General features: G+C 44.3%; 3 protein-coding genes across 4 annotated transcripts; 1 reads left to right on the top strand and 2 right to left on the bottom strand.

Moving 5' to 3' along the window:
- Positions 1–21,685: 21,685 nt before the first annotated feature.
- On the bottom strand, positions 21,686–26,158 carry LOC123051895 (protein N-terminal and lysine N-methyltransferase efm7). Of its 2 annotated transcripts, XM_044474888.1 has the most exons (8): positions 25,949–26,156; positions 25,725–25,792; positions 24,509–24,628; positions 24,355–24,428; positions 23,896–23,947; positions 23,689–23,790; positions 23,466–23,574; positions 21,686–22,350 (listed from the first exon to the last, which is right to left on the bottom strand). In XM_044474888.1, the coding sequence occupies exons 1-8, from the start codon at positions 26,026–26,028 to the stop codon at positions 22,230–22,232; spliced, it is 726 nt and encodes a 241-aa protein (XP_044330823.1). In that variant the 5' UTR covers positions 26,029–26,156; the 3' UTR covers positions 21,686–22,229. The 2 variants fall into 2 exon arrangements, 1 of the variants encoding a protein (XP_044330823.1); XR_006424344.1 differs by lacking the exon at positions 21,686–22,350 and having other exon boundaries at positions 23,885–23,947; positions 25,949–26,158.
- An 89-nt stretch (positions 26,159–26,247) lies between these two features.
- Positions 26,248–28,749, top strand: LOC123051896 (10 kDa chaperonin, mitochondrial). Its single transcript, XM_044474889.1, has 3 exons — positions 26,248–26,512; positions 27,562–27,704; positions 28,423–28,749. The coding sequence occupies exons 1-3, from the start codon at positions 26,402–26,404 to the stop codon at positions 28,469–28,471; spliced, it is 303 nt and encodes a 100-aa protein (XP_044330824.1). The 5' UTR covers positions 26,248–26,401; the 3' UTR covers positions 28,472–28,749.
- Positions 28,750–31,837: 3,088 nt separating this feature from the next.
- LOC606320 (plastid-lipid-associated protein 6, chloroplastic) lies at positions 31,838–33,363 on the bottom strand. The gene is made up of 4 exons (XM_044474887.1): positions 32,919–33,363; positions 32,579–32,818; positions 32,343–32,469; positions 31,838–32,260 (listed from the first exon to the last, which is right to left on the bottom strand). Exons 1-4 carry the CDS (start codon positions 33,165–33,167, stop codon positions 32,043–32,045), a joined length of 834 nt encoding a protein of 277 aa, XP_044330822.1. The 5' UTR covers positions 33,168–33,363; the 3' UTR covers positions 31,838–32,042.
- Between the last annotated feature and the right edge of the window lie 38,726 nt (positions 33,364–72,089).

The following is a 72,089-nucleotide window of genomic DNA, read 5'->3' as shown; positions in this document are numbered from 1 at the left end:
GTCTAGAAATGTTGATTTCCATGGATTAGAGGAACTTTCTGATTAGAAATTTGAGAGATTACGATGGGTAAGAAATGTGTGAGCATCTGATGAGACACTCCGCGGGAAGCAACCCATTACCCATGCAGTTGGTTTTCTGTAAAGGGAGTAAGATCCAGTGGACAGATGTCTTTAATCAATCATTTTCTCCTAATGGGAAATGGCGGAAAAGCGTCCATTAAGGATCTGAAAAATGCGGTGAGCAGAATTCTTCCCACACGTGAAGCTCTAGATTAAAATAAGTCCTGGGCTTTGGTAGATTCTTTCTAGAAAAGATTACATGGTCTTTTTCTTCTTTTGTGAGGAAAAGTTTACAAACCCTAAAGCGATGTATACTGTTTTGGAAAAATCCCAGAATATTTTGATCTAGAACAAAGCAAGGAAGCCAACATTATGTGATACTCCCTCCGTTCACAAATATAAGATGTTCTAACTTCTTTGTGAATCGGATGTATATAGACACGTTTCAGTATGTATGTTCACTAGTTTCAGTCTCTATGTACTTAGTCCATATTGAAATATCCAAAATATCTTATATTGGTCAACAGAAGGCGTACTAGATAGTCTATATCAAGTATTCGAGAAAAAGATAGTCTATATCAAACCTGAAAAATACTACTGTTGCACTAAAACTGATTTTCAAACATCTGTATATATACCCTGATCTCTAGTTGAACTTATCATTTATGTTGGCATAGATTTTCCCTCACCTAATACTAGTAGTACTAACTACTTTCCTTGGAAATTCCTGAACCTTTTTAGAGGAATCCATGAAATAATTCCTTTGTTTGTACAGACCACATATTATTTGCAGATACAAGCCCTGCTCTTCATTCTTGATTGGAGCAGTGCCTCCACATTGGGATGATTGATGCTGCCTCACCTCACCTCCAAACAAAAAGAAGGAACAGGCAGCTTCAATGAAACTGTCTAATTCTGTTGTCCTCTCCCCTGCACCCCTCACATAAAAGAAAGAGGTTGGAACCAGTATTCTAAGCATGTTGGGACTAGGGCTGTCACCTGCCTAATTTTCAGGGTTGGCCCACCGTCCAGCATCATTAGTCCTGATCCTGATTAATTATTGGAACACTCATGCTAGATGCATGGCATTCTCCTGAAGTTTCCTCCTCTGCTGCTTAACAGGCAGGAGCAGTGTACTACTTATGATTTACAGTACATAGTAGTACTGCTGCTGCTGCACTCTGATCAACAAGCACAAGGAATCAAGGAGGTTTTCATGGGTAACTGGAATGGTGAAAAGTTTGTGGGTATTGCCTAGTGGTGGTGGTACATGTATGTATGTGCATTGTGGCCATGGCATGGGGCACTGTGACCTTCACCCTCACCAAATCCCAGATGAGCCAAGCAAACAGGACCAGCCCCATCCTTTTTTTTTAAATCAGTGGGGGAATAATTAAGAGGGATAGATAGATAATGACATTGCTTTCACCACCCCACTATCTGCCTAAGCAAATTGCTTCCCCATTTTGTCTACCCTTTCTGGAGGTCCACTAGGGGGAAAAGGGGCAGCTAATGGGGACAATTCAGCTGAGGAATAATAAAGACAGCAAAGTGCTAATCACACGCGTGCTTGCATCATATATACTTGCTCTCTTTGATGTATGGCGTTTGGAGTCATATTTGTGGAGTATATTCCTCCACAGATACATGCAACTAACCATGTTTTGTTAGACTAGCAAATTTAAACAGATTTTACAAATTTACATATTGAATCAGGCAAATTGTGAGATTCTTTTTGTTGCAAAATGTGGTTCGGTATGGCGGTACTTTTAAATCTGTCGAAAAAAATTCTTACAAATAAATGTTTCGCGGCCGAAAATGCTGGTTCTTCTACTACAGTGCACTACACAATGAGTCTTGGTCTAAGTAATTAAACCCTAATCGACTAGTTAATTCTACACAGTCCAAGATCACAGCCAACAGCTCAGATACCCTAGACCTAAAATAACCCCAGCCTTGGGTTCACCAGGTGTGAGCCCTGATTCCAAGTCCTATGCATGCTAAGCAAGCAGGCCCGGAGCTCATCATTCCTGAGCCCTAATGCGTCGATCAATCATCCCGCCCCCAAAAGATGAACACCTGCACCCACACTCCCATGTTTTTGTGTCCCAGGAAATAATCAAGCAAGCGCATTGCTCCTGAGGCCTTTTGGAGGCCTTGTAATGTAATCATCTCTCCATATCCCCGGCGTATCCCAGTGACTGCAACGCCGCCCTGATGCTTGTCGCAAATTTGGTTGCTCTGCGTATCAATGGAAGAGCTTGCAGGAGAAGCAAGCGCCCAGGGAGGGAAAACACAAGCAGGGTGGTTGGGGAAGGATATGATAAAGATGGAGGAACATGGGGGTAACATGGACGCAATAGGGTGCTTTCATGCCATTGCAAGAAACCGCCCCCCTTCTTTGCGGTTGAGCCATGCAGTGCATCCATGCAATCCTTGTGGATTACAACCGTCTCAATCTGTGTCATCACCTGTGTGGAAGCCTCCATTTTATTTTCTTTTACTTTTCTGGGGGAGTTGTTGGGTAGTCCAGAGCCAGGAAGCAAGCTGCATGCTGCACTTGCTGCAAATCTGATATCACTCTGTTTACTAGTAGTGCTTGAACCTGGTAAACTGCAACATCTTTGTCACCACACACCAGGTAAAATGGACTTGTTCTTCTTGCACGGAGCATGCATGTGACATCATGGGAGGAGGAAACTAATTAACCGCGTCGTTGTCAGTAAAACCGTTTTTCTATGACCATGGATTGGAAGGGGAGGACTAGGCCACCATTTTGCTTGTCTGGCTCCTTGTTCTCTGGTGATTTGGCTGTGTCGATCTTGAGGCGGTTTCTGTCCTGTCTCTGGGAATTTCTTCCTTTTGGTTTTCAAGGGAACCGCGCCGCCGACCTCGGCAAATTGTATTCCAAATGATACGCGGACGACAAATACAACACAACCACCTTTTGTTAGGTTTTGGGGGTGTGAGGCATGACTTCTTCCACTAGCTAGGGTTCGTTGCTCATGTTTAAACGTGTGGGGCTGGGCATCCGCGGGAGCTTTGTGGATTTGTGGGTTTGTTCCATGTCTCCTCTATTTGTTGTGGGCGTGTGTTAAGAAGTCACAATCGTGTTGGTGTGTATGTGTGGTTGGATGTACACACGTGTGCCTCTTCTTGGTTAACAACAACGGCAAAAATCTATGTTTCAAAAAGAAATCAAAACAAAGTTCGCAAAAATTCTACATGGTGTTTTTTAGGGGAAATTATGTATGTTGTTGAAAGGAGAAATTGATGGCTTAAAATAGAAATTTGGATATGTGCCACTTTTATAAGAAAAGAATAAATACGCATACATTTCTCATTTTTTCGACAAAGGGTGAATTTTATTGGTTTAAGTGGAGCATCAAGATGATACATCACACTGAACACACACCCCGCCTCTGCATAACTAAGATGCACACACACAAAAACACACCGGCAACTAGCAAAGTCATAAGACCAAAAGCTATATGTAGGTGTGGAAAAAAGAAAAAGAAACAAGAAATAAGCCCCAAAGTGATCATATGAACGATCAACAAACTACAACTAAGACCATATCCGCACCAACCATTGACACCACATAGATGACAAGGATCTTCAACAGCAACGCCTTCAGGAAGGAATCGACACTCAAGCGACGCCGTCACCTGATCCAACCACAAAGGTCAGTATCAAAGTTTTCACCCTGAAGAATTAGTTCAAACATATCCGAGCAATGCCTCCAACAAGGTAACGACGTAAAAAAACATCGCCATTGCCAGGAATAACCGCTTGGGTCTGTCCTAGGCTTTCGCCCCGGAGCTCGAGACCGGGTGCACATAGCACCACCATCCAAATCTCACATGTGTTGTCTCCCACTAGTAGAAAAAGGGCTATTGTCCCGGTTGGTAAGGGCCTTTTGTCCCGGTTTTTGAACCGGGACTAAAGGGTCGTTACTAATGCCCTAACCTTTTAGTCCCGGTTCTTATACGAACCGGGACAGATGGGCCTCCATGTGGCCGGTGCGGTGAGCCCAAGCAGGAGGGCCTTTGGTCCCGGTTGGTGGCACTAACCGGGACCAATAGGCATCCACGCGTCAGCATTTCAGGGGCTGGGGTTTTTGTTTTTTTTAAAGGGGGGGGGGGGTTGGGGGTTTTGGGGGGTTAATTTAGGTGTTTCATATACTGTGTTAGCTAGCTAATTAATAGAGAGAAGTGTCCTCTCTTATCTCCGTGTTTGGTCGACGCTACGTACTATATACGTATGAAGAGGACTAGACACGCTAGCTAGTAATCAAACGAAGGAAACAGAAGATCGTCATGAACATATGCATACAGAGAGAAGTGATATCGACCACCTCTCCTTCTCCAAGAGATTGGTCGAACAACAAGTTCTCGTATATCTATCCGACACTACCGGCTACATATATACAATAATTATCTCTTACAATATAATCTCCTAATTAAATTGTAAGAACACAGGGTCCACATAGTATTCTCCGTTTTCAGCGATCACGTGGTCAAGGAAGAATGCCGCCAATTCCTCTTGAATTGCTCGCATACGATCTGCTGCTAGGAGTTCATCCCGCTTCCGAAACATCTAATTTGAAGAAGGGGGTCAATATATATATATATATATATATATATATATATATATATATATATATATATATATATATGAATAAATGAAACTCAACACAAATGATGGTAATAAAATAAAATTGTGAATATTATTGCTTATGCACTTCATATTGTTCGTCAGAGTAGCCCCGCTCACAGGTCGTGTAGCGGATGGACTCGCAAATGTAGTATCCACAGTAATTTTTCCCGGGTTCCTGCCACAACCACTTTACAAGAAATAGAGGTCAATCAAACTGATAAGCAAGCATGCTAAATGGTATTGATGAAACTAGCGCTTGAATCACTAGGAGATGCGCGGAACATGCTACTATAGTACTTACTTTCGGGTGTTTAAATTGCAGCTTCTTCGGCAGTCCCGGAGCTTTTTTGGCGAATTTTCTCCAAACCCTGCCAGCCAAAGAAAACAATTACTTGATATCAGGAAATGAACAAAGTTGCTGATATGGTGGATAATGATCTATTTAACTTACTTCTCGAGCATTTGAGTCATGTCCGCATAGTCCTGGGGATCTTTTCGTCTCGAGTCTAAGACGGTTACTACTCCCTGCTCAAGCTTAATCTCTAGGAGAATATAGTGGAAGCTGCGCACGCATGCATAAGTCATCAATTACATTACTATAACCTGGACTAATAAGGGAAACCGAATATGCACAAGACAGTAACACTCACTTGAAGTTGTAAGGAAAGAGTATTATATCTTTATTTTCATTTATTACCAACGATCGTAGCAAGTTGGCCTCGGTATTTTCGGCATGATATTTAACCTCAGTTGCATCTATGAGATTTGTGTTAATGAACCCAATATCACCGATTTGTCTTTTCTTCAATTCGGCGATCTTCAATCTGCATAATATAGTGAGGATAATTATAAATACATGCAATGAAAGAGCTGACCTATATAGAGAGACTTAATGACAGAAGTAGTACTACTTACAGACAGTAGCAAGTGATCGTTGATTTATCGAGGGCCTTTTGATTGAAAAACTGGAAGAACTCCTCAAATGGAACATTCAACAGTTCAATTCCAACGAGGTCATGCTCCGGTTTAACTCTCAGCGTCAAAGTATTCCTCCCCCCAGACTCTCTGCAGGTTTTCATGTACCAATCATGTAATCTTCGCATCATCGTTGTTAGAGATCTTTATCTTTGACGAGAGGCTTCCCGTAATGGTATTTGTGTTCGTCCACCTCCAAGATATCATAATGTACATCGTCGGGCAGGTAATCTCCAAGATTGCTATAACCGGGCACCATCCTCGGATCATTAGCGACGATGTCGCTAGACACCTTGAGCGGGGGGCACGATTGGTTCGCTTGTTCGCCGAGCTGGGCAATTTTTTTCCCAGCTCGTCGTTCTTTTAGCCTTTGATCACTGATAGTACTTCCCGACCGCTCCGCTTCGACAAATGTCTTTGCAATAATGCGCTCATAGTTGCCTTTCGGCGGAGACTTTGGTGGTTTTGTCAGGGCAGCCAGAGTGCGCTTCGCTTTCACCGGATCTACCTTCTCCTCCGGAGGTGGATGTTTATTTGCTTTCACCCCTTCAAAGAAGTTCGTCACTTCGGCTCGCACGATCTTCCTGGTTTCCTCCTCGGTCCTCTCGTATGGTAACTTCTTTGGAGTCTTCAGAGAAGGACCGAATCTGTATTGCCTCCCGCCTCTGGCTGTACTGCTAGACGCCGACAGAGCAGACGGAGCGGCTGCGGCTGTCTTCTTTCCTTGCTTACGAGGCGGAGGAGAAGGACTACGATGCGCCGGAGCAGCCGGAGCGGCGGCAGGTCTCTTCCGCCCTTGCTGACGAGGCGGAAAAGGAGGAGGCTGGCTGCTCTGGCGCGCCGGCGCAGGCGGAGAAGGAGGCGGAGTGCCGCCACGCGCCGGAGAAGGAGGCTGAGTGCCCTGATCACTCGCCGGAGGAGGAGGCGGAGTGCCGCCACGCGCCGGAGAAGGAGGTTGAGTGCCCTGATCACTAGCCGGAGGAGGAGGCGGAGTGCCCTTACTCGCCGGAGGCGTCCAGTTTGGAAGGTTGATGAGCTCCTTCCGCCATAGGCATGGAGTCTTCAGAGTAGAACCTAGCCGAGTCTCCCCTTCACCGGTAGGGTGGTCAAGCCGGAGGTCCTCAAATCCCTCCGTTATTTCATCCACCATCACCCTAGCATATCCTTCTGGAATCGGCCGGTAGTGGTAGGTTGCGCCGGGTTCAGGAGGTAAAACAGAGCCAACAGCCGCCTTGACTTTGAAGTTCTGCCATTGCGTCATAAGGTGGCAATGTTGAGACTCCGTGATAGCATCCACGGGGTAGCTAGCAGGAGCCGTCAAGACATGCTCCGGCTGAAGCAGCTCGGTGGAAGCCACGCTGCTTCTCCGCTGAGATGGCGGGGTAGCTTCGGGGGTAGTTTCAGCATGTCGATTGGCGTCTCGTTCCTCTAGCGCTTGAACCCTTTCGTGCAGCTTCTGAATTTGGGTCTGCTCCACTTTTTTCCTCCTCTCCTGGCTTTTGTAACCGCCTGCGTCCGGAAAACCAGCCTTCCACGGAACGGAGCCTGGCGTGCCTCGTGTCCGTCCAGGGTGCTCAGGATTCCCGAGAGCCATTGTGAGCTCGTCGTTCTCTCTGTCTGGAACGAACGTCCCTTGCTGCGCTGCATCGATATAGTGCTGAAGCCTCTTGACTGGTATTCTCAAAAGCTCGTCCGTCCAAACGCACCTCCCTGATACAGGGTCCAATTTTCCGCCAGCCCCGAAGAACCAAGTCCGGCAACGGTCTGGCCAGTTCATTGTCTCTGGTTCGATCCCTTTATCAAGCAGATCATTCTCAGCCTTGGCCCACTTAGGCCGGGCTTTGAGGTAGCCACCTGACCCCGTGCGATGGTGAAGCTTCTTCTTCGCAGCATTCTTCTTGTTTGTCGCTGACATCTTCTTACTCTTTTCCGATGTCTTGTGGGCCACAAATGCGGGCCAGTGATCTCTGATCTTCTCATACCGGCCGATGAATTCTGGTGTCTCTTCTTTGTCGACAAACGTTTTCAGCTCATTCTTCCACCTCCTGAATAGGTCTGCCATCTTCTTAAGAGCATGAGACTTGATTAATTGCTCTTTAACTGGCTTCTCCGGATCCTCCTCTGGCGGTAGGGTGAAATTTGCCTTCAGCTCAGTCCAAAGATCATCTTTCTGCATATCATTGACATAAGACACCTCAGGGTCTTCCTTCTTAGGCTTATACCATTGGTGGATGCTGATCGGGATCTTGTCCCTAACAAGAACCCCGCACTGAGCAGCAAATGCTTCCTTTGTCCGGATGGGTTCAATCGGTTGGCCGTCGCGCGCGATTGCTGTGATCTCAAACCTTTCATCCGAGCGCAACTTTCTCTTTGGGCCTCGTCTCTTTACCGAAGTTGTGCTCGATCCGGAGGGCTAGAAAAAAGAAGAAAGACGAGAGTTAATTAATATGTGTACATACCAAAACAATGAATGCATCAATTAGCTAGTCAGCACAGGCTTAACTAATATATTTACCTGGCCGGACTCTGTTCGGTCACCGGAGCCGTCACCACGGGCTCCTTCTTGCACCAGCATTGGGTCACCGGAGCCATCATAATCATGTCTTTCCTCCTCCACTCTTCGATCACCGTAGCCTGCTTCTTCACCCTGTTCTTCCAGACCATCATTGTCGTTAAGATACGACAAGATATCACCTCCGGCTAAGATTATGTCCCCCAACACCTCTTCTGCTTCCTCGATTCGTCCGTGCTCCATTGTTTCTGCAAATATTACAACATGACAATTATTACACAAACATGACAGCAGGTGGATATATTAGTGCAAACGTAGACCTAGCTTATTCCGGGTTTGGGGTGGCCTCGGCAACGCTTCAAGGGTAGGGGCGCGGCGGGAGGGGGTAGGAGACCGACATCGTTTTTTTCTAGGGTTTGGGTGTCCTCGAGAGTTTTGGTCGAGCGAGAGGGCCGGGGGGGGTGCTCCCGTGGTATAAGTTATCACGGTCGAAGTTATCCGAGAGGGGGTTATATCGACAACGACGACATACATACATGGGAAAATAATGTTATCGGGGAGGGGGTAGGTCGAACCCCCCCCCCTCGTGTTGAAGTTATCGGGACACGGGGTATATCGACAACGACATATCCGATAAAAAATAAGAAGACGAAGAAGAAATAAAAAGAGGAGAAGAAGATATTAATAGAGGAGAAGATTGAAGAAAAAAAAGAAGAAATAAAAAGAGGAGAAGAAGAAAGGAATAGAGGAGAAGATCGAAGAAAAAAAGAAGAAGAAAAAGAGGAGAAGAATATCTATTTTTTCTTCTTCTCCTCTTCTTTTTCTTCTTTTTTCCTCTTCTTTTTTATTTCTCCTCCTCTTCCTCTCCTCTTCTTCTCCTTTCTTCCTCTTCTTATTTTCGTTTTTCCTCTCCTTCTTTTTCTTCTTCTTCCTTTCCTAGCTAGATATATAAAACTTTTCTAAAAACGTAACTTTTGCATATATAAAACTTTTCCATGGATCATCATTTCTCATATATATCCATCTATAGCCACATACATATATAAATGGAAAAAAAAATGCTATGAACAAAAATACATATATACTTGGTAAATATTCTATGAACATCGTATATATCAATGCATACATCCATGGATCATCATTACTCATATATCCATAGTCATATATAAAAACTTTCTGTATATGAACAAAAAACTTTCTATGAACAAAAAAACATTTTTGACATATTTAGCACATTCTAAATTTTCCTAACTCTTTTACAACCACAAAAATTTTCCTAACTTTTCTAAAAATCTAACTTTTGCATATATGTATTTTTAAAACATCATTACAATTGAAAAAATACATACATATATACAAAAAAACATGTAAAAAATACATACATACATATATGAACATACATAAAAAAATACATATATCTAAAAAATACATCGGGGCAGGAGCGGCGCGCGGCGACGGCGAGGGCGCGGGCGACGGTGACGACGGGCGCGGGCGACGGCGACGGCGACGGGCGAGGGCGCGGCGATGGTGAGGGTGCGGGGCAGGGGCGACGCGTGTCGGGGCAGGGACGGCGCGCGACGACGACGTCGGGCGAGGGCGCGGGCGACGACGGGCGGCGGGCGGCGTCGGGGCAGCCTGGCGGCGTCGATGTCGTCGAGGGGTCGTCAGGGGCAACTGTGAGATGAAGATGAAAATTTTCACAAGTGTTGGTTATATAGCCAGAGCTTTGGTCCCGGTTCGTGGCACCAACCGGGACCAATGCCCCCCTTTAGTCCCGGTTGGTGCCACCCGGGACTAAAGGGGGGCATTGGTTCCGGTTCGTGGCACCAACCGGGACCAAAGGTGTGCATTGGTCCCGGTTCGTGGCACCAACCGGGACCAATGTCCTGCGCCTGCCAAAGCCACGGTGCGGTGGGATGTTTAGTCCCACCTCGCTAGCCGAGGAGCGGCAGGACCTGTTTATAAGCCCTGCCCCGCCATCTCCATTGAACTCCTCTGAACTGCAGGCCCCTAGGCCTAATCTTGCACTGCTATGCCTGTGGGCCTGCTGGGCCTTCTGCGGGCCTGAATCCTAGCCCATGGATGGGTTTCTAGTCGTATTCAGGCCGTGGTGGCCCAGTAGGTGGCATTTTTATTTTTTCCCCAGTTTTTTTGTTTTCTTTTTTGCTTTATTTATTTTATTTTGTTTCTACTTACAACAAAATACTTATTTATTTTATTTTATTTTGTTTCTAATTACTTATTTATTTTACTTTATGATAATTCTTTTTGCTATTAAAGTTTCTATCAAAAAAAGTTCTTTATGAAAATTCTTTTTGCTTTTAATGATTTTGAACAGAAAATACTTCGATAATTTTAGTTGCATCAATTTTATATGATTTTAGTTTCAATAATACTAGAGGTTTCTTATAATGTTTTGAACAGAAAATACTTTGTTAATTTTAGTTTCATAAATTTTATTAAAGTTTATTTTATTTTGTTTCTACTTATATATTTTAATAAAGTTTATATTATTTTGTTTCTAATTACTTATTTATTTTATTTGTTATTTTTCATGCACCATTTTTCATGCATTTACTAATTATTTTGAGCTATAAGACCCTAAAATTGAAAAGCATTTCAAATGAACTCTGAAAAGGTTGAAAGTTGGCATGGTATCATCATTTCATCCACATAGCATGTGCAAGAAAGTTGAGAGGGTTACGACAAAAACTAGATGCACTTCGTGTACAAAACGGACAATGGTATCATACTCGTCTGTTACAAAGTTGGCATGGTATCATCATAATAGTTGCGGGAGAAAGTCTTCACTTTTTCTTCGCTTGTGTCATTTGCTTATTGCGCCGTAACCATGGATAATCTTCATCGTTTATCAGGATGCTTGGGTCAGCCTTGACTTTGAAGGGAGGAATTTCATGAAACTTTTCATAATCTTCAGACATGTCTGTCTTGCCCTCCACTCCCACAATGTCCCTTTTTCCTGAAAGAACTATGTGGCGCTTTGGCTCATCGTATGATGTATTCGCTTCCTTATCTTTTCTTTTTCTCGGTCTGGTAGACATGTCCTTCACATAGATAACCTGTGCCACATCATTGGCTAGGACGAACGGTTCGTCAGTGTACCCAAGATTGTTCAGATCCACTGTTGTCATTCCGTACTGTGGGTCTACCTGTACCCCGCCTCCTGACAGATTGACCCATTTGCACTTAAACAAAGGGACCTTAAAATCATGTCCGTAGTCAAGTTCCCATATGTCCATTATGTAACCATAATATGTGTCCTTTCCCCTCTCGGTTGCTGCATCAAAGCGGACACCGCTGTTTTGGTTGGTGCTCTTTTGATCTTGGGCGATCGTGTAAAATGTATTCCCATTTATCTCGTATCCTTTGTAAGTCAATACAGTCGAAGATGGTCCCCTGGACAACGAGTACAACTCATCACAAACAGTGGTGTCACCTCTGAGACGTGTTTCCAACCAACTGCTGAAAGTCCTGATGTGTTCACATGTAATCCAGTCGTCACACTGCTCCGGGTGTTTGGAGCGCAGACTGTTCTTGTGTTCATCGACATACGGGGTCACCAAGGTAGAGTTCTGTAGAACTGTGTAGTGTGCTTGAGACCAAGAATGCCCGTCCCTGCATATTATTGAGTCCGCTCCTAGCGTGCCTTTTCCAGTCAGTCTCCCCTCATACCGCGATTTAGGGAGACCTATCTTCTTAAGGCCAGGAATGAAGTCAACACAAAACCCAATGACATCCTCTGTTTGATGGCCCATGGAGATGCTTCCTTCTGGCCTAGCGCGGTTACGGACATATTTCTTTAGGACTCCCATGAACCTCTCAAAGGGGAACATATTGTGTAGAAATACGGGCCCCAGAATGACAATCTCGTCGACTAGATGAACTAGGACGTGCGTCATGATATTGAAGAAGGATGGTGGGAACACCAGCTCGAAACTGACAAGACATTGCGCCACATCACTCCTTAGCCTTGGTATGATTTCTGGATCGATCACCTTCTGAGAGATTGCATTGAGGAATGCACATAGCTTCACAATGGCTAATCGGACGTTTTCCGGTAGAAGCCCCCTCAATGCAACCGGAAGCAGTTGCGTCATAATCACGTGGCAGTCATGAGACTTTAGGTTCTGGAACTTTTTCTCTGGCATATTTATTATTCCCTTTATATTCGACGAGAAGCCAGTCGGGACCTTCATACTGAGCAGGCATTCAAAGAAGATTTCTTTCTCTTCTTTCGTAAGAGCGTAGCTGGCAGGACCTTCATACTGCTTCGGAGGCATGCCGTCTTTTTCGTGCAAACGTTGCAGGTCCTCCCGTGCCTCAGGTGTATCTTTTGTCTTCCCATACACGCCCAAGAAGCCTAGCAGGTTCACGCAAAGGTTCTTCGTCACGTGCATCACGTCGATTGAAGAGCGGACCTCTAGGTCTTTCCAGTAGGGTAGGTCCCAAAATATAGATTTCTTCTTCCACATGGGTGCGTGTCCCTCAGCGTCATTCGGAACAGCTAGTCCGCCGGGACCCTTTCCAAAGATTACGTGTAAATCATTGACCATAGCAAGTACGTGATCACCGGTACGCATGGCGGGCTTCTTCCGGTGATCTGCCTCGCCTTTGAAATGCTTGCCTTTCTTTCGACATTGATGGTTGGTCGGAAGAAATCGACGATGGCCCAGGTACACATTCTTCCTGCATTTGTCCAGGTATATACTTTCAGTGTCATCTAAACAGTGCGTGCATGCGTGTATCCCTTGTTTGTCTGTCCTGAAAGGTTACTGAGAGCGGGCCAATCGTTGATGGTTACAAACAGCAACGCGTGCAGGTTAAATTCCTCCTGTTTGTGCTCATCCCACGTACGTACACCGTTTCCATTCCACAGCTGTAAAAGTTCTTCAACTAATGGCCTTAGGTACACATCAATGTCGTTGCCGGGTTGCTTAGGGCCTTGGATGAGAACTGGCATCATAATGAACTTCCGCTTCATGCACATCCAAGGAGGAAGGTTATACATACATAGAGTCACGGGCCAGGTGCTGTGATTGCTGCTCTGCTCCCCGAAAGGATTAATGCCATCCGCGCTTAAACCAAACCATACGTTCCTTGGGTCAGCTGCAAACTCAGCCCAGTACTTTCTCTCGATTTTTCTCCACTGCGACCCGTCAGCGGGTGCTCTCAACTTCCCGTCTTTCTTACGGTCCTCACTGTGCCATCGCATCAACTTGGCATGCTCTTCGTTTCTGAACAGACGTTTCAACCGTGGTATTATAGGAGCATACCACATCACCTTCGCAGGAACCCTCTTCCTGGGGGGCTCGCCGTCAACATCACCAGGGTCATCTCGTCTGATCTTATACCGCAATGCACCGCATACCGGGCATGCGTTCAGATCCTTGTACGCACCGCGGTAGAGGATGCAGTCATTAGGGCATGCATGTATCTTCTGCACCTCCAATCCTAGAGGGCATACGACCTTCTTTGCTGCGTATGTACTGTCGGGCAATTCGTTATCCTTTGGAAGCTTCTTCTTCAATATTTTCAATAGCTTCTCAAATCCTTTGTCAGGCACAGCATTCTCTGCCTTCCACTGCAGCAATTCCAGTACGGTACCGAGCTTTGTGTTGCCATCTTCGCAATTGGGGTACAACCCTTTTTTGTGATCCTCTAACATGCGATCGAACTTCAGCTTCTCCTTTTGACTTTCGCATTGCGTCCTTGCATCGACAATGACCCGGCGGAGATCATCATCATCGGGCACTGGTTCCTCTTGATCTTCAGCAGCTTCCCCCGTTGCAGCATCATTGGGCACATCGTCTGGTTCCTCTTGATCTTCAGCAGCTTCCCCCGTTGCAGCATCACCGTATTCAGGGGGCACATAGTTGTCATCGTCCTCTTCTTCTTCGCCGTCTTCCATCATAACCCCTATTTCTCCGTGCCTCGTCCAAACATTATAGTGTGGCATGAAACCCTTGTAAAGCAGGTGGGTGTGAAGGATTTTCCGGTCAGAGTAAGACTTCGTATTCCCACATGTAGGGCATGGACAACACATAAAACCATTCTGCTTGTTTGCCTCAGCCACTTCGAGAAAATCATGCACGCCCTTAATGTACTCGGAGGTGTGTCTGTCACCGTACATCCATTGCCGGTTCATCTGCGTGCATTATATATAATTAAGTGTGTCAAAAACCATTACAGAACATCATGAATAGATAATTAAGTGACCAAATTAATAGAAGTTCATCATCACATTAAAACCAAAGTACATACATAGTTCTCATCTAACAACATATAGCTCTCCAGAGCATCTAATTAATTAAACCATACATTGAAACTATGTAAAACATTTCAATGCGAAAACAAATGCGATCATAATCGCAACCAAGGTAACAATTGATCCAACGGCATAATGATACCAAGCCTCGGTATGAATGGCATATTTTCTAATCTTTCTAATCTTCAAGCGCATTGCATCCATCTTGATCTTGTGATCATCGACGACATCCGCAACATGCAACTCCAATATCATCTTCTCCTCCTCAATTTTTTTATTTTTTCCTTCAAGTAATTGTTTTCTTCTTCAACTAAATTTAACCTCTCGACAATAGGGTCGGTTGGAATTTCCGGTTCAACCACCTCCTAGATAAATAAAATCTATGTCACGTTGGTCGGCATAATTGTCATAAACAATAAATGAACCAAATAGTTATAAAAAGATAATATATACCACATCCGAATCATAGACAGGACGAGGGCCGACGGGGGCGGATACCAAAACCATCGCACTATATAATAAGAAGGAATAATAAAAGTAACAAAATTAGACAAGTATCTATCTGAAGTAAGAATTTTTTTTTTTTTAGAAAGAAGATAAGAACAAAGAGGCTCCCAACGGTGTGCTGGCGGCGAGATCGGCGCGGGCGATCGACGGCGGTGAAGACGGGGACGGGACGTGACGGACCGCTAAACCTAGACAAATCTCGGGGAAAATGGAGCTCGGAGGTCGAGTTTCGAGAGGAGAAAGATTAACTAGTGTGGCTCAGACATTTCATCGAACACCTCATGTGCATAGGAGGTGATCTAGAGCACCCAAATGCCCTCCCCTCGACGGCCAGAAAAAATAGAGCACTGTGGAGTGCTCTGCTGCGGCGATGGGGTATATATATATAGGCAGCTCATTTGTCCCGGTTCGTGACTAGAACCGGTACTAAATCCGGGCCTTCTGTCCCGGTTCATGCCAAGAACCGGGATCAATGGTTGTGGGCCAGGAGCGAGGCCCATTAGTCCCGGTTCGTGCCTCGAACCGGGACAAATGGTTCCATACGAACCGGGACCAATGCCCACGAGGCCCCGGCCGGCCCCTGAGCTCACAAACCGGGACGAATGCCCCCATGGGTCCCAGTTCGTGACTGAACCGGGACTAATGGGCTTGCCATGCCCGAACGAAAGCCCTGTTTTCTACTAGTGTTCACCGCTTTTCCGCTATTCGAGCAGCTACAATTGGATCGTCGCTACTCCACAAACAACCCTCTGCGTCAAGTCATTGTCCATAATTTGTAACCCACCACTGAAGTCATCCACCGAATCAGGAGATAAAACCTCCCGAAGTCTTTTTGATGATGTTGTGGATCTGTATGAAGTCGCTGCAGAACAATCTACATACGCCACCATCCGGCCAATCGGATCTAAATCACCTCATCCATCCAGCACATCACCGCAGCCCCAACAATCCAGAGACCGCGTGGCCGGAGCAATGCCAAGACCACCGTTGCCTCAACGACCGCCACGCCGGAGCGACCACCACGGATCGAGGAAGGTGGGCACTGCTAGAAACGAGGGCCGCCATGCATGAGGCATATTTGCGACTGGCCGCAGCTAGGTTGGATCTTGGAAGACGTCAGGTGCAGCTCATGGGGAAACAGACCGCCACCACCATGGCCACTACCAGTCCACGACTCCATCCGACACCAGCCGCCGCAGACCACTACGCCATCTTGGGGAGGAGGTCAGGGGCGCGCGCAGCAAGCTAGGGGATCGATCTGCCCCGTCGCCGCCATCCGCCATCGCAGGATCTTGCCGCCGCCGCAGGTCTGCCCCAGCGCCGCCCACACGGCCACCTCGGCAGCACCACCACCAGCACCCGGGGCCGCCGCCCCGGCTCCCAAGCTCCGCCGCCTAGATGCTTTGTTCGGGGCCGCCTGCCGTGCCGGCTGGAGTGCTCCCCGCGCGAGGGATCTCAGCGCGAGAAGACGGAACTCATTCTACTAGCAGGAACTCATTCTACGCACACATTTCTCATTGTACTAGAGCCTCCATAAAAGGAACGCCCTCAAATCCCCGGTCCTAGGGGATCTAGACCACATTGATAGTTAGTAGGTCAGGCAGATAGTTCACCACGACCTACATTGTACCGCCTCTCCTTCCTTCCGTGTGGTGGTGCCATCATCGTCATTCTATAATGCGCCCCCTCTTTCCCTCTCGGAGCTCGCCCTGCCACTATTGGAACCCTAGGCTAATGCGGCTCGCGGCGCCGTAGATCGGTGTGACGCGTCATCTATATATGTCTTTAGATTGAGATAATCCAAAAGGCAAAGTTGTTCGTTTCAACGAGAAGAGTTTTCCTGTTTAAAGCCATGTTGAAGCTGATATATGTTACGCTTTTATATCAGACATGTGACACCCATGTCTAGGACCAGGCTACTGTAAATAAAATGGAGGTTGGATATTAACCCAGATGGAGATGATCCAAAAAAATTGCTCGACGAGATGAAGAACTTTTTTATTGAACTTTTTTTTAGTCCATATTGAGGGCGAAATACCCCAATGCCACACCCCATACATGTATCACTATGTGTCTGGGTCGGGAAACCGAATTTTTGTTCGGAAAAATATTAGGGTGCACTATTTTGGCTATAGAAGTTGCATATCACATTGGATTATGATGATCGAAAAGAAAAATCGTTCGCCTGAATGAGATGAAGAGTTTTCATCTTGATCACTTTTTCATTTGAGACAATCTAGAGGATGCAACCATGCAAGTAAAAAAACTAGTGTCAACACATGCCTCATATTTTTTTTAGCGAAGCTAGCGTGTCAAAAAAATAAGCTGCATCAAGTTTGTCTAAGTACGATGTCAACAGTCCATCGTTCATTTTAGGGCATCTACAATGACAGACTCTTAAATAGGCCTAATAACTGGCGCTAATTAACCGCTAATTAAACAGCCTCCGTGCGCCTGCTGCAGGAGAAAAAGGGACCTTAGCGTCCGATGCCTTCCTTTGCGCCAACATGGCATCTGACGCCAGGATTTCACGGAGTAACTGCCAGTTAACAGGGAAATTGGTAGGAAATATCCTGGCGCCTCTCCAAGCGCCCAGTGTTGGACATGCCCTTATGTGTTTAGGGCGATAAGTCTACATCGGCCATGTTTATACTTAGGAGGATAATCATAGTTAGGGCGATAAAGATCATTATGTACTCTAGTTGTAAGCCCTCAACTATTCCTCCTACCTTACAGGAGGAAATGCATGCAGACGGTTGAAAATATTTTAATGCTAGTACTTGTTAGCCATTCTCTTATATAAACGTCAGGTACTAGATTTCTAACAAATCCCTTTCGCATGTACTTGTACTTGAAGATGAATCCTCGTTAGCCATACCTTTCAAAACGATATATATGGACATGCACGACCAATTATGTACGGGGTCATGCATGAGCTGGTCGAGTCCAAAAAAACAAAACAAAACAAAAAAACCGGAGAAGTTTGACTAATCAAAATTGTTGGAACTGAATCAACTGATCTATGATATATTTAGACCCAATCAAAGCACTTGTCATTACACTACTGATGCGTATATGTATGTACAAAAGCGCGTTAGACAGACAGCTACAACTACCTGGATTCTACCAGTACTAGACATCGTATTTGTTCCTTATACATGATCCGTATAAATAATCGTATTCGTTAGTATGGTGTGTAGAGAAACCTCATTAATCTTTATGTTTTCAGCAGAACACTGCTGGTTAGTATGGTGTGTATAAAGATTAATGACGCCGCTCATATCATTGCATGGTTAATCAGATATTAAATCCCAGTCCAAACCTAACAACGACCTAGACAAATCCCTGCGGTTGCAACCGATTAGATCGTGGAGATCTTCATCACACACACGCTAGTTACATCGTCACAGCTCACGTGAGCTTGCATTGCATCGGAGTCGGAGATGCACATCAACCTCTTAATTTCATGATCAGTTCCTCCAACCGCTAGCCTACTGCTCTCCAGCCTCCGCTCAACAGCAGCAACTCGTTGTCATGAGCCGATAACGCCATTGACCTCGCTTGGTGTTTACACCTGACAGGTAATCATGCTTTGCTTGAAGTTGAACTGATCAACACCACCAAGCATAAGCCTAACTAAGCATATATAGGATGGTCAAATGAGCATAGGCTCATCCTGTCGTCCATGGTTAGTTGCCCCATCATCTGTGGTTAGTCTGTGTCGTGTTTGTTTGGGCTGCAACTTCCACAGAAAAACGCGGCTTGCGGCGGGTTGCTTCGTGAGGCAGCCTGCCGCGCCGCAGTGTGTACATTGCAATGTCTCTAACAAACGACGAGGTCAATTAATCAACTTGTGCCCCAATTAAGAGCAAGAGCACTTTTGAGGTGGTGCTTGCAAATGAGCTTCCACTGGTCAGCAATGTGTGTGAGGTCACGGTTTCATCACCACCGCTGCATCCATGTCATGCCATGCGTGTGACCAACAACTCCATCGGCTTATGCTTTGAGCACATACGCTTTCGAGATTCCCATGGCATCATCTTTCCCTTCCTTGACATTATTTATACCTATCCATCAGCAGAAGAAAACAAGCAGGTTTCTGAATTAACCTTTTGTCATGGCTCATCTGTAAGCGCCAACTCAGACTATCATACACGTACCGGCCGGCCGGGGCGGCTGGTCGTCGCCGGCGGTGGACCAGACCGCGACGGCGGCCGGTAGCCTAGACATCACCGGCCAGATGACATCTGCTTGAAGGCCAAGTTGGCGACCTGAAGAAGCGTGTGTATGTATGTATGTATGTATGTGTGTGTGTATCCATCCTGTGGCTGGACCATGCTGGTGCTAACTGACAGGGATGTTGCCACCGGCCCTTGCTATTAACACAAGCAAACAGACAGCAAGACAGAAGCAACATCTTGTATTTATCAGTTGGGTATCTGGTCGTGCTGCGTTGAGTTTGGTACCCACTGCTGCTGCTACATGTATAGCACTAGTACAAGGATGTGTATGTGCAATTGGTGGCCAAGGATCCTCTGCGCCCGTGCGTGTGTGGCCGTTGTGATGAGAGATGTTACATTTCCGGTTGAAAAAGTTGGGGCTCCTTTGATCCAAATGAATTTTATAGGATTTTTGGAGGATTGCAATCCTTAGGATATTTTCCACCAGTTTTCCTAATTCACATCTAGATGTTTTCTAAGGATGTCACATCTAAGCTCCCGCAAATAACGCAGCAACAAGGAACAAAAAAAAGGTGGGACAAAAAAAAGACCACAAACCTAGTGGACATGAGGTTAGATGTGACATAACTATGTCACATTTAGATGTGTCCTAGACAGACCTATTTTCCAACATTTCATAAGAATTCTAACATCCACTCCAAACCCTTTTTACAATTTCTTTGTTTTTCCCATGGCATCATATACTCCTTGCTAATCTTGCCACTCCAATTCTATACTTTTTTCTATTCCCGCATTTTCAGAATCCTATGAATCAAAGAGGCCCTTAACGGTTTCCTCAAGCAGCTTCTCAGGTCGTGTAGCAGACACATAGCAGCTCATTATACAAACAGACATGAGTACGAGCTAATTAGGCAAGCATGTGCACGCAGTTTGCATTATGTAATGGTGGTGGAAAAATTCTCCTCTCATGTGGAGTGGCAGTACTGGATCATGCAATGCAGCCCAATCATTGGGCAGCCAATCAACCTTCTCTTCTTCTATGTGTTCATGTTCATCCTGTGTTTCATTTCATGGAGGAGGAATCTCTGCAAAACACACACCCATACACACATGCAAGCATATATACTAGGCAACAGTGTGCCTGCAAAAAAGCAAGGAAAAGAAGAGGTGAAGCCATGGCAACGCTGCCAATGGTGAAGAGAGTAGTCACTCTCTTTTTTCCCCCCACTTTTACTTTACCCTCAGTGCCCAGTAAATTGCTCTTCTTTTCGTACGCCCTTTCAGGTGTTTGGACTGGGCGCCGCTCCTTTCCTGGCCCCCAATTTGACCTGACTGGGTGAGTGACTGACACCTGCATGCCTCAGCCTCAAGCATCGGATGCGGCGGCTGTGGAAAAGCCAGGAAAGAAAGAAAGAAACCAATCAAGTCTTGATGCCTTTCTCGTCTGATGATGAGGCCACAAGATACTACTCCTACTAGTAGCTGAAATCCAATCATGGCCAGTGAATGAGAGGCGTTGGTTAATCTACGGGGCACATTGCCATTGCGACTAAGTTGACAGATGCCGGTGGTGACTCAGAGAAGATAGATCGCTCGGGTACGGTATCCAAAGCGTGATGCTGATTTTCATGACCAAACTTGTTGGTTAATAAACCCAGACGTTGATCTCGCTCGCCTAGTTAGTTATGACGCTAAGCAAGATGGGCCTCCAAATGGATCTTTAATCGTGTTGGTTGCAACGTAGTGGTTGCAGGGTTCTTGGACTCCATCCATGGCGCTACGCCACTGCTCTTTCCATCTGCTGCATGGGACCATTTCCAACCTCCAATCGCCAACCTGTCCTCACCAGTAGTAAACCACTAAAAACAGTAGTACAAAGATTTGCTCATTGTACACCGCTAGCAAGCAAGCTGCCTACGATTTGACAGCTTTTAGAGCTAAGCAAGCTTAGATAACTTAGGTTTAAAAAGAATCTCAGAGAAGTGAAAGCGTTGTTGTGTGCCCAAGAGGGCTGGGGTTTGTGGGGCTAGGGATCCTTCATCGTCAATGGTCTTCATACGGATATACTATTCCTGTACGTGGCTGCATCTCCCTGTAATCGAAAACAACCAACGTTTTCCACTGTTTCAGAAGCAGACCGGGTCCAGACCGGTTCATCCCGGTTTCGGATTATAGCGGAGGGCAGGTCCAGTGCAACACATCAGCGTTAGCAACAGGATCCGGCACAGTTTCGTGACCTCCCCTCTTCTTGGCAGCATCAGCGTTAGCGATGGCTCCAAATCTGGGGCTGATTCCGAGCTAGAAGAAGAAAAGCAAAGCCAACGACGACGCGTCGGTTTGCCTCCGTGACAGGGCCTACTCTGCTGACTAGGGCAGGCCTTGACGAGTTGTCGCGAATCGACGAGGGCGAGGAAGCAGGCTAAAGAACAGCCCAGAGTTTTGGATCCACGTCGCATGCATCGGCAACTTGGCATGGGAGGATTGCAGGACAATGCAGGGCAGGGATGATGAAGATTCATTGATACATTCAGTGTGGGTTTTGGTGTTTACCTGGGTGGCGCCAAGCACGAGCCCATGGGGATCCAGAGCATCTTCAGGCCCTGCAAGCAAGCAAGCACCTCTCAAGCAGTCAAGTTCATATGATGCAACTGCTTCTGGCAGCTCTTTCTTGATTGAATCCTCTCGATCAAGGACTTTCATCAGTGCCTGGTCATCTCATTGGTACTTGATAGATGGTCTAGGGAAAAGCTGTAACGACGATGTGATGCGATGCTTGTGACCCGAATCGCTTCTTGATTTAGCGAAAAGGACCACGACCGGCCGTCGGATAATGTAAATTTTACGCTGAATCAATCAGCGCCATATCAGGACTGATGCTAATGTTGTACTGTTTTCTCCCATGGAGTGGAGAGATGCAGACTAGAGACCACATCATGTTCAGGGCCAGCTCAGCAGATCATGCAGGCAGTAACATTGGCTTTCCTGATAGGAGGCTCCACATCTTGTTCCTGTCTGATGGAATTGTCACCCAAGCATTCCATCGGAGGCGTCATTTGAGGGTGATGTCGAATATGACGCCTTCGAGATCTGTGATGGTTGTTCTTGTCCCGTCCACTTCCTCGACGACCATTCCACGTTTTTCAGCTTCCTTCAGTACCAGTGCATCCATGCTGGTCATATCGAGGAGACAAGCATCTTAGTTAAAAGAATATACACATCATCATATAAAAGAATATGCATTAATACTGGAATTGGCGTAAATAATAGGACAAACAAAGAAAGTTAGTTGCAGAACATAATGAGACAGAAAAATTTGAAGCAGACATACGTGGCATATTAAAGTGTCACGGTTGCTCTAAGATCTCACTTGTATGAGTTATGACGACCTTGCAAAAATCTTTACACAAGTACGAAGGACAAAGCTGGGATAACCGGGCATAATATCTCACAAAAAAATAGACCATTTGTTGTTAACAGTTGCTCTTGTATTGCAAGCTTTAGTAACAGGACACTCTGACCATACCAAGTACATGTCAGTATGCTACCAATTGTAGCTGTCAGTAAATGATAATCTAAACTACTCCGAGCCAGCCTGTACATTCTATATGTTCAGGAATGCATTTGAAGAATCATTTTTGCACAAGGAAAATGAACTAGCAAGTGCAGAGTATCTCGAACAGGCGACAAACTGATAAAGGAATGGGCAACATGGCACTTTGCTTGTCTGCAAAACGGCAGAGGTTCTGTAGCTCTACATAAATACATTTACAGTTTTCAGCAAATCTTTTATCTTTATGTACGAGTGCATCACATCGTGTGCATTTTAGACTTAAGGATCAGCGCTCATTAGCATATGCAATGTTTTGGTTTTCTGGAGCCATTGCAAGTACTTCTTATGACCTTCTAATCTGACTAATAATGTATCTTTAGGCAGTTTTATCCATGAGTGCCTCATCTACCTTTTAAGCAAAGATATTTAAAATGGCATATCATACACTCATATGGATGAACCCAAAATATACAGATTAGTCAATGCAGCATAATGATCCAAGAACCAGGCGAGTAGTTACTCTTGACGGATAAAGCAAGGAAACTAAAATGTGAATATAATGTAATAATCAACTATAATGTCATCAATTCCTTAGTGCAATTGGCACATCATGATGGGCGCATTTATCTGCACCTTTTTTCTAGAAAGTATTCAGAATTCTACTTATATATGTCTTGGACGAGAAGATAATGAGTTGAACAAAATACATAGATAATGAGTCGAAAAAGTACATACACTTTGGTTCGTGATACATAAGCCAGTATAAATCTACATTTATTGGCCTGCATACGAAGAAGCTTCTCTACAGTATCAAAGAGACATGGAATGCTAGCTTGCTGGAAGCTTTCTGCGAGTCAAGGTCCATGAAATGCAGCAATTGATATATGCAGAAGGAATAGAGAAAAAAGGGATCAGAACTGAAAATAACCACAGGGGCATAGAAAAGTTAGAAGGATATAGATATCGGCTCCAAGAATGAGATCAAATCCAACAGGATGTTTTTCAATGATATTGCTTAGATGATCATGATTTCCCCATTCTAGCTTCTCAGCAGTCAACACTGCAACAAAAGTATCAGTTCAGATTCAATTTCTGGATAGTTTTATTTCAACGAATGTCAGAGCAATGAAACATAGTAATAAGCTGGAAATTACAAAGTGGTAACCTGCATCCGCATTGCCAGAACATGACTGCATCTCTATATTTTTCTTTATAATCTGTGAAATAGATGTAAGGCTTATGTCCAAGGAAAGATCCAAGTGTGGCATGTGCAAAGTCATGCATCATTCACGATCAATGAAGTCGATTTCTAGTTCTAGCATTTGAAGATATTAGCACTACATTGGATGATTGTTGCCGGACAGACTGAAAATTTTAATGCGGTGCAATGCCTGCATCATTTATGATCAATGAATTTGATTTCTAGGTCTAGCATTTGAAGATATAGCAGTACACTGGATGATTGCTGATACATAGACTGGAAAATGTTGATGTCTATAAACCCAATGTATATCACATACACAAATTGCTATAACAAGTAATTCAATATCTTAAAAACATGTGGAAGTCTCAAAATCATTCTATAAAATGTCAAACTGGAAGATTCTGAAGGTTTAAATCTTGCCTCTAGAACTTCATCATTGTGATCAGTCAATACCACCTCTTTGCAGAAACGGCTGCACAATATGCCGGTAATGCCTAGCAAGTCACAACAGTGTCAGCGACTCAGTGTTTGTAAGATAACAATTTGAAGTGAATGCGGTAGAGAATTCTCTCACCGATCCCAGATCCCAACTCAATTAATGAATGCCCCTTCACAGTCTCAGGGTGTTCAGATAGGTACGTGTTCATCAGAACAGCACCTGGCCATACTAACTGTCCAGTAAGATCATAATCAGCTGCACCAAACAACGAAATGTTTGTTAGTGGTGGCGGCATGTTAAGCAGATAACAAATATCTGGCACTCTGTAATATGGGGTGGCATCATGCCTGCACCTAAATCCAGCCAGGCAAGCTAGTGTGCTAACCACGAGACTTAAATAAGACCATCCACATATCTCACTGCACGGATGCAACAGAACTTGAGTGTAGCATGGTCAGCTCTATTTTTTTTTTCAACTGATGGACACTGGATAGCACTGTGACCACTTAAATGAGAATTCCTTTGTTAAGAATATTTGCGTACATGCCTCTGGCTGTAGAAGTAGACATGATGGACAGAATGAAGCAAGGGTAAGAGTCGCCTCGCCTAGTGACAGCAAATATGAATGTGACCCTTCATTAGTTTGATCATGTGATACGTGGGCCTTTTGACGTCCTCATGCACTAGAATGGAACTGTCTCAGTGGAAGGATCCCCAAACAAGACAAGGTAAAAGTGGCCCCAAAGCCACATGGTTGTGTAATGAACACCCGTTTTTGCTACATATGAAGACAACAAGAAGACAATGCCCAAATCACATGTCACTGACATATTTTCATGCTGGAAACATTTTACCTAAGCTGTAACTGCGCAACCAGAAACAAGCTAATTACAATTGATACGGCTGTTATTACGGTATTATACTTGTGATCAAAACCTCATCAAATAAACAAGTAGAACAAACTGGCAGTGCCTGAAGCATACGTGCAGCAATTCATTGACCAAAATGAAACAACATGTAATAGAACATAACACTGAGCATTATATAGGGCTACTACGTGAACGGTGCTGGATTGAACAACTTGTAATTGTCGACACAAACACAATTGTAACTAACTTGAGCAGCACAAATGTGCTGCTCAAGTTCAACCAACCATCCCCTCTTCTGCTCTAAACTAAGGAACCTCTGTCCACGCTTGTCCCTGCTCATAGTAGATTTTACACAGAAGGAGCTAGTATAGACCCCTGCTGCCAACTCACCATCCCAACAGGCTTATCAAACTGCCTCGCTTAGCTAGCGATGAGTAATTTGCAACATTGGCAAGGAAGAAGCAAAGGGTAGGGGCACTAACTGCAGGCGGAGCTGAGGCAGAGGAGCTGGAGCTCCTGGGAGCCGTAGGTGAAGGTCTTCATCTCGTAGCTGCCCAAATCCAGCAACCAAATCAGCATAGAAGCTTTCAATTCAGCTACTCCCTCCGATTCCAAATTACTCGTCGTGGTTTTAGTTCAAATTGAACTAAAACCACGACGAGTAATTTGGAATCGGAGGGAGTACATCAGAACAGCAAACCCCTACTTGCGGTTCATGAAGAAGGACGGATCCAGGCAGACGAAGTCTTCCTCCTCCCGCTCCCTCGTCCCGCCGGCGCCCGCCATCTCTCAGCTCCTTCCTCCTCCTCCTCGCCGCCGGCGACCACAGCTGCAGGTTGGAAATTGGAAGTGGAGTTTCGCGGCGGCGCGTTGGATTGGACCCTCGGCCGCCTTGTGGGCTAAAGCCTACGATAACGGGCCTTAACTGGGCCGTAGTAAGCACCGCGCGGTTGGGTCTGGCCCACGGGCGGGAACATTCTAGGGCTGGCATGGGCAGGACGGTCATTCCACCGCGCACGCAACCGCGCCGCCCCTCATAAAACCCTAAACCCCACCATCCCCGGGAGGCGAAAAGCGAAGAGTGTGGAAGCGTCGCGTTCTCTTGCTTGTTTCCCAAGAAGAAGAAGGAGAAGAGCGGCGTCTGATCTCGTCAGCGGCGATGGCGGCGATTCGGCGTCTGATCCCGTCCTTCAACCGGGTGCTGGTGGAGAAGGTGGTGCAGCCCAAGAAGAGCGCCGGCGGCATCCTCCTCCCGGAGACCTCCAAGCAGGTACGGCGCGCCCTTCTCTCCTCCCCCTTTGATGCTGCCGCCGCTGGTAGATGTTGCTTCTTGCTCCTGTGCGTGGATCCCGTGCGGGGGCTGCTTAGATCTTGGGCGGGTGATGGTCGTTTAGGTTGCAAATTGTTCTTATTGTGTTATTATTAGTTCAGTTGGGGGGTGTGGCTAGGCCGGCCGCCTCAGATTTACTTTGTGTGGGTAGATGCTAAGCTGGAATAATCTAATTTAAGCAATTGGGATTAGATTAACCAAGTTGACATCCATCTGCGCTGCTTCCACGAAGAATCGGTTTTTACCAATGTTGTATCTTTTGCAGTTGGTGTGCTACTAGACTGCTAGCTGTAGTTGTACAATAGTTCTGTCCCATAGTGCTATTAGTTGTGCACTTCAATGATCCCGCATTATCATTCAGAACATTAGTTCATCAATAATTCATACGGAGTAGTTATGAACAGGAGGAGTGTCTGTTCCTTTGAAGATTGCTTATTATTCTGATATGGTTACTTGTTAGGCAGAGAGCTAGCTGCGTAGTTTGCAAATTGTTTTATTGTGGAATTCGTTCAGATGGCGGTGTGGCTAGACTTGCTGATTCAGATTCGCATTGTGTATTGCGGGGTTGTTAGCTAGAATTATCTGGTTTAAGCAACTGTAGTTTACTTGGTGAAGATGCCGTCAGTTCTGCTTCCACAAAGAATTTATTTTTACCACCAATGGCCAATGTACATTTTTCACATTTGTCATGCTACTAGATTGCTAGTTTTACTGTAGTTCTGCCTCATAGTTCTATCAGTCCACTTAGACCGGTCAGTTCATGTCCAATCACTCCTATTAGTAGTGCAGTTAACTGACCGGTTCATGACTGATCAGTCCTATTAGTAGTGCCCTTAACTGAGCGGTTCTTGACTGATTACTCTTATTAGTACTGCACTTAATGATTCCACATTATCTTTGAGAAAAGGTTCTGTCATTAGTTCAGAGTTGTCTTTGATAATTTGACTGTTGAATCAGTTCATGACTTGAGAATGTTCTTGTGAATCCAGCTGAACTCTGGTAAGGTGATAGCTGTTGGCCCTGGCAGCCGTGACAAGGAAGGGAAGCTGATCCCTGTTGCTCTCAAGGAAGGGGACCATGTGCTCCTGCCTGAGTATGGTGGTCTTGAAGTCAAGCTTGCTCCCGAGAAAGAGTATGTTACTTATTTCACCATCCTATTACTTCAGTTGTTGGTGTTCTGATGTTTTTCTTGCTGGGTGTGATGCAAAACAATGTGCAACATCCTAATTCAGCAGCATAGTGCACATTTCCGTCACTCGTAGAAACAATTGTTTTCATTACCTTGTCAGCATTTATTCCATCCATCAACTTAGGATAATGAATTCTATTGGGATGCAAGTTGTAATATGTGAGTGATTTTTGAAATGCGAATAGCAGTATATCACTAACTGTATCACCTGATATGCTTCATCATTCAAATGCTGCAACAGCCACTAGGTAGTTGGTACTAAAATCTTTCACACGGTCTGTTGCTACATCAAGCCATTTTGCCTTGACTTGGGTAATTATATTATGTAGTTGGATAGCAGATTTGTTATTTCGGAAGTGCTAATATCTAACTGCGTGATTTGAAACTTCTGCTATTGCTAAAGATGGTAGTAGCTCTTTCTACTAATACACCACTTTTCACATGCTCTATGTTGTTAGATGTAACATTCTGTCAAAACTTTTGGGTGACAACAAGCATGTTCTATTTTTACCCATCTGCCATTCTGTTTTTTTTTGGAGCAAATCTGGCATTCTGGTGACAATGGGTTTTAAAACTTTTATTAGAAGACAGCTACCATTGCTCCTACCTCCTATGTTCTCAGTTTTAAATGCCTTTTCTAATGCACCTGAAACTTTTTCAGGTACCTCCTCTACAGAGACGACGACATTCTGGGCACCCTCCACGAGTAATTCAGATGGTGTGGAAGTCATCAGCTGCTTTAATGCAGGAGGAGAGGATGTTTAGAGTTTCCATGTTATTGGATAAACCTTGAAATAGAACTCTCTTTTATGGTGTGATAGATTTTTACCTCGAACATCATGAACTTGATATGATTGTTGCCAGACTTTCTGTCGTGATGCAATTCAGTAAACTTGCAGCTGAAGTGCTGCCCTTAATTTTCGTCAAAATACTTGCGTTATTTGGATTATTAATGGTGGATGCATTGATGCATTTGTGCCCTGCTTTACTCCAGCGTAAACCATGTGTATGTGCAAATCTATAGAATCTGAGACGCTCCGCTGGTTGGTTCAGCTTCCTCTTTGTTCATGTGTATTAATCGAAAATACTAACGCGTGTGGCAGTTTTGCAACTCATCCACACGCATGGACCACCGTCCAGTTGAGCTGCAGAGTTCGCCCGTGATTTGCCAGCGCAACTAGTTTTGCCCACTCAGCCATCACCTAGTCCATGCGTATGTTGTTAGATGGTAACCATACATTACGTGTACGTGGCAACTAGGATAAACACACATGGCAATTGTGATTAACCATACACGGCAGCTATGGTTGTACCATACGTGACAACTAGATAAACACGCGTGGCAACTACTGTTTGACCCTATATAGCAAGTAGTTAATAACACATGGCAACTATGGTTTGATTACACGCGGTAACTACCATAAATTAGGCATGGCAACTATAGTTAACCAAAACAGATAGAATTGCCATGTTTTTACAACTATATTTGCCATCCCGAATAACTACATCTGTCATTCCGGATGGCAACTAAACCGTCATCCCACGGGGTACCTAATGTAGTTGCGGCAGGACGTGTGGACATTTTTGCTTCGTGCCACACGCGCGGGGTGGAGATGGCACAAAGTAGTTGCGCACGTGTGGACACTTCTAATGTTCGCCCACATATAGTCTGTGTGGGCTGCCTTCTACTCACGCTACATACAGTATTGTCTAGTATGCCACACGTGTGGACGTTATTGGAGTCCTATATAATTACGATATTCCTTACAAAAAAAGAGGGAAATTGCACATACAAATATATGGTTCAAGCATAAAATGTATTTATACACACACAAAAATCATAGTTGAAACATAATATTCGCATAGATTCACATTGTGTTGCATAGGATCATTTAGTTGCATGAACTTGGGGCTTCTCTAAATCATGCATAGGGTTGCCTTCGTCCTTCATTCTCCATAATCATGGTGTTCAAGATTTACACAACATCAACTCACAAAGTGTTAGTTTTCACATTGTTGTAGGTACATGAAACAAACGACTTTGAAGCACTTCGAATACCCTTTCCACATCATACCATCTTGAATTTGTGAAGAGAGACATTGTTTGTTACATCAAGGCTGGATATTTCTATGCTATTGGCAAGGTAGTACCATATTTTATAGTTGTACCCGTTGACGGTGTAGTTGCACGTAATAGCATCTCCATCACGAAGTCACTTGAATAAAGGAGATTGCTGAAGCACATTGATCATTGTTAGAGCCAAGCGTGCCAAAGAGAACATGTCAAATTCACAAGTCCTTCAATGCCACTACTTTAAGTATGACATCGATCTCTTTGATATAACCTTAATACTACCCGTGTAAACCTTTCGATCGGTCATGCAATCGACTTAACAAAGCATACCTGGGAATTCACTTGATGCTCTCTGATACAAACACCTTCCGCAGACATGTTGTCTCTCCCATCCGGATTTCAGCATCGATGGTATTTGCGGCTTTACCATAAGCGAGCATCCTAAGAGCAGTTGTGCAATTTTGCAGAGGAGAGAAGGGAAGTTGTTCACACACTCTTCGTTGTACCCCTCCCGTCAGTACGAATTTATGAATTTTGCAGAAGTGTTATTTATGAAGGATACTATTCATTCTGGATGCTCATAAACTTAACAAATCATTCTGGTGACTTGAAGAGATTTGGGATAGACACCCCCCCCCCCCCCGTCAGTACGATGTGGCGGACACACCCGAGCATCCCCGTATCCAATCCGCCCCAGATATGGGTTGGAGGGGTGTCGGATAGCCCAGTCTTATATTGCCGGTTTAAGACGTCCGGTTGGGCGGCAATTTTGTCACCGACAGTGGCCGGGTCGTCCGCCAGGACGTATTAGGGAGGGGGAGGGGGGTTTGAGGGGTACAATTGTAGATGCTCTTATGTATTAGGCGATGAGAGAAGTTGCGGGACCTCCTTAAACAACATTAGTCATCAAAACCTTAATCACCACATCCCCTCTAACCCACTTCACACCTTGGAACGTGAGTCATAGACGTTCCTTGCCCTCAAAGTTAAATCCATTCGTGAATTTTCCAAATTATCCACATAGTCTTGCTTCCAAATTATCCACACAATGCATGCATAAACTTTTAGCCGTAGACCGGAAAAAAATAAGGCTGTGAAATTCAGGAGATGCCCACATAGTGCTAACATTGTTGAGTGAAATTGCAATTGAAGGCATTAGCTTTTCAATGTGTTAATGTTCCACACTTGTATATGACGTGTGTGCGTGTCTATATATATATTCATTTTCAACGATTTTAACTCTTTGTTCAGATCTGTAAGAAACATACTTACATATATATTCGTTTTTTTGCTGGTTAGGATATGAGAATAATCGTAGGTAGGAAGAATAGCAACCTTGCTTTTGTTACTTTAGCAACCACAGGTTGGGTTAGAAGACCAACAAGAAACAACTTCCTAGATTTGAAGCGTCTGAGGCTTTGGGGGTTCCTATGAGACCCGATTGTAAGGGTGTATGTTTCCGGTTGAGGGTAACACACACCTAGCCTTATGGATCGGCCGAATTTTCTGGTTTTGAGAAGGCATTGCCTGGTTTTTGTTCTTGCTATTTTATTTTTAAATGGTTTAAATAAATTATGATTATTATTATGTTTTTGAATATTTATTAAAATTCACAAACATTTTTAAAAACATGATCATTTTCTAAAATCCACACATATTTTTAAATTCCTGAATTTGAATTTCACGAGCATTTTTTAAGTCTATGATTTTTTAATGTTTGTAAACTTTTTCCAAATCCATGAACATTTTTGTAAATTATTGTTTTTCAATTCGCAACATTTAGTAAAATCCAAGATTTTTTAAATTAGCGATATATAACTTTTTCAAATAAAAACACGATAGCAGATTTTCTAAGCTAGAAGTGGAGCAAGCATAAATAGAACCTAAGCGTGCGAGAACTTCATTGTTTTGCCCATTTGAGCATTAGAGTAGCAATTCCATAGTCTTAACATGAAAAAAACATCGCTAGCACATAATTAAAACTTAAGCCAACATAATAAAATCAAAACGAAATAACCGAACGTAATAATCTGCTAGAGAGAAAAAGTTAATCCCATAAGTGAAGAACGCACATTAGCCTCTATCACGATACTACTCCGGCAAAAATAGACATAGAACTAGTACAAGACTTCTGTTTAGGGGCAAAAAGGTTGAAGCAGTACACAGAGAGAGAAAGCAGCAGCAACATCAACAAAAAAAATATCAGCTCATGAGACGACGAACACCCTGAGCTCCCCCCTGTCCCCTCGGGTGATGCGGGTGTCGTCGTCGAGGTAGGTCACGTCGAACTCGCCGCTCCCGGTGTTGGACGTCGAAGGCCGGAGGCTATCCGGGATGCGGGGCACCTCCAGCAGAGGCAGCTGGGACAGGTTCCCTTTGGTCTTCACCGTCGTCTTGTCGAAATTGATCTTGATACTCGCGATTCCTGGCAGTGGCAGCCATCAGAATTCAGGAAACACCCATCAATCAAGCTAAAAAAAAGCGTGCAGAATCGAGAGGCGTCTCACCGGTGATCTCAAACTTGTGCGCCAGCGTGGCCGTGGCCTCGACCGGCGGCAGCGGCCACGGCGCGCCGAGCTCGAGCTCCACGATGTTGTCGAAGTCCTGGCTGACCACGTCGATCCTCTGGAACACCTGACGAGCACAAGCACAGTTGGGAATGGAGTTCCGCTTCCGCGTCACATTTCTGAAACCATTTTCGGTGCGGTTCAGTTGGGCTCAGGATTCGGTGTCGGGTCCTGACCTGGCCGAGGGTGATGGGGAGGAGGCGGCCGGTGGGCGGGCCGGGGCGGCTGCCGCCGAGCGTCCGCGACGAGAAGGCGCTGCTGTAGACCAGCCTCCACCGCCCCTGCAGCTTGTCGAGGTCCTTGGCGAGGTCCACGGGGGCCGGTGCCGCCGCCTCGAGCTGCCTCGCCGCCGCGTCCGCCCGGTCCAGGTCCTCCTGGCTCGCCGCGAGGCCCCGGTTCAGCCCGGCGACCGCGCTCTGCGTCCACGAATCATGCGAGGGTCCGTCAAGCGAGCGAGCGAGCGAGCGGCTACGAAATGCCCGGTCAGATGCTGGAATATTCTTATGGGCCACTCACCAGCAGCTTGATTTTCAGCGAGGGGACGTCGCCGGCGCCGGCGGCGGTGTCCGAGTAGTCCACCGCCGACGACGGTGCGGCCACCGCGCGGATGGACAGCTGCTGCCGTCTCTTCCCTCCGCTGGCGCTCCTCCTGCCGCTGCTTGCCCGCCATGGGTTCCTGCTCTTGCTGCTCGCGGGGGGGCTAGGCAGAGGACGGGTGGAGGTGGAGGCGCAGCAAGATGACCACGACGGCGATGCCATGGCCATGGGCACCGTCCGTGAGGCAGTCAATCGATCGAGGAGAGCAAAAAGAAAAGAAATTTTCAATTGGGCGCCGACCGGCAAGAGGTCAGAGACGAGCACGAGAAGCTGCTCTTGTGTTCTCAAAGAAAAGAAAAGGGCAGCTTCCCTGCAGCGTGGAATTTTAGTGGTGGGTGAGCGAGCTGGTCACTTGGCCGCGAAGAGGAGTGGCGCAGGTTGGGACGCGTAGAGGGGTGACGACTTGGCAGCCTACGGTTACGCTTTTGTCAGGCCGGTGGCACCTCCGGAGCCGAGTGGCCGTTCTAGGTGGCCGAGGTCGTCGTGGCGCCAACGTTTCGTATTTTCTCCGTTTTTTTTTTCTTGCAACGAACTAGAGAGCTTTATTGATTAACTAGAATCCGGATGAAATCCGCCGGAAGGCAACTAAGAGCAACTCTAGCCGACCCCGCATCCACCGGCCCGCAAAACGCGTTTGCAGTTCGCGTAAAACCGCTTTTGCGGGCTGGCTCGGGCTGGCACAGATACAGACCCCCAAACGGATCCGTAAAAAAGTATATTCACGGCCGGCCTCCAGTCCGGCCGCTGCCGCCCCTTCCTCCAGTCGGCCGTGCCGACCACGCCGGCCGCGCCCAACCCGTCGGCCGCGCCCCGTCGCCCGCAGGCCATGCCCCGTCGCCCGTCGGCCGTGCCCCGCCCCTGCTGGCCGCGCCCCATCACCACGCCGGCCGCGCCCAGCCTCGCCGGCCACGCTCCGTCGCCTCCGTCGTCCGCGCACAGCTTGCCGGCCACGCCCCGTTGCCTCCGTCGTCCGCGCCTTGCTCTATTGCCAGCCGAGTCGTGCCCCTTTGCCAGCCGCGTCGGGAGGATTCGGGCGGCCAGGCTGAGGTCATGGGAGGCCACGACGATGTCGAGCTCGTCCAATTCTAACCGGCGGCGATCGACTGCGACGTCTAGCGGCCTTTTCCGATGTGCGGTGATGAATTCCGGCGAGTTTAGGGCGGATTCCGGCAAACTCCGCGGCGGCGTGTTTGCTCCGACGAGGTTTGACCGGTATACGGGCCCCCCTATGTTCGGCCTTCCAACCTCCAAAGATAAGGATTTCGGGTGTGCATTTGCAGTGGCCCTTAAAAATTTTATGGGTTGGACTACTTTTACGGTTTCTGTTCTGGCAACTTTTTTTTCCCAAAACTGTAAAACGTAAATTTTTTGCGGGTTTGACCACTTATGCGGGGTCTGCTAGAGATGCTCTAACAAAAAACTCAGGGCTTTGATCAAGCCAACTATCTGTCCCATATAGTGTACTAGCACGCTGAACACATGTATGCGCGTGATCGTTCAAATTCCTTTTGACATGAGTAACCGAAAAAGAAGCGAAATTTGGGACAATCCCTTCTAATTCTTTCAAGATAGGCGCAGCAATAGAGTAAGAGTTGCTACACAAGTTCCATAGGTTGACCAATTTCATGGAGTCAACCTTCAAGATCACATGTTGGGCAAAGATCACCCCCTCCCGGAAGGCAGGAGCTCGGCCGTAAAAGGAACAGACACCCCTAGAAGGAAGCTAGGAAGCAACTCATGTTGTATGTACGTTGGAATAGCCTGCCCTAGCCAGCCGCGCACGCTAGAGTCCTCTCAGACCATCCCTGCATTTTGCTTTTGCTTCTCTCGTTAATATGCATGAAAGTACCACTTGTAATTCTGCCAATAGCTGTCGGGAGACCCAAATAACATTCAGCGAACGCTTCCACTAAAATACCAAGAGTTTGCTTCAAGGACTCACGAAGGGGCTGCACGGTATTGCCACTGAAATAATTGAGCTCTTCTCTCGGTTCACTTCTTGACCAGAACAATCAGCATAGATCAATATCATTGAGTCTCTTAGCACTGAGTAAGATCAAACTATCGTTAGCAAGGAGATGATTAACCCAAGGTGCATGAATAATACCTGGATGCCTCTATCAATGTGTGCACCATGGTAATTATTTAGCAAAGAAGTGAGGCCCTGGGCACACAAGAGGAACAAACATGGTGACATCGATCGGATCCCCTTGTTGGAGACCTCTGATGGAGTAAAGTACAATAGAAGATCACCATTAACTTTTATCGTGAACCTTACAGAGGTTACACACTTCATCACCAGATGGATGAAACGATCATTGAAGCCTAATCTTATTACTGGCATAATGATCGTGCGTGACTATGAAACTTAATTGAACTTGTATTAGATTAGCTACAACAATCAATAAACTTGCAACAATGCGATGAAATCACACACACACACAATAGTGTACTTGTGTGACTACACGGTCTGCCGTGGTATTAGTATTACTAGCAAATGTGTACATGTGTTGTAATGGAAGAAACAAACCCTCACATGCCTTTGTGACCAAAAAGACATTGCAGCTCATGATCTCATTAATGTTCATTGTCCAATGCCCCACTTGTACATGCTATTGTCTCTATCGCAGATGAATGAATCTCTCCATAGATATCGCCCATCATCTCTCTTTTTCATCCATGACCAGTGGTCGATCTAATGATCATGCAAACAATGAGTTACGATGCATGTAGTACAAGCTAGATCGATCATGGAACAGGGTGATTAACTACCCATTAATCAGCTTGGTTTTGCTTCCAATTACAAAGCTAGGCTCATGTTTTGACAAGATTATTTTGGAAGCTTGTGTTATGAAGAACAACTGAGATACATGCGTGAGCTTGCAGAAAGGAGCGGAGCTGAGGGATGGGTAAACTGGAGTGGAGAGAAACTTACTTGGGCGTGCGCAGCTTCTCGGAGGTGGTGACGAAGCTATTTTGGCTTGGCAACCTCTTCAGCTTCCTACCTACGTTCGTTGTTGTCGTCGCTGCCCTGCCTCCTCTACCGCCGCGGTGGCCACCATGACCACGTCGGCCCGATCCTCGTATACAAAACATAAATGTTTGTTTTATGTGGTATTTTTTATGCCGAATTAGCATGAGACATGTGGTTTCATGAAAATTACAAACTATATTGCCAGACTACATATGATCATTAGCTACACTGGTTTACAAAAGTACTACTCTTCATAGATAAAATGCTTTAATCATGAAAAAAATGCACACGTATATGGATGATATACGCTTTGTTATTGATTGAATGGTGTTGAGGATCTGAGCACACGGGTCATGATCAATGGCCATCCTGGCCTCCCATCGACCACGCTTGCGGCCTCCGACAGGGAGACCCAATTTCCCCAATGTTGTTCACCATCGTCATCGACGTCCTGAACTCGCTTCTCCTCCGTGCGGTTGACAACAGCCTCCTCCAGCGGCTCACGACACGTCACGCGGCCTCGAGCATTTCCCTCTACGCAGACGACGTCGTTATTTTCTGCCACCTCGACAGCCACGACATTGCCACCGTGCGCGAGCTTCTTCGGGTGTTTGGGGTGGCCTCGGGGCTCCGCACCAACTTTGACAAATGCTCCGCAACGCCAATCCGGTGCAGCGATGACCACATTGACACGATCAAGTCCGAGATGCAATGCCCGGTCAAGCATTTCCCTATCCAGTACCTTGGGCTACCGCTCTCTATCCGCAAGCCGCCCACCTCGAGCCTTCTTCCGATCGTCCACAAGCTCGAGAAGAAGCTTTCCACTTGGTGTGCTTCACTTCTTTTGAAGGGTGATCGGCTTGCCTTGGTCCGCCACGTCCTCTGTGCGATCCCGACACACTTCCTCATCGCCATTGCATTCAACAAATCGATCCTCAAGCGGGTCAATCCGATCATCCGAGGCTTCCTTTGGGCCGGAAGCAAAGACGCGAGCGGCAAGAAATGCCTCGTCAACTGGCAGAAAGTCTGCAGGCCCATCTCCCTTGGTGGGCTGGGCATCTGCGATCTATACCGTGTCGGAATCGCTCTGCGTACGCGCTAGCTTTGGCTACAACGCACGGACCCCTCGAGATCTTAGAGCCACCTGCATATCCCACATGATACCGACGTCACCGCCATCTTCAGGGCGTCCACCACCTGGCAACTTGGCAACGGGGCCAGCTGCAAATTCTGGAGCGACCACTTGATAGATGGAAGATCTGTGGCAGAGATTGCCCCCCTTGTGCACTCGCTAGTCCCTCGCCGCCAACAAAAATCTCGCACCGTCAGTGAGGCCCTACACCTCAGGTCTTGGGTGCAAGACATCAGGGGAGCACTGGGCCCCGCGGCCTTGCTCCAGTACGTCGACCTATGGCGACAAGTCTGGCATGTTGAGCTCTTGGCCACTCCCGACACCCTCAGTTGGAGATGGATGGCCTCCAGCCTCTATTCTGCCAGCTCATGCTACCAGGCCCTATTCAACGGGTCATGCGGAGACCCCTAGTGGAAGCTCACGTGGAAGCCATGGGCACCTCTTCGCATCAAGTTCTTCATGTGGCTTGCGATGCAGGAGCGCTGCTGGACGGCGGAGCGTCTAGCCCGACACTACCTCTCCGACAACGACATGTGTGCCCTATGCGACCAAGAGCCCGAGACCATGCAACACCTCCTAGCGGGCTTCTCCTTTTTTAGGCAAATCTGGCATGAGGTTCGCGGCTGGGTGAGAGCACCTACTAGCCTTCCTGATGGCGACACCCCCTTCCAAACTTGGTGGGCGACCTCAACCGAACAAGCGTCAACCTCCGCTCGCAAAGGCCTCGCGTCCATCATCATCCTCACTGCTGGGTGGATTTGAAAACACCGCAACGGATGTGTCTTCGACCACGATCGGCCATCCTTCTCCCAACTCACCACTGCCATCAAAGACGAGGCGCGCCTCTAGGCCAAGGCCGGCGCCGCTGGGATAAGCAACATCATACCTGAGAGTTAGCCTTTTGTGTTTTTGGGGATGAGCAACCCCTTGTTTTGTTAGCTCCAACACCCACGATCATGCCTTTAGTGCACATGACTTGCACGTGTTTGTAATCGCTTGCTGTAACTCTTCTTCTATCAATGGAAAGATACGCAACTTGTGTATTCGCGAGGATGTGAGCTAATGTGGTGATGTTTCTATGAATCTGCTGCTATCGTAAAATCCTCTATGTCATCCTGAACAGACCCCATATGTTGACACTCTTTGGTACAGAATATCTGTCGGGGACTGCAAATATAGCGGTTATCCTTTTTTCGTGGAAACAATCTTTCCTTAAAATCAATTTCATGTGATGTTTAACTTATTCGATTAGAGGTGATGTTCTAGACTGTTTACACTAAGTGGCTTGCTATATGATGTTACATTCCAACTGATATGACTCCCTTCATGAATGAATTATTCTTGAGATCTAATAAAAAACTTTTCTATAATGCTTAGAAGGTATTCCTATCAGATTATTTCCTCCAGTGTCAAATGGAAAATGTCCAAATAAGCGGTATTGAATTATAATTGGGACCTGGGTTTCTATCGAGCTCTGTCTCCTGGAGAGTTGGATGACTGGCAGCGCCTTGCAGCTGCCTTCCCCTCACTCTCAGAGTCTAGGGACTTGGTGAGACCTGGGCTCATTCTCGTCTGGGAAGCTTTCTGTTAAGTCTCTCTATTCTAAATTGATTAAGGGTGCAGTGGCCGATATTTGAAGAGCTAGGATTCCTTTTAAAGTCAAAATCTTTATGTGGCAAGCCATGAGAGATGCGGCTAACCAAATTTCAAAAAAGGAATAGTCCAGGCTCTGATCTTTGTGCTCTTTGTGGTCACATTGAGGACACGGACCATGTTATCTTCAAATGTGACCTGCGGTCATGTTTTGGTGCTACATCCGATCGATGATGGGGGTTCAGTCGACCCCTAGTTCTCTTGTGACTTAGAAACTTGGCCGACAACCTCTCTGGTCAAATTAGACACATCTTCTGGTTTGGTTTATTGGCTGTTTATTGGGTGCTTCGAACTACCAGGACGGAATTTACTATTGAGCATGTCTTCCTAACAAACCTGCTAATCCTTTGTTCAAACTTGTCTCCTTGTTATAGCCGTGGAAATCACTGATTAAGGATTACGGCATGGAGGCCACCGAGTTGCTGATCTCCTGTGTAAGGGCTTTGGCTATATCTATTTGCCACACGGATTAAGCTATGGTGCCCCAGGGACGCGTCGGTGCTCTCCCAATTCATGCGTTAGGTTCTTTTGCTCGTAGGTAGTGGATTGTGTGTTGTTCTGAACTGTATTGCTACTGTGGCAGCCTTAAACTGTGTGGGTTATGTTCTTTGGCAATGTGGTTGTTTGACTTTGGTTGTGACTCTGGTTCTAGTGCCTTTTGGCTTTATCTATAAACTTGGGCATCCGCCTTTTGTTTAAATAATAATAATTTATCATGGAACCATGTTACGGGAAGGTCAAATGGCAATGATTAGAGAACATTTGGGAAAACTCATAGGTCTCATCTCATGTGAAGGGTAGATGATCTCTGGGAAAGATGATACTATCATTAGTAATCAAATGAACAAGATCGTGGCAATGTTGATGTTGAATTGACTGGTAGTTCATACGATGCTCCTTTTAGTGGAGATGTCAATGAATATGGTGTTGGTCCATCTTCTGCAACAACCAATTAATACTAGGCATTTGAATACACCAAATGGATGGTCTTTTTTTGGGCTATGTAATGATATTTTGCACAATTTACTCTAGTTCATATTTTACATCATATTCTATTGGTGCCCGATATAGCATTTTGGAAATTTCTAGGACTAAGGTTCTTATTTTGTACTATGTTAGGCTTTCTGGACATTCTTTGTTGTCTTTCAAAGTTCAAATCAGTAGCAACTCTATTTTTGGATATTGCTATATTATGCGGTTATGCCTCTCAATTATGTAACTCGCGTGTGAAACTTATAATAGATATGAGTCTTGTCGTATCCCATCATTCCTGTGTTGCTCCCGAGTGACTCGGGGCGCTCCCAAATACAACGGCACTCCGCCCCACCTTCTTCATCCTCCCCTCGCCGCCGCCCTTGGGCGCTGCCAGGCAAAGTATGCGTGGCGCCGGCGGCAACATGGATTCCTTCCCTTGCACATCAGGTGGATGTGGGTGTGGCTACAGGTGGTCGTTTGGTGCTGCTGCAGCCCTGCTACCTCTTGAGCTTTCGTTGATTTTCCCTTGAAGAGGAAAGGGTGATGCAGCAAAGTAGCGTAAGTATTTCCCTCAGTTTTGAGAACCAAGGTATCAATCCAGTAGGAGACAACGCAACAAGCCACTAAATACCTGCACAAACAAACACCAACTTGCAACCAACGTGACAAAGGGGTTGTCAATCCCTTCACAGTTATTCACAAAGTGAGATCTGATAGAGATGGATAAACGGTAAAGTAATATTTTCGGTATTTTTGATTTATGGAACGGAAAGTAAAGATTGCAAAATAAGGAAACGGCGACAGAAATTGGCAAGTTGATGGAAAACTAATATGATGGAAAATAGACCCGGGCCATAGATTTCACTAGAGGCTTCTCTCAAGATAGAAATTATTATGATGGGTGAACAAATTACTGCCGAGCAATTGATAGAAAAGTGCAAAGTTCTGACGATATCTAAGGCAATGATCATGAATATAGGCATCACGTCTGTGTCAAGTAGACCGAAACGATTATGCATCTACTACTATTACTCCACACATCGATCGCTATCCAGCATGCATCTAGAGTATTAAGTTCATAAATAACGGAGTAACGCTTTAAGCAAGATGACATGATGTAGAGGAATTAACTCAAGCAATATGATGAAAACCCCATATTTTTATCCTTGATGGCAACAATACAATACGTGCCTTGCTTCCCCTGCTGTCACTGGGAAAGGACACCGCAAGATTGAACCCAAACCTAAGCACTTCTCCCATTGCAAGAAATACCAATCTAGTTGGCCAAACCAAATCGATAGTTCGAAGAGACTTGCAAAGATATCAAATCATGCATATAAGAATTCAGAGGAGATTCAAATAATATTCATAGATAAGCTGATCATAAATCCACAATTCATCGGATCTCGGCAAACACACCACAAAAGAGTATTACATCGAATAGATCTCCAAGAACATCGAGGAGAACTTTGTATTGAGAATCAAAGAGAGAGAAGAAGCCATCTAGCTACTAGCTATGGACCCGTAGGTCTGAAGTAAACTACTCACGCTTCATCGGAGAGGAAATGGTGTTGATGTAGAAGCCCTCCGTGGTTGAATCCCCCTCCGGCAGGATGCCGGAAAAGGCCCCAAGATGGGATCTCACGGGTATAGAAGGTTGCGGCGGTGGAAAAGTGGTTCGTGGCTCCCTTGGATGTTTTTGGGGTATAAGAGTATATATAGGAGGAAGATCTAGGTCAGGGTGTCTACGAGGGGCCCACAAGGTCGGGGGGGGGGGCGCCCTACCCCCCTGGGCGCGCCCTCCACCCTTGTGGCCGCCTCGTGGCTCTTCTGACTTGCACTCCAAGTCTCCTGGGTGTCTTCTGGTCCAAGAAAGATCAACGCGAAAGTTTTATTCCATTTGGTATTCCTTTTCTACGAAACTCTAAAACAAGGAAAAAACAGAAACTGACACTGGGCTCTAGGTTAATAGGTTAGTCCCAAAAATCATATAAAATATCATGTTAATGCATATAAAACATCCAAAACAGATAATATAATAGCATGGAACAATCAAAAATTATAGATACGTTGGAGACATATCAAGCATCCCCAAGCTTAATTCCTGCTCGTCCTCGAGTAGGTAAATGATAAAAACAGAATTTTTGATGCAGAATGCTACCTAACATATTTATCCATGTAATTCTCTTTATTGTGGCATGAATGTTCAGATCCGTAAGATTCAAAACAAAAGTTTAATATTGACATAAAAACAATAATACTTCAAGCATACTAACAAAATAATTATGTCTTCTCAAAATAACATGGCAAAGAAAGCTTATCCCTACAAAATCATATAGTCTGGCTAAGCTCCATCTTAATCACACAAAATATTTAAATCTTTCACAACCCCGATGACAGGCCAAGCAATTGTTGCATACTTTTGACGTTCTCAAACTTTTTCAACTTTCACGCAATACATGAGCGTGAGCCATGGACATAGCACTATAGGTGGAATAGACGGTGGTTGTGGAGAAGACAAAAAGAAGGAGATAGTCTCACATCAACTAGGCGTATCAACGGGCTATGGAGATGCCCGTTAATAGATATCAATGTGAGTGAGTAGGGATTGCCATGCAACGGATGCACTAGAGCTATAAGTTTATGAAAGCTCAGAAAAGAAACTAAGTGGGTGTGCACCCAACTCGCTTGCTCAAGAAGACCAAGGGCAATTTGAGGAAGTCCATCATTGGAATATACAATCCAAGTTCTATAATGAAAAATTCCCACTAGTATATGAAAGTGATATCATAGGAGACTCTCTATCATGAAGATCATGGTGCTATTTTGAAGCACAAGTGTGACAAAAAGGATAGTAACATTGTCCCTTCTCTCTTTTTCTCTCATTTTTTTATTTGGGCCTTCTCTCATTTTTTTGGCCTCTTTTTTTTCGTCCAGAGTCTCATCCCGACTTGTGGGGGAATCATAGTCTCCATCATCCTTTCCTCACATGGGACAATGCTCTAATAATGAAGATCATCACACTTTTATTTACTTACAACTCAAGAATTAGAACTCGATACTTAGAACAAAATATGACTCTATGTGAATGCCTCTGGCGGTGTACCGGGATGTGCAATGAATCAAGAGCGACATGTATAAAAAATGATGAACGGTGGCTTTGCCACAAATACGATGTAAACTACATGATCATGCAAAGTAATATGACAATGATGGAGCGTGTCATAATAAACGGAACGGTGGAAAGTTGCATGGCAATATATCTCGGAATGGCTATGGAAATGCCATAATAGGTAGGTATGGTGGCTGTTTTGAGGAAGGATATGTGGTGGTTTAATGGTACCGGCGAAAGTTGCGCGGTACTAGAGAATCTAGCAATGGCGGAAAGGTGAGAGTGCGTATAATCCATGGACTCAACATTAGTCATAAAGAACTCACATACTTATTGCAAAAATCTATTAGTCATCGAAACAAAGTACTACACGCATGCTCCTAGGGGGTAGATTGGTAGGAAAATACCGTCGCTCGTCCCCGACCGCCACTCATAAGGAAGGCAATCAAAAAATAAATCATGCTCCGACTTCATCACATAACGGTTCACCATACGTGCATGCTACGGGACTCACAAACTTTAACACAAGTATTTCTCAAATTCACAACTACTTACTAGCATGACTCTAATATCACCATCTTCATATCTCAAACCAATCATAAGGAATCAAACTTCTCATAGTATTCAATGCACTTTATATGAAAGTTTTTATTATATCCCTCTTGGATGCCTATCATATTAGGACTAATTTTATAACCAAAGCAAATTACCATGTTGTTCTAAAGACTCACGAAATAATATAAGTGAAGTACGAGAGTTCATCAATTTCTATAAAATAAAATCACTGCCGTGCTCTAAAAAGATATAAGTGAAGCACTAGAGCAAAATTGCCTAGCTCAAAAGATATAAGTGAAGCACATAGAGCATTCTAATAAATCACGATTCATGCGTGTCTCTCTCAAAAGGTGTGTACAGCAAGGATGATTGTGGCAAACTAAAAAGCAAAGACTCAAATCATACAAGACGTTCCAAGCAAAACACATATCATGTGGTGAATAAAAATATAGCCTCAAGTAAAGTTACCGATAGACGAAGACGAAAGAGGGGATGCCTTGGGCTTGGGGTGCCTCAAAAGGCTTTTTGACATCCTTGAATATTACCTTGGGGTGCCTTGGGCATCCCCAAGCTTAGGCTCTTTCCACTCCTCATTCCATATTCCATCAAATCCTTACCCAAAACTTGAAAACTTCACAACACAAAACTCCAACAGAAAATCTCGTAAGCTCCGTTAGTATAAGAAAATAAATCATCGCTTTTGGTACTGTTGTGAACTCATTCTTTATTTATATTGGTGTAATATCTACTGTATTCCAACTTTTCCATGGTTCAAACCCCCCGATGCTAGCCATAGATGCATCAAAATAAGCAAACAACACGCGAAAAACAGAATCTGTCAAAAACAGAACAGTCTGTAGTAATCTGAATATTTCGAATACTTCTGCAACTCCAAAAATCCTGAGAAAATAGGAAATCCTAGATAATTTGTTTATTAATCTTATTAAAAAAGAATCAGTATTTTATCACGCTTTTGTGATTTTAAACAATTTTGGGGCTGAGCGCAAAAGTTTTTTTTTCCAGCAAGATCAAATCAACTATCACCGTAGGCTATCCCATAGGTCTTACTTGGCACAAACACTAATTAAAACACAAAACTGATGCGGCTTGAAGCTACGTCGGTATTTCCCCAAAGAGGAATGGATGATGAAGCACAACAGCGGTAGGTATTTCCATCAGATATGAAACCAAGGTTATCGAACCAGTAGGAGAACCAAGCAACACAACGTAAACAGCCCCTACACACAAATAACAAATCCTCGCAACCCGACGTGTTAAAGGGGTTGTCAATCCCTTTCGGGTAACGTGTTGGAAATATGCCCTAGAGGCAATAATAAAATGGTTATTATTGTATTTCCTTGTTCATGATAATTGTCTATTGTTCATGCTATAATTGTATTAACTGGAAACCGTAATACATGTGTGAATACATAGACCACAACATGTCCCTAGTAAGCCTCTAGTTGACTAGCTCGTTGATCAATAGATGGTTATGGTTTCCTGACCATGGACATTGGATGTCATTGATAACGGGATCACATCATTAGGAGAATGATGTGATGGACAAGACCCAATCCTAAGCATAGCACAAGATCGTGTAGTTCATTTGCTAAGAGCTTTTCTAATGTCAAGTACCATTTCCTTAGACCATGAGATTGTGCAACTCCCGGATACCGTAGGAATGCTTTGGGTGTACCAAACGTCACAACGTAACTGGGTGGCTATAAAGGTACACTACACGTATCTCCGAAAGTGTCTGTTGGGTTGGTATGAATCGAGACTGGGATTTGTCACTCCGTATGACGGAGAGGTATCTCTGGGCCCACTCGGTAATGCATCATCATAATGAGCTCAATGTGACTAAGTAGTTAGTCACGGGATCATGCATTACGAAACGAGTAAAGTGACTTGCCGGTAACGAGATTGAACGAGGTATTGGGATACCGACGATCGAATCTCGGGCAAGTAACATACCGATTGACAAAGGGAATTGTATACGGGATTGATTGAATCCCTGACATCGTGGTTCATCCGATGAGATCATCGTGGAACATGTGGGAGCCAACATGGGTATCCAGATCCCGCTGTTGGTTATTGGCCGGAGAACGTCTCGGTCAGGTTTGCATGGTTCCCGAACCCGTAGGGTCTACACACTTAAGGTTCGATGACGCTAGGGTTATAGGGAATAGATCTACGTGGTTACTGAATGTTGTTCGGAGTCCCGGATGAGATCTCGGACATCACGAGGAGTTCCGGAATGGTCCGGAGGTAAAGAATAATATATAGGAAGTGAGGTTTTGGCCACCGGAAGAGTTTCGGGCGTCACAGGTAATGTACCGGGACCACCGGAGGGTTCCGGGGGTCCACCGGGAGGGGCCACCAACCCCGGAGGCCTGCGTGGGCCAAGTGTGGGAAGGGACCAGCCCCTAGGTGGGCTGGTGCGCCTCCCACAAGAGGCCCAAGGCGCATGGAAAAGGGGAAAGGGGAAAACCCTAGGCTCAGATGGGCCTAAGGCCCACCTAGGGTGCGCCCCCCTCTCTCCCCCTCTTGGCCGCCCCCCTCCATCCAATCTAGGGCTGCCGCCCCTAGGGGTGGGAACCCTAGAGGGGGCGCACCCTCCTCCCCTCCTCCTATAAATAGTGGGGGTTTTGGGGCTGCAGAAGACACGAGTCTCCCTCTCTCTTGGCGCAGCCCTACCCCTCTCCCTCCTCGTCTCTCACAGTGCTTGGTGAAGCCCTGCTGGAGTGCCACGCTCCTCCATCACCACCATGCCGTTGTGCTGCTGCTGGATGGAGTCTTCCCCAAACTCTCCCTCTCTCCTTGCTGGATCAAGGCACGGGAGACATCACCGGGCTGCATGTGTGTTTAACGCGGAGGCACCGTTGTTCGGTGCTTAGATCGGATTCGGCCGCGATCTGAATCGCTTTGTGTACGACTCCATCGACCGCATTCTTGCAACGCTTCCGCATAGCGATCTTCAAGGGTATGAAGATGCACTCCCTCTCTCTCGTTGCTAGCATCTCCTAGATTGATCTTGGTGACACGTAGGAAAATTTTGAATTATTGCTACGTTCCCCAACGGTGGTATCAGAGCTAGGTCTATGCGTAGATTCTATGCACGAGTAGAACACAAAGTAGTTGTGGGCGATGATTTGTTCAATTTGCTTACCGTTACTAGTCTTATCTTGATTCGGCGGCATTGTGGGATGAAGCGGCCCGGACCGACCTTACACGTACTCTTACGTGAGACAGGTTCCACCGACTGACATGCACTTGATGCATAAGGTGGCTAGCGGGTGTCTGTCTCTCCCACTTTAGTTGGATCAGATTCGATGAAGAGGGTCATTATGAAGGGTAAATAGCAATTGACATATCACCGTTGTGGCTTTTGCATAGGTAAGAAACATTCTTGCTAGAAACCCATAGCAGCCACGTAAAACATGCAACAACAATTAGAGGACGTCTAACTTGTTTTTGCAGGGTATGCTATGTGATGTGATATGGCCAAAAGGATGTGATGAATTATATATATGTGATGTATGAGATTGATCATGTTCTTGTAATAGGAATCACGACTTGCATGTCGATGAGTATGACAACCGACAGGAGCCATAGGAGTTGTCTTAATTTATTGTATGACCTGCGTGTCAATGAAAAACGCCATGTAATTACTTTACTTTATTGCTAACCGTTAGCCATAGTAGTAGAAGTAATAGTTGGCGAGACAACTTCATGAAGACACGATGATGGATATCATGATGATGGAGATCATGGTGTCATGCCGGTGACGAAGGTGATCATGCCGCGCCTCGAAGATGGAGATCAAAAGGCGCAAGATGATATTGGCCATATCATGTCACTTTATGATTTGCATGTGATGTTTGTCATGTTTACATCTTATTTGCTTAGAACGACGGTAGCATAAATAAGATAACCCCTCTCTAAAATTTCAAGAATGTGTTCCCCCTAACTGTGCACCGTTGCGAAGGATCGTTGTTTCGAAGCACCACGTGATGATCGGGTGTGATAGATTCTAACGTTTGCATACAACGGGTGTAAGCCAGATTTACACATGCGAAACACTTAGGTTGACTTGATGAGCCTAGCATGTACAGACATGGCCTCGGAACACAAGAGACCGAAAGGTCGAACATGAGTCGTATAGAAGATACGATCAACATAAAGATGTTCACCGATGATGACTAGTCCGTCCCACGTGATGATCGGACACGGCCTAGTTGACTCGGATCATGTATCACTTAGATGACTAGAGGGATGTCTATCTGAGTGGGAGTTCATTAAATAATTTGATTAGATGAACTTAATTATCATGAACATAGTCAAAAGGTCTTTGCAAATTATGTCGTAGCTTACGCTTTAGTTCTACTAAGATATGTTCCTAGAGAAAATTTAGTTGAAAGTTGATAGTAGAAATTATGCGGACTGGGTCCGTAAACTGAGGATTGTCCTCATTGCTGCACAGAAGGCTTATGTCCTTAATGCACCGCTCGGTGTGCTGAACCTCGAGCGTCGTTTGTGGATATTGCGAACATCTGACATACACGTTTTGATGACTACATGATAGTTCAGTGCGTAATGTTAAACGGTTTAGAATTGAGGCACCGAAGACATTTTGAAACGTCGCGGGACATATGAGATGTTCCAAGAGCTGAAATTGGGATTTTAAGCTCGTGCCCACGTCAAGAGGTGTGAGAGCCCTGACAAGTTTCTTAAGCCTGCAAACTAAGGGAGAAAAGCTCAATCGTTGAGCATGTGCTCGGATTGTGTGAGTACTACAATCGCTTGAATCGAGTGGGAGTTGTCTTCCGGATGAGATAGTGATGGTTCTCCAAAGTCACTGCCACCAAGCTACTAGAGCTTCGTGATGAACTATAACATATCAGGGATAGATATGATGATCCTTGAGCTATTCGCGATGTTTGACACCGTGAAAGTAGAAATCAAGTAGGAGCATCAATTGTTGATGGTTAGTAAAACCACTAGTTTCAAGAAGGGAAAGGGCAAGAAGGGATACTTCATGAAACAGCAAATCAGTTGCTGCTCTAGTGAAGAAACCCAAGGTAGAACCCAAACCCGAGACTAAGTGCTTCTGAAATGAGGGGAACGGTCACTGAAGCAGAACTACCCTAGATACTTCGTAGATGAGAAGGCTGGCAAGGTCGACAGAAGTATATTGGATATACATTATATTAATGTGTACTTTACTAGTACTCTTAGTAGCACCAGGGTATTAGATACCGGTTCGGTTGCTAAGTGTTAGTAACTCGAAATAAAAGCTGCGGAATGAACGGAGACTAGCTAAAGATGAGATGACGATATGTGTTGGAAGTGTTTCCAAGGTTGATGTGATCAAGCATCGCATGCTCCCTCTACCATCGAGATTGGTGTTAAACCTAAATAATTGTTATTTGGTTTTTGCGTTGAGCATAGACATGATTGGATTATGTTTATCGCAATACGGTTATTCATTTAAGGAGAATAATGGTTACTCTTTTTATTTGAATAATACCTTCAATGGTCTTGCACCTAAAATGAATGGTTTATTGAATCTCGATCATAGTGATACACATGTTCATGCCAAAAGATATAAGATAGTAATGATAGTACCACATACTTGTGGCACTGCTATTTGAGTCATATTGGGATAAAACGCGTGAAGAAGCTCCATGTAGATGGATCTTTGGACTCACTCGTTTTTGAAAAGATTGAGACATGCAAACCATGTCTATTGGTATATATGCATGAAGAAACTCCATGCAGATGGATCGTTTGGACTCACTTGATTTTGAATCACTTGAGACATGCAAATCATACCACATGGGCAAGATGACTGTAAGGCCTCGTTTTCAGTAAGATGGAACAAGAGAGCAACTTATTGGAAGTAATACATTTTGATGTATGCAGTCCAATGAGTGCTGAGGCACGCAGTGGATATCGTTATGTTCTTACTTCACAGATGGTTTGAGTAGATGCTGAGTGTATTTACTTGATGAAACACAAGTCTGAATTATTGAAAGGTTCAAGTAATTTCAGAGTGAAGTTGAAGATCGTCGTGACAAGAGGATAAAATGTCTATGATATGATCATAGAGATGAATATGTGAGTTACGAGTTTGGCACACAATTAAGACATTGTGGAAATTGTTTCATGACTAATACCGCCTGGAACACCATAGTGTGATGGTGTGTCCGAACATCATAACTGCACCCTATTGGATATAGTGCATACCATGATGTCTCTTATCGAATTACCACTATCGTCTATGGTTTAGGCATTAGAGACAACCGCATTCACTTTAAATAGGGCACCACGCAATTCCGTTGAGACGACACCATATGAACTATGGTTTAGAGAAACCTAAGCTGTCGTTTCTTAAGAGTTTGGGGCTGCGATGCTTATGTGAAAAGTTTCAGGCTGATAAGCTCGAACCCAAAGCGGATAAACACATCTTCATAGGACACCCAAAAACAGTTGGGTATACCTCCTGTCTCAGATCCGGAAGCAAAAGGGATTGTTCCTAGAATCGGGTCCTTTCTCGAGGAAAAGTTTCTCTCGAAAGAATTGAGTGGGAGGATGATGGAGACTTGATGAGGTTATTGAACCGTCACTTCAACTAGTGTGTAGCAGGGCACAGGAAGTTGTTCCTATGGCACCTACACCAATTGAAGTAGAAGCTGATGATAGTGATCATGAAACTTCAGATCAAGTCACTACCAAACCTCGTAGGTCGACAAGGATGCGTACTACTTCATAGTGGTACGGTAATCCTGTCTTGGAAGTCATGTTTCTAGACAACAATGAACCTACGAGCTATGGAGAAGCGATGGTGGGCCCAGATTCCGACGAATGGCTCGAGGCCATAAAATCCGAGAGAGGATCCATGTAAAAAACAAAGTATAGACTTTGGAAGAACTACTTGATGGTCGTATGGCTGTTGGGTACAGATGGATTTTAAAGGGAAAACGGACAATGATGGTAAGTATCACCATTAAGAAAGCTTGACTTGTTGTTAAGATGTTTGCTGACAAGTTCAAGGAGTTGACTACGATGAGACTTTCTCACTCGTAGCGATGCTAAGAGTCTGTTGGAATTATATTAGCAGTTACTGCATTATTTATGAAATCTTGCAGATAGGATGTCAAAACAATGTTTCCTCGATGATTTTCTTGAGGAAAGGTTGTATGTGATACAACCAGAAGGTTTTGTCAATCCTGAAAGATGCTAACAAGTATGCAAAGCTCCAGCGATCCTTCTAAGGACTGGAGTAAGCATCTCGGAGTTGGAATATGCGCTTTGATGAGATGATCAAAGATTTTGGGTTTATACAAAGTTTATGAGAAACTTGTATGTCCAAAGAAGTGAGTGGGAGCAATATAGAATTTCTGATGAGTATATGTTGTTGACATATTGTTTTTTTTTGACTGGGAACTGTAGGGGAAACCCCCACAGCATATCAAAACTTTATTGATAAAGAGAGAGCAAGTACAAGTATTGTGGGGAATTACAAGAGGTAATCAAACTAAACTAAGGGAAGAAGGAGAAGAAACAAGTTAAAATTAAAATTACAGAATATTGGCCTCAAGGTGGTAGAAATGAGATCCATCTAAGGAGATCATCCTTATAGGCAGCTTTCACTCTATATTGCATTAAGCTAATATCATGGATGAATGCACTTCTCCATTTATTGAATCCAGCTCTCTCATGCCTGAAGACCTTAGCATTCCTGAGAATCCAGATATTCCAGCAAGCAATAAACACCACTTGAGTGAAGAAGGGCTTCCTAAAACTCCTGCTAGCATTAATAACCAAATCAGCCATAGAGTCACCAGATGACCAATCAATTTGCAGATAGTTCCAAACTCTGACACTAAAATTGCAATTAAAGAACAGATGATCTCTTGTTTCCCTAGTCTGCAAAGGACAAAGGACACAATTTACTCCATCCTCCAAATGCCAATGCCTCCTTCCACCATGTCCTTGGTGTTCAACCTGTCCATAATAAGCATCCAAGCGAATACTTTGATTTTCATTGTACAGGAGGACTTCCAGATCCAAGCTGTCAAAGGGTTGAAGGATTCTGATGCAAAAGTATGTGAGTAAAACAACTTTGGTGAGTATCCCTTGGCAGTGCCATTCCAAAACCAAATATCCTTGGACCCAGGTGTTCTATTGTGGCCACCCAACAGAGACTGGAGAGTGGTCAGGTCATCAAAAGCCTGGCTGGACAAAGGAAGGTGGAAGTGCTGGAACATGTCCTGAGAGTCCAAGAACTCTTTAGCAGTGATCCAGGGGTCCTTAACATAGGAAAAGAGCCTGGGAAATCTGAATTAAAGGCTAGACACCTGATCATCAAGCTGCCAGTTGTCTGACCACATGAGGGCAGTGTCCCCTCCATTAATCTGAACCCAAGCACACTCCCTAAAGTTTTGCATGACCTTGCATATATCCTTCCACCAGAAAGAGCCACAATCAGAAGTTCCTTGGGGTACTCTGCCATGATAGTAGGTATCCCAAATTAAAGACACCCATGGGAGATCCTTTTTATTAAGAAAGTTATTTGCATGTTTGAGAAGAAGTGCAACATTCTGAACACCAAGATTAAGAATACCAAGGCCTCCCTTGTTTTTTGGCCTGCAAATAAGGTCCCAAGCAGCAAGTGAAGGGGCAGGCTCACCCCTATTCTTCCTCCAGAGGCATTGTCTCTGGATTCTCTCCAATTGCTTTAGAATTCCAGCAGGAACAGCCAAACTGCAAAGGAAAAAATGGGCATAGAAGACAAGGCAGAGTTTAGAAACTGCAGTCTTTCCCCCTGATTTAAAAAAGAGGAACTAGCTGTCATTCTCCTCTCCATGCAGTCCACCAATGGCATAAAATCCACCATTTTAGGCCTTGTAGTTCCCACTGGTAACCCAAGGTAGGTAAATGGCATTTTCCCAATCTGGCATCCAAATGCAGCAGCTAATTCAGTCATGACAGCAGTGTCCACATTGATGGGAATAATAAAGGATTTGTGGTAGTTCACATCAAGACCAGTGGACACAGAGAAGACCTTGAGCATGTCATTCAGAGCTATAAGTTGGTCCTTGTCAGCAGGCAAGATAATTAAAGTGTCATCAGCATACTGAATCACAGGGTAATCCTGGTCATGACAAGGTATAGGTAGATGAAGAATGCCCCTTCTGAACATGTCATTGATTACAGTCTGCAGGAGATCAGCAGCTAGGACAAAAAGGAGGGGAGAGACTGGATCACCCTGTCTGACACCCTTTTTACATCTGAACTTCCTACCAGGAACTCCATTAAGCAGAACAGATGAGGTACCTGTGGACAAAAGTTGCTTCATCCAAAGAATCCACTTCTCATTAAAGCCCTTATATCTCAATATTTGCACTATGGCCTCATGCTCAAGGGAATCAAAAGCCTTCTCAAAATCCAACTTTAGAATCACAATAGGTCTCTTGGACTGGTGGCACTGGTGTAAATACTCAAAAGTCCACCCAATACAATCCTGAATTGTTCTGCTTTTTATGAAACCATACTGGTTCTTGTGAACACACTGCATAATCACCTCTTGAAACCTATTGGCTGCCATCTTAGATAGGAACTTAAGACCCATTCATGTTAAAGAGATAGGTCTGAAGTCACCCACCTCTACAGGTGAGGGCTTCTTAGGCACCAAAGTTATATATGAGTCATTGATATTTTCCAGATGAGCAGTACCATCAAAGAAAGCCTGGGCCAGTTCATAAAAATCCTGAGAAATTATGTGCCAGCACCTTTTGAAGAAGAGACCATTAAAACCATCTGGACCTGGAGCTTTATCAACTGGCATATGTTTGACAATCTTGTCCATTTCCTCCTTCTCAAAAGGCTTAGTGAGAATATCTAAACCCTCAACTGGTTCAATGAGGGAAGAAAGATCAAAACCCATGTTAATTCCCCTGGAAGAACCCATTCTGTTTTTAAAACAATTCCATATAATACCCTCCATTTGTGAGTGATCAGTCACCAAAGTACCATCAGGCAATTTTAAGCTAGCAATAGAATTCCTTCGATGCCTCTCAGTAGCCATAGCATGAAAGAACTTGGTGTTCTCACCACCCACTTTTATGTATCTGATAGTACATCTTTTCTTCCAATAAAGACATTGAAGGTGGAGCAATTTCTCTACATGGTTTTTAACCACTTTCCTGAAATTGGATTCATGTCTGTAAAGTGGTCTATATTCCTCAAGCTCATCCAAGAGCAGAACAACATTATTGCATTTACATACTAGAGTTTTCAGTTTGGAAATGTTCTTCTGCCATCTCTTGAGACACATTCTCAGGGACTTAAATTTGTCAGCTATCCTAGCAGTAATATGCCCCTTTCTGGATTGTTTCTGCCATGAAGAATCAACACAATCCATAAAACCCTCCAGCTCCAACCAATAATTCTCAAACCTAAAAAGATTAGACTTGGGAATAGAAGTTTTGATTGTAACCACACAAGGCACATGGTCAGATGCAGTTCTAGCAAGAGGTAGCACCTCAGTCATGGGATAGTCAGATATCCAATCAATAGAAGTGAAGAACCAGTCTAGCTGCTCAAGCAGTGGAGTATCCTGCATATTGGACCAAGTGTAGGATCTGCCTTTGATGGGCAATTCCAAAAGACCTAGGTGCCCAATAATCTCATTAAAGATGAACATGTCATTCAAATCACCACCAGGTAGGTTTCCGTTATCCAAAGAACGCAAGAAATTAAAATCCCCCAGTAGCAGCCAATTTTCATCCATAGGAATATTCAGGTGATACATCCAGGTTACAAAATTATCGCTAGCTTCCCCCTGACAAGGACCATAAACCACCACAAGTGTCCACCTCTCATTGTTTTGCCTAGAAACAAACTCAATCACCACTGCAAATTGTTGGACTTGCAATAAAGTCCCATAAAAAATAGATGAGTTCCAAACAACTAGAATTCCACCAGAGGCCCCCAAAGAAGGAGAGAAAGCAAAGCTGTCAAATCTCTTGGGGCAAAAGCTTTTAATTGTTCTGGAATCGAATGAAGCACATTTAGTTTCTTGCAGACAAGCAATAGCACAGTGACTTTCATCTATCTTTTGTCTAACAGCTCTTTGCCTAGTCTCAGAGTTTAAACCCCTGACATTCCAGCACAGGACATTCCAGCTTCTACATTGAGTATTCATAAATAAAGATCATAAACAAGTCCCCAAACCACATGACACACAATGTCATATGCCCAAAAAGCACATAAAGGTCTGAACCAACATTATTACATAGCCAAGGATCAGAAAATGAAAACCAAGCGCAGAAAGCAAATTTATGGGCTTGCAAAACCCAGCATATGAAAAGCACACTATTCATTGAAGGCTTGATTTGTGGCAGCAGCAGGGTCCACCATAAGTGCATCCTCAGTGAGCAGTGTTGCATCAATCTCCAGCTCCTTGCCAATAGCTTGCAGATGACTTATGGGAGTAGGTGGAGGAACATCTCCAAGTGCAGGGTCATCAGGCATCTCTGCAGAAAGGGGCTTGGCCTTGGGCTTCTTCTTCTTGGGCTGCAGAACCAGCTCATGGAAAGTGGGCTTAAACCCATCACGCTGGGCCGAATTTCTGGTACATCTTCGAACAGAGGTTTCAACGAGAGGCGTTGGCGCCAGAGTTTTGCGAGGCCTCCTCGTTTGTACACGCGTAGGGGGAGAAGGGACAACATCAGGCGTAGCCCTCTCAGCATCATCCACAAATAAAGCTCTAGCCACAGGTCGAGCAGGTTCCGGCTCCTTCCACGTCAATAGAGGAAGATCATCTTGCTGAAAAGCAAAATCCCAGTTTCTCTTTGTCAAAGTGACCGGTGACAGAGGTTTAGGCAGTAGTGGTTTTGGCACCTCAAACACAACTGGTGCATTCAGCAGGTTTTCAAACGATCGCCTCCAGATCATTTTAGGGGGCAGAGGGGGACCAAAGGAGACCTTAATCGCAGGTCGATCCAAAGCTTGAACGTCAATGACAGGAGGTTGATAGACCACAATTGCCCTGTTACTAGCATCCTCCAGGTCCGGTGCAATCTCCATCAGATCAATTTGGTTCACAGGTTGAGCCCCATCAATAAGAATGATAGGTGCAGGGGACACCTGTTGCTGCACATCAGAGCTTGGTTGAGCCGAACTTGGTTGAGCAGAGGCATTCAACACCATGGATTCTTGATCCTCAACAGCAGGTTCCGCAGCAGGCTCATCCCAATTTCCCCAATTGTCCTCATGCACCTCATTATGTGCAGGTTCAGGCGGAGGTGGCGGCACATCGTTCCACCCCAGAGCTGGGAATGGAGGCAGAATAAAAGGTGGCATCTCCGGGAAGGGCACACCAGGCAGGGGATGAGGATTGCCATTGATGGGCATCTAGTCTTCATCTTGGGGCATCTGCTCAGCAAAATTGGCCCCAAGAATATACAGAGGCGCCGTCCAAGACACCCTGGCACCACCCCAGGCTGCATAATCCATGAACGCCACATCTCTGGGCACCATAATATCTTCTGGAAAGGACGCAAAGACTAAAGTACGCACAAGGTATGGATCCTGACTAATCCAATGATGAAATTTCCCAAAGGTGTTAACCGCTGCCCGAATACCTTCTTCATTGCGAAGATCAAGCGGAATCCCCAAAAACATAAGCAGTCCCTGACGGAAACCCTGAACACCTCTAAAAGATTCGCCCTCATCGTGCTTCATAAAACGAACAAAACGATCATTGCCAAGAGGTTGGGGTGGCATCTGAAGGAGCGAGAATCTGACTGCAGCATCCCGAAGCTCAAAAAGACCCACCGATCTAATCCAAGGTTGAGCAGACCTCACCAAAACCCCATGAGCTTGCAGCCATTGAACAACTTCCTCTCTAGCAACACCAATCTGATCGGGAGGAGGGATGGGCATTACCTCAGCTAACATGAACTCCTCATGGCGGCACACAATTGGGATATGTGGCGTCACAAAGGTCCGAGGCAAACGAGCATCACCGCCGTCCACAATGTGATGGCCTGCCGGCACATACAGCAAGGGGTCGAGGGGGAAGTTGGCCATCGGAGAGGCACAACCCGGGCTGGAAGCAGACGGCGAGGACTCCGGCGGAGGAGGGGTCCCAGGCGGCGCAGTCGAAGGTGTTTTGGGACCAGGACTGATGGAACAGGGCGAAGCAGTTAATGCGGAAGTGCAAGAGGAGTCCAAGTTTGGTAAAAGCTGTGTCAGAGAGATATTCTCGGTAGGAGCTGAGCGATCCTCGGAAGTTGCAACGTTACCGGGTTTCGGTTGCCAAACCAAACCCAAGATCCGTGCAAACTTGTTGCAATCGTTTTTAGCATGCCCCACCCGCAGACAAGAGGTACAACGCAGCTTGGACGTGCACGCCGCAGCAAAATGGCCCTTTTGCAAGCATTTCTGACACGTTAAAATTTCGTCCACCATACCCGATACCAAGTTATCAAAATCTTCTTCTGCTTGCTGAGAGGAAGGAATAATAGAAGGCCCAGAAGATAACACCGGCTCAACTTGGACCGTGGCACGTGCAGATGACGGCCCAACATGGGATGGCACGTCCACATTCAAAGAGCCAGTATTTCCGCCCGAGATAGACGGCGTCCCATCCGCGGCTGGGAGAAGATCCCTAACCGTGCCAAAAGATATGGAGGGGGTGGTCGACGTCCACCGGAGTTCAGCCGGCGGCGGGGGATGGATGACCACCCTCTCATGCACAGAAAGCGTGTACCCCGCATCTTCAACAGTTTGAATGCAATTTTGTGTGGCCGGATAACGATAACCACGACAAGCAGGATAATTCTGGAACTTTGAAAATCAAAGCTTCTTGACAGGGGCATGAGATGATCTTACCGAAGACTTAAGGGGTTTGGAGTGCATAGCCAACATGCCAAGGGCAGCTCGACGTTTGGAAGGACTAACAATGATCCACTCAGCATCACATTCCAACTTCCAAAGTTTGAACTCACGGCCCCAATTTGGGCCACCATTACCCCAAAGATGAAAGAAACATTTAAAATGATCACAAGAGAATGAACGGACCTTGAGAATGATCATAGCCACAGCCTTGCAAGAAACTTGAAAACCAAAAACCTTATCCTTGATCATAAAAACCATAAACTCAATGGTAGAACCTCCGATGGCCGCCTCAAGCGCCGCTGCCACTGAATCCTCATTCAAACGAAAATCATGCCGGCCAAAAGAAATTACCATGGTGAAGAAGCCCGTGTCATCCATGGGGTGCACCGGAAAGCCCGTAGATTGAAACACCTTATCCGCAAAAACCAGACCCTTGGAGAAGTCCAAGCCAAGGGTGGATCCATCAATAGAACCCATGAAGATGGGTATTAGGACGTAGATCTCAGAGCGCCGGAGAGATCTAATGGCGAGGAAAGGAAATTTGGTGGCTAGGGGAGGAGATCACCGGAGGTGGTGGCGATCGCCGGGCTGGGGGTGGAAGCGCCTATCATTCCCAATGAGGATGGTAATATTGTTGACATATTGTTGATCGGAAATGATGTAGAATTTCTGGAAAGCATATAGGGTTGTTTGAAAAGTGTTTTTCAATGGAAAACTTGGATTAAGCTACTTGAACATTGAGCATCAAGATCTATAAGGATAGATCAAAAATGCTTAATAGTACTTTCAAATGAATACATACCATGACAAGATTTTGAAGGAGTTCAAAATAGATCAGCAAAGAAGGAGTTCTTGGTTGTGTTACAAGGTGTGAGTATTGAGTAAGACTCAAGACCTGACAACGGCAGAAGAGAGAGAAAGGACAAAGGTCGTCCCCTATGCTTTAGACGTAGGCTCTACAGTATGCTATGCTGTGTACCGCACCTGAAGTGTGCCTTGCCATGAGTCAGTCAAGGGGTACAAGAGTGATCCAGGAATGGATCACATGACAGCGATCGAACTTATCCTTAGTAACTAGTGGACTAAGGAATTTTCTCGATTATGGAGGTGGAAAAGGAGTTCGTCATAAAGGGTTACGTCGACGCAAACTTTGACACTAATCCGGATGACTCTGAGTAGTAAACCGGATTCGTATACTAGAGCAGTGATTTGGAATAGCTCCAAGTAGCGCGTGGTAGCTGCATCTACAAGATGACATAGAGATTTGTAAAGCACACACGGATCTGAAAGGTTCAGACCCGTTGACTAATAACCTCTCTCACAAGCGAGATATGAACGAACCCCATGGGTGTTGGATTCATTACAATCACATAGTGATGTGAACTACATTATTGACTCTAGTGCAAGTGGGAGACTGTTGGAAATATGCCCTAGAGGCAATAATAAAATGGTTATTATTGTATTTCCTTGTTCATGATAATTGTCTATTGTTCATGCTATAATTGTATTAACTGGAAACCGTAATACATGTGTGAATACATAGACCACAACATGTCCCTAGTAAGCCTCTAGTTGACTAGCTCATTGATCAATAGATGGTTATGGTTTCCTGACCATGGACATTGGATGTCATTGCTAACGGGATCACATCATTAGGAGAATTATGTGATGGACAAGACCCAATCCTAAGCATAACACAAGATCGTGTAGTTCATTTGCTAAGAGCTTTTCTAATGTCAAGTATCATTTCCTTAGACCATGAGATTGTGCAACTCCCGGATACCGTAGGAATGCTTTGGGTGTACCAAACGTCACAACATAACAGGGTGGCTATAAAGGTCCACTACAGGTATCTCCGAAAGTGTCTGTTGGGTTGGTATGAATCGAGACTGGGATTTGTCACTCCGTATGACGGAGAGGTATCTCTGGGCCCACTCGGTAATGCATCATCATAATGAGCTCAATGTGACTAAGTAGTTAGTCACGGGATCATGCATTACGGAACGAGTAAAGTGACTTGCCGGTAACGAGATTGAACGAGGTATTGGGATACCGACGATCGAATCTCGGGCAAGTAACATACCGATTGACAAAGGGAATTGTATACGGGATTGATTGAATCCCTGACATCGTGGTTCATACGATGAGATCATCGTGGAACATGTGGGAGCCAACATGGGTATCCAGATCCCGCTGTTGGTTATTGGCCGGAGAACGTTTCGGTCATGTCTGCATGGTTCCCGAACCCGTAGGGTCTACACACTTAAGGTTCGATGACGCTAGGGTTATAGGGAATAGATATATGTGGTTACCGAATGTTGTTCGGAGTCTCGTATGAGATCCCGGACGTCACGAGGAGTTCCAGAATGGTCCAGAGGTAAAGAATAATATATAGGAAGTGAGGTTTTGGCCACCGGAAGAGTTTCGGGCATCACCGGTAATGTACCGGGACCACCGGAGGGTTCCGGGGGTCCACCGGGAGGGGCCACCAACCCCGGAGGCCTGCGTGGGCCAAGTGTGGGAAGGGACCAGCCCCTAGGTGGGCTGGTGCGCCTCCCACAAGAGGCCCAAGGCGCATGGAAAAGGGGAAAGGGGAAAACCCTAGGCTTAGATGGGCCTAAGGCCCACCTAGGGTGCGCCCCCCTCTCTCCCCCTCTTGGTCGCCCCCTCCATCCAATCTAGGGCTGCCGCCCCCCTAGCGGTGGGAACCCTAGAGGGGGCGCACCCTCCTCCCCTCCTCCTATAAATAGTGGGGGTTTTGGGGCTGCAGAAGACACGGGTCTCCCTCTCTCTTGGCGCAGCCCTACCCCTCTCCCTCCTCGTCTCTCGCAGTGCTTGGCGAAGCCCTGCTGGAGTGCCACGCTCCTCCATCACCACCATGCCGTTGTGCTGCTGCTGGACGGAGTCTTCCCCAACCTCTCCCTCTCTCCTTGCTGGATCAAGGCACGGGAGACGTCATCGGGCTGCATGTGTGTTGAACGTGGAGGCACTGTTGTTCGGTGCTTAGATCGGATTCGGCCGCGATCTGAATCGCTTCGTGTACGACTCCACCGACCGCGTTCTTGCAACGCTTCCGCATAGTGATCTTCAAGGGTATGAAGATGCTCTCCCTCTCTCTCGTTGCTAGCATCTCCTAGATTGATCTTGGTGACACGTAGGAAAATTTTCAATTATTGCTACGTTCCCCAACATAACGGCGCCTCAAGATAGGCAAACGGACGTGAGATAAAATTGTAGTAGATTGATAGATCGAACGCCAAATAAAATAAATAAGAATAGAACACAGCAAGGTACTTTTGTATCTTTGGTTTAATAGATCTGAAAATAAAAGCAAAGGAAAAGTAGATCGCGAAGGCAAATAATATGAGAAAGAGACCCGTGGGCCGTAGGTTTCACTAGTGGCTTCTCTCGAGAAAAATAGCAAACGGTGGGTGAACAAATTACTGTTGGGAAATTGATAGAACTTCAAATAATCATGATGATATCCAGGCAATGATCAATATATAGGCATCACGTCCAAGATTAGTAGACTGACTCCTGCCTGCATCTACTACTATTACTCCACACATCGACCGCTATCCAGCATGCATCTAGTGTATTAAGTTCATGGAGAAATGGAGTAATGCAATAAGAACAATGACATGATGTAGACAAGATCTATCTTTGTAGAGATAGATCCCATCGTTTTATCCTTAGTAGCAACGATACATACGTGTCGGTTCCCCTTCTGTCACTGGGATCAAGCACCATAAGATCGAACCCACTACAAAGCACCTCTTCCCATTGCAAGATAAATAGATCAAGTTGGCCAACCAAAACCCAAATATCGGAGAAGAAATACGAGGCTATAATTAATCATGCATATAAGAGATCAAAGAAGACTCAAATAACTTTCATGGATAAAGAGATAGATCTGATCATAAACTCAAAGTTCATCGGATCCCAACAAACACACCACAAAAAGAGTTACATCATATGGATCTCCAAGAGACCATTGTATTGATAATAAAACGAGAGAGAGGAAGCCATCTAGCTACTAACTACGGACCCGTAGGTCTACAAAAGACTAATCACGCATCATCGGAGAGGCACCAATGGACATGATGAACCCCTCCGTGATGGCGTCTAGATTGGATCTGGTGGTTCTGGAACTTGCGGCGGCTGGAATTAATTTTCATCAACTCCCCTAGGGTTTCTGGAATATTGGGGTATTTACAGAGCAAAGAGGTGGTGCGGGAGGCCACCGAGGTGGGCACAACCCAGGCGCAACCTTGGCCCATTAGGTGTCTTCTGGTCCATAAAAATCTCCGTAAAGTTTCGTTGCATTTGGACTCCGTTTGGTATTGATTTCCCACGATGTAAAAAACATGTAGAAAACAGCAACTGGCACTTGGCACTATGTCAATAGGTTAGTACCAAAAAATGATATAAAATGACTATAAAATGATTATAAAACATCCAAGATTGATAATATAACAGCATGGAACAATTAAAAATTATAGATACATTGGAGATGTATCAAAAACCACATCTAACCAGAGGCTAGATGATTTATTCAAAGCAAAACATGAACTAAAAAAACAAGAACAAAAATAAAATTGGGTTGCCTCCCAACAAGCGCTATTGTTTAACACCCTTAGCTAGGCATGAAACAAGAATAGATCTAAGTATTATCATCTTTGGCATGCAATCCATAAGTGATACGTCTCCAATGTATCTATAATTTATGAAGTATTCATGCTATTATATTATCATTCTAGGATGTTTTATATGCATTTATATGCTATTTTATATGATTTTGGGACTAACCTATTAACCTAGAGCCCAGTGCCAGTTTCTGTTTTTTCCTTGTTTTTGAGTATCGCAAAAAAGGAAAACCAAATGGAGTCCAATTGACCTGAAACTTGACGGAGCTTATTTTTGGACCAGAAGAAGGTCATGGAGTAAAAGGGTTGGGCCAGAAGAGTCCCGGGCTGCCCACGAGGGTGGGAGGCGTGCCCACCCCCCTGGGCGTGCCCCCCTACCTCGTGGACAGCCCGGAGACCCCCCTGACTTGTTCTCGACACCAAAACCTCTTATATATACAGAAACCTCCAGAAATAACCTAGATCGGGAGTTCCGCCGCCGCAAGCCTCTGTAGCCACCGAAAACCAATCTAGACCCGTTCCGGCACCCTGCCGGAGGGGGGATCCCTGTCCGGTGGCCATCTTCATCATCCCGGCGCTCTCCATGACGAGGAGGGAGTAGTTCACCCTCGGGACTGAGGGTATGTACCAGTAGCTATGTGTTTGATCTCTCTCTCTCTCTCTCTCTCTCTCGTGTTCTTGGTTTGGCACGATCTTGATGTATCGCGAGCTTTGCTATTATAGTTGGATCTTATGATGTTTCTCCCCCTCTACTCTCTTGTAATGGATTGAGTTTTCCCTTTGAAGTTATCTTATCGGATTGAGTCTTTAAGGATTTGAGAACACTTGATGTATGTCTTGCATGTGCTTATCTGTGGTGACAATGGGATATTCACATGCTCTACTTGATGTATGTTTTGGTGATCAACTTGCGGGTTTCGTAACATTGTGAACTTATGCATAGGGGTTGGCACACGTTTTCGTCTTGACTCTCCGGTAGAAACTTTGGGGCACTCTTTGAAGTACTTTGTGTTGGTTTGAATAGATGAATCTGAGATTGTGTGATGCATATCGTATAGTCATACCCATGGATACTTGAGGTGACATTGGAGTATCTAGGCAACATTAGGGTTTTGGTTGATATGTGTCTTAAGGTGTTATTCTAGTACGAACTCTTGAATAGATCGATCCGAAAGAATAACTTTGAGGTGGTTTCGTACCCTACAATAATCTCTTCATTTGTTCTCTGCTATTAGTGACTTTGGAGTGACACTTTGTTGCATGTTGAGGGATAGTTATATGATCCAATTATGTTATTATTGTTGAGAGAACTTGCACTAGTGAAAGTATGAACCCTAGGCCTTGTCTCCTAGCATTGCAATACCGTTTACGCTCACTCTTATTACTTGTTACCTTGCTGTTTTTATATTTTCAGATTACAAAAACCTATATCTACCATCCATATTGCACTTGTATCACCATCTCTTCGCCGAACTAGTGCACCTATACAATTTACCATTGTATTGGGTGTGTTGGGGACACAAGAGACTCTTTGTTATTTGGTTGCAGGGTTGTTTGAGAGAGACCATCTTCATCCTACGCCTCCCACAGATTGATAAACCTTAGGTCAGCCACTTGAGGGAAATTTGCTACTGTCCTATAAACCTATGCACTTGAGGCCCAACAACGTCTACAAGAAGAAGGTTGCGTAGTAGACATCAAGCTCTTTTCTGGCGCCGTTGCCGGGGAGGTGAGTGCTTGAAGGTATATCTTTAGATCTTGCAATCGAATCTTTTTGTTTCTTGTTTTATCACTAGTTTAGTCTATAAAAGAAAACTACAAAAAAATGGAATTAAGGTTGCCTCATATGCTTCATCTTTTTAATGTCTTTCGTGAAAATGATGGGAAGGAAAATTGTGCTCAAGTGCTAGAAAAAGAAATAAATAGAATGCTTGGCATAAAATATGTGAATGATGAGCACGATTGCAATGTTATTAGTATGAATTCCTTGAATACCCATGATGCTAATGATATGCAAAGCCACAAGCTTGGGGAAGCTATGTTTGATGAAGATGATATTTTTTGTCCCCCAAGTTTTGATGAGCAAATTTATTATGATGAAAGCATGCCTCCTATTTATGATGATTATTGTGATGACATGTATGATATAAAGAATAAAGATAACCATGAAACTTGTCATCATGATTTCAATTTTCAATTGGATTATGCTTCACATGATAGTTATTTTGTTGAGTTTGCTCCCACTACTATTGATGAGAATACATTTGCTTATGTGGAGAGTAGTAAAATTTCTATGTGAGTAGACCATGAAAATAATGCTTTATGTGCTGGTTATATGGTTGAATTCATTCATGATGCTACTGAAAATTATTATGAGGGAGGAACATATGCTTGTAGGAATTGCAATAATTTCAAGTTTCCTCTCTATGTTCTTAAAATCTTGAAGTTATGCTTGTTTTGCCTTCCTATGCTAGTTGATTATTGTTCCCATAAGTTGTTTGCTCACAAAATCCCTATGCATAGGAAGTGGATTAGACTTAAATGTGCTAGTCATATTCTTCATGATGCTCTCTTTATGTTTCAATTCTTATCTTTTATGTGAGCATCATTGAAATCATCATGCCTAGCTAGGGGCGTTAAACGTTAGCGCTTGTTGGGAGGCAACCCAATTTTAATTTTGTTCCTTGCTTTTTGTTTCTGTTTAGTAATAAATAAATCATCTAGCCTCTGGTTAGATGTGGTTTTATGTTTTAATCAGTGTTTGTGCCAAGTAAGACCTATAGGATCTTCTTGGATGCTAATTATTTGATCTTGCTGAAAAAGACAGAAACTTTCTGCTCACGAAAATAATTTTTAAAAATCACCAGAAAGTGATAAAATACTGATTCCAATTGCAGTAGATCAATAATCAAATTATCTAGGTCGTGCTATTTTGGCATATTTTTCGGAGTTTCATAAGTTTGAGTTTGATGCAGATTACTACAGACTGTTCTGTTTTTGATAGATTCTGTTTTCTATGCGTTGTTTGCTTATTTTGATGAATCTATGAGTAGTATCGGAGGGTATGAACTATAGAGGAGTTGGAATACAGTATATATTACACCAATATGAATTTAGATTGAGTTCACAACATTACCTAAGTGGTGATTTATTTTCTTATACTAACGGAGCTCATAAGATTTTCTGTTGAGTTTTGTGTTGTGAAGTTTTCAAGTTTTGGGTAAAGACTCGATGGACTATGGAATAAGGAGTGGCAAGAGCCTAAGCTTGGGGATGCCCAAGGCACCCCAAGGTAATATTCAAGGACAACCAAGAGCCTAAGCTTGGGGATGCCCCTGATGGCATCCCCTCTTTCATCTTCGTTCATCGGTAACTTTACTTGGAGCTATATTTTTATTCACCACATGATATGTGTTTTGCTTGGAGCATCATTTTATTTTCTTAGTATTTGATTGTTGTTATTTAAAATAATGTTTTTCATCTCTATTTTGAATAAAAATTTCAAGGATAGCCTTTACCATGCTTATTTTGCAAGTATACATGTTGCTGTTTCAAAACAGAAAGTTTATCGCTGTTGCAAAAATTCCCTAGAAAAGCCAGAATATGATAAAATGTTGAAACTTTTTGCATAATAAGCTCTGATAAATTTTCTACAGTGTGGTAGAATTTCATAGTGTTTGGAGTTAGGGAAGTATGATGAATCTTGCATTCTTTACAGACTGTACTGTTTTGGCAGATTGCTGTTATGTTTGCATATGTTTGCTTGTTTAATGATTCTATTTGAGGATAGGAGTATTAAATATGCAGAGGCATTTAGTATGCAATGTTTAATAATAATTTTAGTGATTTTTTACAGTAGAAAATGATAAGGTTTTTGCATTGGTTTATACTAACTTATCTCACGAGTTCTTGTTGAGTTTGGTGTGGATGAAGCTTTCGAGATTTAGGAAACCGTGATATGAGAGGAATTAAGGAGACACAAAAGCTCAAGCTTGGGGATGCCCAAGGCACACCAAGATAATATTTAAAGAAGTCTCAAGCATCTAAGCTTGGGGATGCCCTGGTAGGCATCCCATCTTTCTTCTTCAACAATTATCGGTTAGTATCGGTTGAGCCTAAGTTTTTGCTTCTTCACATGATGAGTGCTATCCTTGAAATGTCATTTTATTTTGTTTTGCTTGATGTTTGAATAATATCCCAAGATCTGAAATTCTTAAATGAGAGAGATTCTTCACAAAGCTACATAATTATTTAACTATTCATTGATTTTCACTTATATCTTTTTGGAGTAGTTTTTCATTTACTCGTGTGCTTCACTTATATCCTATGAGTAAATGGTTGAATGATTTGAATGTCATAAATCTGAAATTATATATGTTTCATATGCATTTTCCATGGGGAGTAATGCCTTCACATATAAGAAGTAGCGGTGGCGAATTTTTTGAAGGTTAGCAAACATTGTATTGGTCACTTGAAGAATTCATGAAAGAATATCGAAGGAAGAGAGATTTCACATATAAATATACTATCTTGGACATCTTCTATGATTGTGATCCCCATTAATTATTTTCAAACTTGATCAAATTAGTTGAAGTTGGACAAGGAAGACAGCATAATGAGTTATGCTTGGGTATATTTGTATAAGTTATATTGTTATGGATCCTCTAACATGAATCCTTTGCTAGCCAAAATATATGTACTAAGCGGGAATACTACTTGTGCATCCAAATTCCTTGAACCAAGTTTCTTCCATGAGTGTCCACCATATCTACCTATATGCGGTATTTACCTGCCGTTCCAAGTAAATTTGCATGTGCCAAACTCTAAACCTTCAAATAATAATCTGTTTTGTATGCCCGAATCGCTCATGTAGCGACTAGGGGCTGTCAGTATCTTCCATGCTAGGTGGGTTATTCTCACGATGAGTGGACTCCGCTCATCATTCACGAGAAAATGGCTGGTAACTGGGATGCCCAGTCCTATGATCAAAAGATCAAAAACAAATTCGCAAATAATTTAAACAAAACTCCCCCAGGATTGGTGATAGTTGGACGGCACCCGTTGTTTCGGACAAGCCGTGGAGTGTGATTGTTGGTGGAGGGGGAGTAAAATATTTACCTTTCTGTTTGGGAATTGCCTATAATGTATCTAGTATGGAAGATATTGGGAACTCTTGGTCGTTATGTTGACAATGAAAGCATACCTCTCAAAATTATTTTCATCTCTGTTTTAGCTTCGAGCTCTGGCACCTCTGCAAATCCCCGCTTCCCTCTGTGAAGGGCCTATCTTTTACTTTTATGCAAGAGTCAGTAGTATTCCTTCTCATTCCAACCTACTTTTTAGTTGGCAAGCATCATGTGGTGGAGAAAGATCTAAGCATATATGTCCATTCAAATATATTTGATCATGAAGTATTATTGTTGACAATTATCTATATGATAAATAAGTTGGGAGGCGAAACATTAATCCCTATCTTTCTCTGTGTTCGATGGATGCTATTTGTTCTAAAAATATGCTTTGAGTGGTAGCAATCATGGAAGATTATATGATAGTTGAGTATGTGGGATTTGCTAAATCAAAGCTCTTACATAGACCCTTCCTGAAAATAAGATGAATTGGAATTGTTTGATGACTGAGAACATAGTTTGTTAGTTTTCAAAAAAGTTCATGGTCTATGCTTTAACATGTGAATAACTTGTTACTTGATCATGAAATTTTTTATGAGTTGAGCTACGGTTATGACAAATAATGATGCTAGAAAAGGTGATTGAGAAGCTTGGGGATGCTGAGACGTCTCCAACGTAACTATAATTTATGAAGTATTCATGCTATTATATTATCCTTCTAGGATGTTTTATATGCTATTTTATATGATTTTTGGGACTAACCTATTAACCTAGAGCCCAGTGCCAGCTTATGTTTTTTCCTTGTTTTTGAGTATCGCAGAAAAGGAAAACCAAACGGAGTCCAATTGACCTGAAACTTGACGGAGCTTATTTTTGGACCAGAAGAAGGCCATGGAGTAAAAGGGTTGGGCCAGAAGAGTCCCGTGCTGCCCACAAGGGTGGAAAGCGCGCCCACCCCCTGGGCATGCCCCCCTACCTCGTGTATAGCCCGGAGACCCCCCTGACTTGTTCGCGACGCCAAAACCTCTTATATATACAGAAACCTCCAGAAAATAACCTAGATCGGGAGTTCCGCCGCCGCAAGCCTCTGTAGCCACCGAAAACCAATCTAGACCCGTTCCGGCACCCTGCCGGAGGGGGGGATCCCTCTCCGGTGGCCATCTTCATCATCCCGGCGCTCTCCATGATGAGGAGGGAGTAGTTCACCCTCGGGGCTGAGGGTATGTACTAGTAGCTATGTGTTTGCTCTCTCTCTCTCTCTCTCTCTCTCTCTCTCTCTCTCGTGTTCTTGGTTTGGCACGATCTTGATGTATCGCAAGCTTTGCTATTATAGTTGGATCTTATGATGTTTCTCCCCCTCTACTCTCTTGTAATGGATTGAGTTTTCCCTTTGAAGTTATCTTATCGGATTGAGTCTTTAAGGATTTGAGAACACTTGATGTATGTCTTGCATGTGCTTATCTGTGGTGACAATGGGATATTCGTGTGATCTACTTGATGTATGTTTTGGTGATCAACTTGCAGGTTCCGTAACATGTGAACTTATGCATAGGGGTTGACACACATTTTCGTCTTGACTCTCCGGTAGAAACTTTGGGGCACTCTTTGAAGTACTTTGTGTTGGTTTGAATAGATGAATCTGAGATTGTGTGATGCATATCGTATAATCATACCCATGGATACTTGAGGTGACATTGGAGTATCTAGGTGACATTAGGGTTTTGGTTGATATGTGTCTTAAGGTGTTATTCTAGTACGAACTCTTGAATAGATCGATCTGAAAGAATAACTTTGAGGTGGTTTCGTACCCTACAATAATCTCTTCGTTTGTTCTCCGCTATTAGTGACATTGGAGTGACTCTTTTTTGCATGTTGAGGGATAGTTATATGATTCAATTATGTTGTTATTGTTGAGAGAACTTGCACTAGTGAAAGTATGAACCCTAGGCCTTGTTTCCTAGCATTGCAATACCGTTTACGCTCACTCTTATTACTTGTTACCTTGCTGTTTTTATATTTTCAGATTACAAAAACCTATATCTACCATCCATATTGCACTTGTATCACCATCTCTTCGCCGAACTAGTGCACCTATACAATTGACCATTGTATTGGGTGTGTTGGGGACGCAAGAGACTCTTTGTTATTTGGTTGCAAGGTTGTTTGAGAGAGACCATCTTCATCCTACGCCTCCCACGGATTGATAAACCTTAGGTCATCCACTTGAGGGAAATTTTCTACTGTCCTATAAACCTCTGCACTTGGAGGCCCAACAACCTCTACAAGAAGAAGGTTGCGTAGTAGACATCAATAAGTGGCTCTCATAATAGAATAATAAGAAAATTTAATTTTCTTTCTTGGAAAGTGTTCCATGCCTTTTCTTAAGGGAAATTGAAATCTAATGTTTCCTTCTTTCATATCAATAATTGCACCAATCATTCTAAGGAAAGGTCTACCAAGAATAATAGGACATGCAGGATTGCAATCTATATCAAGAACAATGAAATCTACGGGCAGATATTTCCTATTTGCAACAATAAAAACATCATTAATTCTTCCCATAGGTTTCTTAATAGTGGAATCCGCAAGATGCAAATTTAAGGAACAATCATCAAATTCACGAAAACCTAACACATCACATAAAGTTTTCGGAATCGTGGAAACACTAGCACCCAAATCACCCAAAGCATAGCATTCATAATCTTTAATCTTAATCTTAATAGTAGGTTCCCACTCATCATAAAGTTTTCTAGGAATAGAAACTTCCAAATTAAGCTTTTCTTCATAGGATTGCATCATAGCATCAACGATATGTTTAGTAAAAGCTTTGTTCTGATTATAAGCATGAGGAGAATTCAACATGGATTGCAAAAAGGAAATACAATCTAGTAAAGAACAATTATCATAATTAAAGTCCTTGAAATCCAAAATAGTGGGTTCATTGATATCTGAAGTTTTGGCCTCTCTAATCCCACTTTTATCAATTTTTGCATCAAGATCTGAAAACTCCGAATCATTGGGACGCCTTCTAACTAAAGTTGACTCATCTCCAGTCCCATCTTTATCAAGATTTTCATTAAAAAACAAAGATTCAATAGAAGTCACATCAATCACTTTAAGATCTTCATCATTATTTTCACGGAAACTAGAAGAACACGCTTTTATAAACCAATCTTTCTTAGCACGCATCTTGGCGGTTCTTTCTTTGCACTCATCAATGGAAATTCTCATGGCTTTGAGAGACTCATTGATATCATGCTTTGGTGGAATAGATCTAAGTTTCAAAGAATCAACATCAAGAGAAATTCTATCCACGTTCTTAGCCAAATCATCAATCTTAAGCAATTTTTCTTCAATCAAGGCATTGAAATTATTTTGCAAACTAATAAATTCTTTAACACTATTATCAAATTCAGTGGGCATCTTATTATAATTTCATAAGAATTATTGTAGGAATTACCATAATTATTAGAGTAATTACTAGGAAACGGCCTAGGATTAAAACTACCTCTATACGCGTTATTACCAAAATTGTTCCTACCAACAAAATTCACATCCATAGATTCACTATTGTTTTCAATCAAAGTAGACAAAGGCATTGTTGGGGAACGTAGTAATTTCAAAAATTTCCTACGCACACGCAAGATCATGGTGATGCATAGCAACGAGAGGGGAGAGTGTTGTCCACGTACCTTCGTAGACCGAAAGCGGAAGCGTTATGACAATGCGGTTGATGTAGTCGTACGTCTTCACGATCGACCGACCCTAGTACCGAATGTACGGCACCTCCGTGATCTGCACACGTTCAGCTCGGCGACGTCCCACGAACTCACGATCCAGTAGAGCTTCGAGGGAGAGCTTCGTCAGCACGACGGCGTGATGACAGTGATGATGAAGCTACCGGCGCAGGGCTAAGCCTAAGCACTACGATGATATGACTGAGGTGGATTATGCTGGAGGGGGGCACCGCACACGGATAAGAGATCAATGATCAACTTGTGTGTCTATGGGGTGCCCCCTCCCCCGTATATAAAGGAGTGGAGGAGGGGGGTGGGCCGGCCCTCCTATGGCGCGCCCTGGAGGAGTCCTACTCCCACTTGGAGTAGGATTCCCCCTTCCCTAGTTGGACTAGGAGAGAAGGAAGGGGGAGAGAGGGAGGAAGGAAAGGGGGGTGCTGATAACCCACAAGTATAGGGGATTCCAACAGTTTTCGAGGGTAGAGTATTCAACCCAAATTTATTGATTCGACACAAGGGGAGCCAAAGAATATTCTCAAGTATTAGCAGTTGAGTTGTCAATTCAACCACACCTGGATAACTTAGTATCTGCAGAAAAGTGTTTAGTAGCAAAGTAATATGATAGTAGTGGTAACAGTAACAAAGGTAACAGTAGCAAAAGTAATATTTTTGGTGTTTTGTAGTGATTGTAATAGTAGCAACGGAAAAGTAAATAAGCAAAGAACAATATGTGAAAAGCTCGTAGGCATTGGATCGGTGATGGAGAATTATGCCGGATTCGGTTCATCATGTAACAGTCATAACATAGGGTGACACAGAACTAGCTCCAATTCATCAATGTAATGTAGGCATGTATTCCGAATATAGTCATACGTGCTTATGGAAAAGAACTTGCATGACATCTTTTGTCCTACCCTCCCGTGGCAGCGGGGTCCTAATGGAAACTAAGGGATATTAAGGCCTCCTTTTAATAGAGTACCGGACCAAAGCATTAACACATAGTGAATACATGAACTACTCAAACTACGGTCATCACCGGGAGTGGTCCCGATTATTGTCACTTCGGGGTTGCCGGATCATAACACATAGTAGGTGACTATAGACTTGCAAGATAGGATCAAGAACTCACATATATTCATGAAAACATAATAGGTTCAGATCTGAAATCATGGCACTCGGGCCCTAGTGACAAGCATTAAGCATAGCAAAGTCATAGCAACATCAATCTCAGAACATAGTGGATACTAGGGATCAAACCCTAACAAAACT

The sequence above is a fragment of the Triticum aestivum genome, chromosome 2D (genome assembly GCF_018294505.1).
Source record: "Triticum aestivum cultivar Chinese Spring chromosome 2D, IWGSC CS RefSeq v2.1, whole genome shotgun sequence".
Taxonomy (NCBI): domain Eukaryota; kingdom Viridiplantae; phylum Streptophyta; class Magnoliopsida; order Poales; family Poaceae; genus Triticum; species Triticum aestivum.
This window is presented reverse-complemented; position numbering and strand designations above follow the sequence as displayed.

Bases quoted from the DNA above. Each gene is read 5' to 3' on its own strand.
- LOC123051895 (XM_044474888.1), bottom strand. From the start codon at position 26,028: ATGGCGGGCGCCGGCGGGACGAGGGAGCGGGAGGAGGAAGACTTCGTC. The intron at 25,793-25,948 runs GTAGGGGTTTGC...GGATTTGGGCAG, and splicing joins TCCTTCTTCATGAACCGCAA to CTACGAGATGAAGACCTTCA. The intron at 23,575-23,688 runs ATATCCTTCTAA...GACTCGCAGAAA, and splicing joins CATTCTTGGAGCCGATATCT to GCTTCCAGCAAGCTAGCATT.
- LOC123051896 (XM_044474889.1), top strand. From the start codon at position 26,402: ATGGCGGCGATTCGGCGTCTGATCCCGTCCTTCAACCGGGTGCTGGTG. The intron at 26,513-27,561 runs GTACGGCGCGCC...TTGTGAATCCAG, and splicing joins TCCCGGAGACCTCCAAGCAG to CTGAACTCTGGTAAGGTGAT. The intron at 27,705-28,422 runs GTATGTTACTTA...AAACTTTTTCAG, and splicing joins AAGCTTGCTCCCGAGAAAGA to GTACCTCCTCTACAGAGACG.
- LOC606320 (XM_044474887.1), bottom strand. From the start codon at position 33,167: ATGGCCATGGCATCGCCGTCGTGGTCATCTTGCTGCGCCTCCACCTCC. The intron at 32,819-32,918 runs GTGAGTGGCCCA...TCGTGGACGCAG, and splicing joins CGCTGAAAATCAAGCTGCTG to AGCGCGGTCGCCGGGCTGAA. The intron at 32,261-32,342 runs GTGAGACGCCTC...TGCCACTGCCAG, and splicing joins GCACAAGTTTGAGATCACCG to GAATCGCGAGTATCAAGATC.